The sequence below is a fragment of the Nothoprocta perdicaria genome, unplaced genomic scaffold (genome assembly GCF_003342845.1).
Source record: "Nothoprocta perdicaria isolate Ctin4 unplaced genomic scaffold, notPer1 scaffold_167, whole genome shotgun sequence".
Taxonomy (NCBI): Eukaryota; Metazoa; Chordata; class Aves; order Tinamiformes; family Tinamidae; genus Nothoprocta; species Nothoprocta perdicaria.
In genome coordinates, this window is record NW_020454838.1 from 1447324 (window position 1) to 1519412 (window position 72089).

At 38.1% G+C, this 72089-nt stretch overlaps 3 protein-coding genes across 3 annotated transcripts in view; 2 read left to right on the plus strand and 1 right to left on the minus strand.

The window, feature by feature from the left end:
* Window positions 1-18224: 18224 nt before the first annotated feature.
* Window positions 18225-25894, plus strand: LOC112944385 (sulfotransferase 6B1-like). The gene is made up of 6 exons (XM_026035809.1): window positions 18225-18369; window positions 19186-19370; window positions 20942-21068; window positions 24050-24144; window positions 24774-24960; window positions 25769-25894. Exons 1-6 carry the CDS (start codon window positions 18225-18227, stop codon window positions 25885-25887), a joined length of 858 nt encoding a protein of 285 aa, XP_025891594.1. The 3' UTR covers window positions 25888-25894.
* A 9672-nt stretch (window positions 25895-35566) lies between these two features.
* On the minus strand, window positions 35567-46260 carry CMAS (cytidine monophosphate N-acetylneuraminic acid synthetase). The gene is made up of 8 exons (XM_026035807.1): window positions 46070-46260; window positions 44571-44713; window positions 44179-44334; window positions 41585-41718; window positions 40290-40384; window positions 39539-39710; window positions 37611-37761; window positions 35567-36890 (listed from the first exon to the last, which is right to left on the minus strand). Exons 1-8 carry the CDS (start codon window positions 46258-46260, stop codon window positions 36616-36618), a joined length of 1317 nt encoding a protein of 438 aa, XP_025891592.1. The 3' UTR covers window positions 35567-36615.
* A 13556-nt stretch (window positions 46261-59816) lies between these two features.
* Window positions 59817-72089, plus strand: part of ABCC9 (ATP binding cassette subfamily C member 9) — a 65034-nt gene continuing 52761 nt past the window's right edge. The window contains exons 1-6 of the mRNA XM_026035778.1: window positions 59817-59858; window positions 66140-66305; window positions 67128-67269; window positions 67608-67729; window positions 68702-68868; window positions 69526-69768. Of these exons, the coding sequence (XP_025891563.1) occupies window positions 66161-66305; window positions 67128-67269; window positions 67608-67729; window positions 68702-68868; window positions 69526-69768 (819 nt within the window). The 5' untranslated portion in view covers window positions 59817-59858; window positions 66140-66160. The remainder of the gene's footprint in view (window positions 59859-66139; window positions 66306-67127; window positions 67270-67607; window positions 67730-68701; window positions 68869-69525; window positions 69769-72089) is intronic.

Below are 72089 nucleotides of genomic sequence, written 5' to 3' on the forward strand. Positions count from 1 at the left end.
TCTACTTAGTTCCCAGTGAAGTGGTATCTCCCACGTGTCCTGATACTGTATTTTTGCTAGTTCTGCAATGATATAAGAAATGGTGTTCTGTTATTACAGAAGGCAGCTACTGTTATTACTTCTTATTCAGCAGATACATATACAAATATACAAAATATATTGTCATGTGGTGAGTTAGTGACTATATTGTATAGCATTAACTTCTCCTTGTAATAAGAAATATCCCCTACCTTACTAATGCTGGCACGTAATAACACATTTACCAGATGTAGTGGAGTGTGAAAGAGTCTGCTGAGGGAATGACAAAGCATATCTTAAATACTACTGCTAATAATAAATATAAATCATTTTTGATATAGATAATAAATCCTTTAGGAAGGTCATGTCAAAGAGGGGGATGGAATTCAGATTTTCTGGAACCTAGTCCAGATAATTTGCCCATACTCTTCACTTACAGTGCTTCCTTCTTATTTATTTCTTACAAGCTTATTAAGCTTGTTTTTGTTCTTTAAAACACACACTGACAGAAGATTATTTCATATTGTCATTTCAAGAAAAAAGCCCAAGGTTTATGCCCATAAATGAATCTAATCCAGAACTGGTCTTTACTCTTCAGATTTAATGCAGGATTTGCCCTTAACCTAGTTCATTTTTCAGTCTTGGGGAGAAATATGTTTCTTTACAGAATCTGTAGTAATTAACATACAGTCAGTGTTCCAAAGTGCTTCAGAAGGCAGTGACATGCTGATGTCATGTTGTGTCAAGAGACATCAAGTCAGTTCCTGAGGAAACATTTTTTTTTCTAGTTCTTACATAAATTTTTATACTTTATGCTTTTTTATCCTATATCTCCTCTAATTTCTTTTGGAAAAACTGCTAATATCAAGATTTCTACAAGACTCTCCATCTTCTCAAGGAATACTTGATGGGATATAAATACTGTCTGCGTTTGGTTTTACTTACAGTAAGTGATGCTGTCAGGGTTTCAGACCCTTGATCTCTGTGAGTTAGTTGTATTCCTCTATAGGATCTTTCGCTCTCTATCCTAAAGATGATGACTCTCATTTTGTGAAAGGCTTGCTGCTTACTTTCCTGGGATCATTCTTAATCTTTCTAGCTCCCTTTGGGACACTATCTAACTTCTGAAGGAATACAGTTTTATTTAAGAAAGGTGTATGCCACTGATTTCCATTCTTCTGTTATGGTAGGTGGTGGTTAAGGCCAGGTTTCTGTAGCTCTTGTATCCTGGATGCAAGAGGTGGCTGGACAAAACGATCCAAGTTATGAATTATCTTGATAAAAGATGGGGTACAAGACAGATGTGAGGAATATCTTCTATGGACCTGGAGAAATGAAAGAATAAAATAAAATTCCTGACAGAATTCCTGGCAAATCAGTAATTTTCAATTGCAAAAGATCTATTTGCAAAAAGCTAATTAAAAATTTCAAAGCACATTCATGTAAGAAATCTCTTGAACAGTGAAGTTATATTGCTCTAGCTTTGGAACAGATATAATATAACATGACTTATGCAACCAATCACAACCCTGCAATGCACCTGGGATGCCTCTTTTTAAGAAGGTCTTAAGAAGTCAAAATTTGTTTTCACAAATACAGAATTACAAAATATGAAATTAAATATGCAGTTGTTTTATTAAAAGAAGAGCACAAATAATTGACAAGATTTTTTGTTTGCTACTCTTCGCTATATTTCCATATGTTGCAAAGTCTGAAACAGTTTAGGAACTGAAAACAGAGGTCCTCTTAGAAAACATTATGCTTTAAGCATAAGACTGTTTCTTTTCATGCATGGTAAAAAATCATGTCGTTAGCTAATTATTCCCACAGAGGAGCAAGGAAAAAATCCTCATGGATTTTACACAAGTCAAGGAGAAGACAAAGGAAACAATTCTTGAACTAAGAGATTATTTTATTATAATGTGGAAGAGTGTTGTACTGTCATTTGCAGAGAATTAATTTTCATCAAAAGCAAATAAATACTGTAACACTGCCAGGGCATTACATAATGAATTTAATTGTCTTTGTCCTTATCAATGCCATCTCTTCACTTAGCAGTCATCAAGTTAAAACAAACATGCAACCTAGCAACAGAACTACTGAAGTCAGATTTCTTATGGATTTGTGCCCAATCCAATTCAGTCCAGCCCAATCTATGTCCAGTTCTTCCACTGTCACCACCATTTCAGCCAATCCTTCCTGTTTCCTCTGAGCTCTCTTCAGATTTCTACAATAGAGCATAGTTAAAACTTGTTCTTAATCTACAATATTTTTTCCTCCCTAGCATGCGGGAGGAACTCCCCAACTCAAAAGTATTATTCAACAATAATTGAAAACAATTACAGAAAAAAATCAGAATCTGTTTTACCTGTTTTGACAACTTTGCAGAAAGGTGATATTAATTTTTTCAAATAAATTATCAAACACAATCAGGTGTGTGTGATCTGTTTGTGCAGTGTGTCTGTCAAACTGGCCAGTTTAAAAACAAACCAAAAAAAAAAAAAAAAAAAAAAAAAAAAAAGAGGAAAAATATCCCCATTCACATCTGTTTTGCAAAGAGAGGTAAGGTCATGGTCACTTCCCTGACTGCCTGTGGTCACCCAATGAGTCAACAGCCAAATTCAGGAGCCCTGGGCATTAACTCAAAACATGTTATCTGCTGCAGGAAATGTGTTATGTTTCCCTTTGGGATGACACAGCAGAGAAGTTGAATGAATTGGTTAAATGCCCAGCGGATGTCCTGCTAAAACTCTAAGTGTATCCAAGCAGCATTTCTTTCTTTGCAGGAAACAAATATGAAACAGAAGTCTTTCCAGCTGCTCTGCCATGCGCTGGATGCTTCACAGTTCAGGCTAGAAGCCTCGCTGTTAATGTGTAAATTTGCTGTGTGGGTGGCTGGGGAATATTTGTAGGGGAAAAAAAATGTATCTCAGAAAAACAATAAGCTTTGGTGTTGGTAGTAGCCATGGCAAGATACTGTTCAAGAAAGTCAAAGTTTCTGCCAGTGGGCACAAGTCGGAGAAAATGTTTTTTTCACTTGTGCCTGATCTCATTAGCTGAGATCTTGCTTCTAGATAGAGCTATTTCTCAGAGACAGATAGCTTAAGAAATGATTCTATTGTACAGATTCTAGAGAAATCTTGGTACATTTGTGCCTCTGGACCTACGATGCAATAATTAAGTGGGCCTGATCCTCATTCATCTTTCCTCTTTCAACTGGTGCCAAATAGTGGCATTAGTGCAGTGCAAGTTAGTCCTGAAGGAAACTTGGCAGAAGCATGGAGCTGCAAGCAGGCGCTTGCTTAGATATAATACAAGGCAACAGCTCTGTCCTCCTCCATGCAAATATGTCCTGAGCTTCAGAGGATGTCAGTGACCATGAGATTGCTTACTTATTGTGCTGCACAGTAAGCCCTGTGTATGGCCAGTCTTCTCCTGGTCTCTGTGCTGAACAAGTAGATAAAACTTTCTGCCAACCTGTATGTCATAGGGAAAGCTGTGCTGGGAATTAAATGCAATGTGAGATATGTAAGGAGCAGGTAGCGCCCAGCTGGCCGAGCAGACATCGAGCTGGCACATCTCCTGATGCAAGATTTATCCTGTCTTCAGAGGGAGAAGGTTGGCTTGCCAAGATAAAGATGAACTTGCCCAATGTAAAGATGAATGCAAGGTGGAGGGAGGCCATCACTCTGTGATCAAAGCTGTGGGGAGTTATGAGTGCTCTCTTTAGGTCAGAAAGGAATTATCTGCAGTGACACCATAGAGGGATGGATTTTATAAGGATAAATTTAAAGCCAATGACATAAAATCTGAGGCAGCCTGTAGCTTGCTTCAGTTTGCCAAAAGCCATTTCCCACTTTCAAATAGCAGATGGAGCTGAAATCACGATATATTATCATTACTGCTCAGATACATGGATTAAAGAAATGGTAACTGCAGCAGAATTTCAAATCCTTCTCCAAAACAGGCAGAGGATATTATTTTATAGAGCTGTAATTTGCTTCCCCTCCTTCAATTTGCTTTGAAAACTTTGTAACACTGTCTCAAATTAAAACATTGAGTTTCTGTTTTTCTTTGGGAAGAATGTAATTCTTCCCAAAATTCCTATGAGAATCCCAAAGGAAAAATGACTTGGTGAGGCTTTGCATCATTTTGTAGTAACTGGGACTTGTATGATTATATTGGCACAAAGGTAGAAGAAACATGACCCATCAAGAGCATACTGACTTTTGAATAACTTCTCCCCACTTTCTTTTTTTTTCCTTTTAGCATGGATTTTCCATCTTTCTACCTACTAAATCCCTCTGTTTCACTCTCAATGCCATGAATCCTTGGCCACTCCTAGTGGCCCTTTACAGCTCTGAGGCCGCTGGCTTCACCCTGAACCTGCACTCCTAAAGCCTGTCTTATCATTGTGTGAGAGTTCACTATATGTTTGTCCTTCTTCCTGGGTCATGGGTTGGTCATTCCACACTGCAGCAGTGACTTGGAAGAATTTGCATAGTGCTTTGCTAAGTGCCATTGATTAATAGCTATTAGCTAAGGCAGTATCACTGTTGTATTATCAAAATTGTTTTACAGTGCTATGTAATGTACAACTACTTCTCTGAAATGGTTGAGAAAATTAGAAGGCTCTTCCCTGCTTCTTGCTCAGGATGTAATTTTCTGTACTTCACCCTCTTCATATGATCACTGGTTTTGCAAGTGGGATATTTGTTCTTTAAGACAAAAACATCGTTAATGCTCTGTAGTATAAGCTATGTGTTTGTTTCTGCACAAAGTCAAGTGAAAAACGAGTTGAAGTTGTAGCTGTAAGGTGTGGGCCTGCTGCCTAGGTTTCCTCTTAAGGGAACAATATTTCTTTATTACATTTAGTTCACTTTATAATCAGTCTGAATATGCAAATATATTTTTCTTTTCTGAATCATGATCAATAATATATGTACATGATCAATAATATATATATCATTAAAATATTATCTCCATTGGGTGTTCTCATAGAAAAATATTACTGGAGGGACATCTTCCCTCCTTTCAAAGGATGCATAAAAATTATAAACTGAGATTAGCGTTTTGATAAATATTAAGATATAATATCTTTTCACTTGGCCATAAACTTTTGCTTTCTTCTGACAAACACTGATGCTCACCTCAACGCCTGAGAAACAGAGCCCGAGGACTGTGATCCCCAAACTGATGGTTGTCCTAGGAGGGTGGTTTGAGAATGCAAGGATTGATCCTGTTTTCTTTCCTTCTTTCCTTCTTCTTTTCTTCTTTTCTTCTTTTCTTCTTTTCTTCTTTTCTTCTTTTCTTCTTTTCTTCTTTTCTTCTTTTTTCTTTTTTTTTTTTAATAGAGAAAAAATGCCAATGTACTTTAATTGGAGTGAAGCAACAAAACATTGGCGTTACAGATAAACTGTACGTCTTTTCCTTTCCTTCTTCAGTATAATACCACCACCCCCGTCAAACATGGAATGCTACATAATGTGCAGCTGCCTGAAGCAGCAGTACAAATAGTCATTTGGGCTACTGCAGAGCTAATTCCTCCCTGCTGTAATTCCTTTGCTTGCAGTGGCTTACCTCCCAGCAGTGATTTGGCATGAATAATAACACATGTGACATTTTTTTGTGTCCACAAAGTGCTCCATCCGCTTAGAGAGATGATGTTTCAATTAGAAATTTCTCGCAGGTCAACCAAACAGGAGTACATGCAAACAAACAGAGTAAATTACCCACGTTGTTAGACCCCGCTGCTGGAGCTCCCAGCGGGGACTTTGCTGCACACATTTCAGCAGCAGTCACAGGAATCACATGTCTGTCTTCCCTTGTATCACTGCCGTTGTACTCCCCAATGGCTAGAGCTGAGCAAATGTCTGATTTTTTTTTTTATTTTCAGGGCGTTTTGCAAGTCCTGTGAGCCTGCTGCCTACCACAGGCGGTCCTCCCGCCTGCCCCTGTCTGCTCTGATTTTTCCGTGCACATCTCCTGAACTCTCTGCTGGTTCATGTCATTAATATATCACAGCTGCACTTAGCAGCTCCAGTTGCATTTGGAGTCCCATGGCGTTACCTGCTGCACATGTTATAACCATAGTGATTTCAGAAAGATACCATGTGTGGGGGCAAAATGCTTACATGAGTGGCAGAGATTGATGCTAAATCCAGATTTATTGCACATCAATGTGATCTATCTATTAAATTAGGCTGGTTCTGCTTCAGGTTATCCTCTTTCCCCATTATTATATAGTACTTCTATAAATTATATAATATTTCTTTTTTACATCTGTTTACAGAAATAGAAATGTTCTCATTGTAGCCACCCTCTACCAGGAATGCTTTTCTGTGTTGTTCTTTTAGTTTCTTTTTTGCTTTATATCCTATATCCTTCCCTAGTACCTCCATCACTGTCGGGATGCTTTCTTCTGTTTTGGTTAGACCAAAAGAGAGGCAGAGTCAGCAGAAGGAGAAATGTGCAAGCATTTAATGATTTAATGTGCTGCAATAAGCTGCTGGCTGCAGTGTGCAAGAAGGGTCACTCAGTAAGGTGACTTCTATGGGTTTCTTAACAGGCTCAGTCTCCAGCTCACCTTCTGCAATGACTACCAGAGAAAAAAAACCCTCTCTTGATTTCCTGCAGGTTTTTGCAGAGATTGATTAGATAACGGCAAAAATACTAATTTCTCTAATTTCTCACAGAGCTTACAAAGCACTTTGGATACCATTTGTGCCACATCTTGTGAGCACATACCTGTCACAGCTGGGGATATTGTTAAGTAAAGTGATCACACAAAACTGCTGGAGATGTCAATGGAGCTGGCTAAATAAATAAGGCTTCTTTTCTTTTCTTTTTTTTTTTTTTTGATAGAAAACACCATTTCATCAGACCTAAATAGTCCACAGAAGTATGTACTTTTCAATATAAATGTGCTCAGAAGGTAACAGCATATCCAATTTAATATATAATGTAAATGCCTGGACTGGGAGTAGCAGACTGTGTTGCACACAGTTAAGGAAGAGAGTCCACGTTTCTCAGTGTGTGAGTGAATATGATGCCTGTTCCAACTGCTGGCAAGAAAACGACTGGAGTCTGCATTCTTTTACCAGACAGAAACATATGAGAGTCACTTTTTGTTGAAAGGATGATGAAAGGATACCAGTGTAAGAATTTAAAAAATCTTTTCAATAAATACATATATGTTTTTATTGCAGTCCTAATTACTACCCCGATCTTGGTTGCTGGAAATTTGGGAGATTTCTATCAGAAATAATACTCCCCCCCACCACACAATGATGCTTGGTAGTGCACACCATGTGATTGATCCTTCATCACTCTCACCTATTTCAAAGGGAATTCTGCAAGACTGGGGATTGCCAAATGTCATGTGTAACAAAGATACTCCAGGTTGCTACAGAGGCTTATCTCAGGAGATCTGTGTGCTTCTGATGGTTGTGGAGAGGATATATACTACACTGTGGGAAGAGAACTTAGTCCATTTGGTCTAGGCATGAAAAGGACTGCCTGAGACAGCCTATTAAATGGGATCGCCCTTAAATAAATAGATGGATAAATAAATAAATACAACAGATTTATATTCAGGTCGGGCAAAAAGACCTTGCTTTGGAAATCTGCCCGAAACAGTCAATCAATAGGTGTTTCAAATAGATTTTACTATATATGAGAGCAGTGAGAAAACAAGCAATGCCCCATCTCCAAATAAATGGACAAATTCCAGCAAAATAACTTCTAATAGCAAGGATTTTTGAGTCTGATCACACTGCAATGTCTTCATTCTGTTGCCCCAGGAGAAATAACTTAGGTATTTGTATTTACTTTCCAAGATTTAATTGTTTTTCTTTTCTTTTCTTTTCTTTTCTTTTCTTTTCTTTTCTTTTCTTTTCTTTTCTTTTCTTTTCTTTTCTTTTCTTTTCTTTTCTTTTCTTTTCNCTTTTCTTTTCTTTTCTTTTCTTTTCTTTTCTTTTCTTTTCTTTTCTTTTCTTTTCTTTTCTTTTCTTTTCTTTTCTTTTCTTTTCTTTTCTTTTTCAAATTTAATATTTACCAAAATGTGAAATATTTTCCCTTCAGCTCTCTGTAGATGCTGCCTGGGCCAATTATGCTAAGCTTACACTGATGTGTGATGTTTCACTTGTAAGGCAACTAATCTAAGCCTGCCAGGCTCTGCATCTAGAAGCATTTATAGCTGTCAAATCTAATGAAAGTCAAGTGATTGATCTTCTAGGTAGCAGCTGCAGCATCCTCCAGAAACTAATTTAATATGAGACCTGTGGCAAATCCATAGAAATAGTGTTGCTTAGATGCTCATTTTACTTCCCATTTTTTCTTCAGTTTGTTTAAATATAATGGGGCAAGGGAGGATAATAAGGCTGCAGAAGCAGGCGTGAGAGGAGCATTTGTCCCAGCAGGTGTAATAGTGTTCAGAATGAGAATCTGATCCATTTGGAGGATTTTGTGGTCCCCCTGCCCACATTGCAAACCTTTTCCTGGTAATATTTTTGGCTGTTTGTCTAGTGCTTTACAGATGCTACAAATGATTGTGTTGTTAGTAGACTGTGGATTGCCCCTAAAGCCATCACAAGTGCAAATATCTTGTCATTTGTCTTGCCAGGTAGTTGCTCTCAGTTTCACTTTATCAGTATATCCAGCATTGGCAAATCATCCATCAGACTACAGCCTATGACTTGACTCCTGACTTGTCTACTGGACGGGCCAGCATACTCTAAATAAATACTCAACTCAGCATGCAGATTTCAGGTAGTGGATTGAATACAGATCCCCAACATGCCTTGTTCCCTCCAAGCATGAAATCCTTATGCCGAGGACCATGTATATCACAGTGACATGGCGAGAAGACAGCTGAAAGGTTAACTTTAAGTGGTTTAGATTCATCATCCTCTTAAAATCTGCTTCTCCATTAATGGATTTTAGAGTAAAACTAGTGAGACAAAAATAGAGTCTTTTAAATTAGAGGTTCTTTTGATATAATCCTGTTTTTTTATTTTTTTTTTTTTAGGAAGCAAAGTCTTTAGTTATTGTTTCTTATTCTCCTGGATTTTGATAATACTCCTCAAATCTCCCCATTTTCATTGCCCACAGCATACTTGATGGTGTCTGGAGAAGCTCACAGTATGTGGAAAATCAACCAAGATTCTGAGGAACGCCTTCACCTGCTCTTCATCTGCTTATACATAAATAAACTAGGGGCTAGAGGATCCTGAAGACCTCTCAGACCTCCATAAAACATATAATTTTGTTATTTGTTCATGCATCTTGCATCTCTTCTTACATCCCTTATTTGGGGTCTTATATCTTTCAGTGAGCTAGAGCAGAAGAGAGAGGTAGAGTCAGCAGGAGGAGAAATGTAGGAGAAATTAAGGGCCTGAATTAATGTATTGCAGTAAGTTTCTAGCTGTGATGTCCCTATACAGTAGCCAGAAGAGTCACTCATCAAGGATTGACTTATTCCTGCTTTTGCATATGTGAATATCTGATGATTTTGACCAAGGTGATATCTGAAAGGATGTTCAGAACCAGATCTGAATAAATAATAGTCTTAATTTTGTCCTTCTCAAGTAATGATACAATATGTGCATAATTCACATTTGCATCCCACACAGTTATTACATCTTATTTTTCAGTAAGGCTAGAGTGTGGAAATAAATCACTATTTGCATGCTAATAACTCCTTCAAATCTCAGGAAGGTGTTTCATTTGCTCAGTTTAAGAAGATAATAGGGTATTTTGCTATCATTCTATGAATTTTAGACTGAAGACATTCAGTATTTACATTATAATATAAAATCTTTGCATTGCATCAATTTATATTTTTATACCAGAAGGATTATCTATCAGACTGATTCCTATTTGTTGTTGCTCAGTAGAAATGTATCTTAGTGGTAGAAAGTGGATTAAGTGAATAAATACCATAAAACTACTTTTGTGGTCATTTAAAAATTAATTAAAATCAATCAAAGATGTTACCTACCCATCTGAAAAACATTAATGGCACACTGGCCAACAAAAAAAAAAAAAACAACTATAGACTTAGGTCACAAAAATTAATAAGCTATTAACTATGTTATACTGTGTTAAAGTTCAGGATATTGGCTGGCTGCATTGTTTTGCTACCACCCACTTTTACATTTCACCAAAGGAGCAGCAGAAGTAAACACAAAATAGTCTGAAGATTTTAATATATCTTCATAAATGAGAATAATCTAGTCACTGCTTATTCTAGCATCTGGCAACAAGAGCAGACTTCTCATGCTAGAATTTTTCACTTTCAGCAAGACAAATCATTTTATAAACCTAGGGAAAAGGAGTGGACCTAATAAATTTGAAAAATGTTTTCTAAATCATAAATATACATTTGAAAATCTATCTGATCTTAAGATTAAAAGAAAATCCAGATTATATTTACATATGTCTTTTTTCACATTCTAAAGCCAGGTTGGACTTCTGCACAGAGATTTAAAGAAGCTATACACTCAACTATTTTATTTTATACTCAGCAATCAAGAATGGTTGCAAAGTGATCTTCCTTTAGCTGGTAACATTTTTTATTTTTATATCTTTCATATTTTTACTGCTTCCTCTAAACATTTTTTTTTTCAGGTCAACCAAACCTAATAATAAAAAAATCTAGATTCTTACGTCCATGCAGACTGTTTTCACTGAACTCAGATATTTCTCTTTTTTTTTGGATAAGAAATACAGCACTGGGCCCAGAATTACATTCATGCAAGAAATGAAGGAATGTTTTTTAAATAAATATATGGCTTTGTACCAGAAAGATCCCTAAATCCTGGATATGTTTCAAACTTTTGGATAAATTTGAGTCTGGATTTTGATATTTGTATTTGCTATCTCCGATTCATTTTATAGCATCATTTTAGGAATTTAGCTGCAATTGATCATGCCAAAATAAAGTGCATCCCCTTTTTCTTTCATTAACTTTTCTCTTTTATCACTCAGCCAGCTAATTTTTCTTCCTTTTGTGCAATGACAACAGAATGGTACAAGAAATAATGAGCTGAAAAGGCAAGAAATTGTGGGCAATTTTGTGAAAAGCAGCTGTAATTCTAGCTCTGTAAAGCTGGTGCTAATTCACTCAATTTTGCATTTAACCTGTCGATCTTCAGAAACATTTGCTTCTCTTTAGAGGAAAATAAAATACCTCATGAAGCTGATATTCCCAGTATGAGAGAATTCTGAAAAAAAAGTTTGTCAATTGAAGTTCACTTGAAGAAATTATGCTTTCAGTCAATTAATAAAGAGTGTGTTGATGTGAATGGAAAGTACTGAAGTTGGGTAAACAGTGGTGTAAGGTGAAACCTAGTGAGTTGTTATAATAAAATAAAAAAAAAAGATTAATACATTTAGATTACACTTTATTCACAGAAGTGACTCTGAAAATGGAGATGCAGCTAATGGGAAATACTGAGTCTACAGACTTGGGTTATATTTAAGATGTCTAAGCATGGCTCCACAAATGTTAATATTGTTGTGGATGCTGGCTCAGCAGTCTTTAAAGACTGCACAAATGAAGCTTGTGTTTGAATAGTGACCTTAATATTTGATTATAAAATACAGACTGATAGAGCAGTTTAGGTTAGGAGAAAACTGAGGCAAGCATCCATCTCAACCCTTGTTCACAGTAAGAATAACTGCAAAGATGGGTCATTTTGCTCAAGACTTCTTCCATTCAAGTTCTGAGTAACTTCAAAGACGTATGTTTCCCAGCTTCTATGGAGAGCCTGTTCAACCTCCCCTCTAGTGAAAAAGTCTTCCTAGTATCTGATTGGGATCTCCCTTGTTGCAGCCTGTGATCATTGCTGCATGTCCTTCTGCTACGCTGAAAAGATTTTGACTTCATCTTCTTTAGTACCCGCTAGGTAGTTACAGTAAGAGTTCCTCTTCACTTTTTTCTCTCCATGCTAACAAATCCAACTTCCTCTGTCTCTTCTTGTATATCATGCCAGCCCCCAACAAACTCAGTAACCCTCTGCCACACTGCCTCCAGTTGACCAATCTCTTCAAAAGTGGACTCCATATGTAGCCTCACAAGTCCTGAAGAGAGGGGAGTAGTCTCTTTCCTTGGCCTGATAGCTACACTCTGATTTGTGCATCCCAGTGTATCATTCCTGGTCAAAACAATCTGCTGTTTACTCATACTCATCACTGAGTAAGATCTATATCCAGGTTTATCTTCAGCATAACACTGGAAAGCATCTCATCTGTGCATATTTTGCAGAGACCTATGGTCACTGCACCAGCTTTAGCAATCAGCTGGATGCAAAACAGCTCTCTTTCCAAGCAATGTGTCTTCTGCAAAGTGGCCATACTGGCTTGAGTTCAATACCTCTGAGGGCTGACTTGGATTATTTTGATGGCAGCAGATTGGCCCATATCTGCCAAGGATGGGCTGTGCATAGGCCTCCGACACACATACTGAAAGGCACACTACTGAAAGCCTCAGGGTGTTCATAGTATTAGCTCAGTGGGGTCCTGATCACACCTAGGCTATCTGTGCGCTGCAGTGATTCATCTTGAAACCTCAGAGCTCTGCTGCCTGCGTCAGCTAACTTTCCCCTCCTGTGTCCTTGCTTTGTGGGAGTGTCGTGTTGTAATGGAAATCAAGACCAGGCATTTGAACCCATTTGTTCTTTCACCTTGTCTTGAGTAGAACTAATGGCTCTTTTCAACTTGCTCTTAGAGTGACATTGCTGATGAAAAATTTAGGTAAACTGAAGTTTCCTCAAGCTTTTATAACACAGAACTTTCCACACAAAAAATTAGACTGATTCTTGCCCATTTGCATTTGGATTTTTTTTTCATTAGGGTTCCCCTCAATGTCCAATTATTGCTATGGCACAGAGGTAACAGTGAGCATGAATATGTACTGAGAAAGAAATGACTACTCTGTTATTCTGAACACTTCAAACAAGGCTAAATGTAAGTTATGCTTCAGTGCAATAGGCTGCTGAGATCTGTCCAGATGCAATTGGATGAAGCTGTATGATCTATTAGACATGTCATTATCCTATAAGTCTAAATTTGTACCTTCAAATATCCAAAACAAAATCATATTTCACATGATGGAATTAAAAAGTTATGGGTTCTGCTCACTGTCAGGAAACAATTTGGGCAGCTGTAAGACTTGCTTCTCTTCTCAAATCTTCCTTTACTCTACAAAAAGTCTTTTTTCCCTGCTCTCTATATTACAACTGAAAACACCATGTGTCAGAAAATGACTGATTCATTCCTCCTTTGTTCTAAACCTCCTTCTAGGAGGCAGCTGGGTAATATAGTGCAGTACAAATTCTTTACCAAAAGAGATAAGTAGAAAATCTTTGCTGCATGAAAAGTCTATGTTCAATTAATTTGTAAAATATAAGAGCATAGACTAAAAACTCTAAAGAACAGAATAATCTAAAAGAATATTGCAGAGTATTAGAAAACCTACTGCAGGACATGAAAGAAGAAAAGTCATACTAAATACATATTTCATTTCTATAATCTGGATCTGCCCTCCTTCTTGCTTTCTGATCCTGTTCCAAGTGACAGAAAAATATCACAAGAAGGAGCCAAGTAATTTTTGCTTGCATTTTGCAGTTATTTTGGTTTGCCTCAAAGTGGTTAGTAGCTCTGCTGATTATCAGGTCAAAGCTCAGTTCCTGGGAGCTGGGCACATGAGAGAAGTATGGATCCACCATGGAGTGACACAGCAGTTTCTGTTATTTAATCCTGCTCCAGTGAAAAGAACATTATGTATGGCAAGAAAGATAAGTGCCAGATAAAGACCAGTAGCAACCCAGCCTCCAAGGTTGCCTGTGGGCCACCTCAGCTGCACAGGAACTTGCCCTCCTGTGGTTATTTTTTTTTTCCTCCCACACAATGAAAGGTAAGATCTTGCTTTGTGCTGCTCTTTATCTGTCTTTCCCCCATATTTTTCTTTTGCACATGTTGGCCCAGGAAAATCATTCCCCAGTACTGCAAAGCAGGAGCTGGCACAGGAAGGGCCATCTCTGCCCAAGTCATTTGCCTCTTTGGGGCTATTACCATGACTTGGATCAGTTGTGGATCTGGCACAAAAAAAGTTTCAGGCAATGTTTGTTGTGAAAGAGATGAAAAGAGGGTAACTTCACAATCTGACATGCCATAAAATCAGTGACTAGGCATAGACCATTGACCTTTACAGGAGTGCCTAAAGGTGGGTGTAGCCAATGCCAGTAGTAACAACTGGTAAATCAGACGCTGTCAATCAGAGCTGTTGAATCAGAGCTCAAGATTAGTGCTGGGCTATGGCACAAATGAGGCAGCCCTCCCTGCCTAGACCTCCAGGTCTAGCTGCTGCTACTGTTGGAAATGGGAAACAATGCAGTGTCCCCATCCATGACACTGTTCTGGCTAAGGCACGACACCTGGCAGCTGGGACTGGCTCAGAAGACACACAGATGGGCACTACCAGTGGCTCAGCTGAGGCCTGATGCATTGAGGACAGCCCTTTGTCGACTTTATAGCCAAGTGCTTCTGGTGACACCAAAGTGTCCTAATTTGCTGATCAATTTGGGGGATTTAGGATCTTATAGCTGTTTCTACTAATTTTTCACTGATGGCAAACTTAAAAGAGACACTTACGCTGAAGTGTTAAAATAAGCAGGTGTCAAAATCACTGCAGTTCTGCTGCATATAAAAGCCAAGGCTGCAAGGAATGGTCCCCACAGGAGAGGTGGTGGGGCTCAGATCCTTGTGGAGGTGTGGAGTTGTGACCAGGATGGCACAGCATGGCCCTAGTAGGGGATATCCTGGCTTTAATTCTGCTTTGGAGATGAGCCTAGCAGCAGCTTTGCTCCGTCTTCTGCCCTGTGATGTCCCTAGAAGATTTCACTCTGCCATTACCTCTTGTGAAGCTGTATGCACATTTCACGCGGGTGCACAGGGGGATCATCTGTAGTGACATAACTTTTCCTAATATCAGGTGACTGGTGCATCTGCTAGAGAGTTAGGCAACAAAACCAACCGAGTGATGGTATCAATTTTACCTCTCTGTTCATTAGCTAAATGTGACAAGATTAAAATGTCATACTGCCTTAGGGCATTTTTGAAAAATGACAAAAACTTTGTTTGACAGTGCCAGTTAAAAGCATTCAGTAACCCATGGGTGTACATTGAAATTCTCTCATGTAACCAATACATGTTATTTCATCTGCATATTTTGCAAAATTTTACTCCTCCTTTTTGTACTGGCTGTTTGAGATGGGTATGGATCGGATGAGTATTGTGATTGGATTCAACTGAGACATTGGGTTCAATGGTGCTGTGTTTAACCATACCGAAAAGAGAATGGTGATCTTGAAGTGATCAAGAAGTGGCAGGGTAGAGAGAGGTTAAGAACAAATTTGGGGAGTCTTTTAAGGGAGGTCGCTCACTGGACTGGAGAAGGTAAGGAGGTCTAACACAGAGGCAAAAGGAGCTGGACTCATGGGAGTCAGGAGTCTGCTGTCCAGCCACCAAAATTCATGTTCCATCAACACTGAGAGCAGGGCCAGAGAACAGGCCAAAGACAAGCTGCAGCTGTGAGAGATCTGTGTAACAGATGTGTATAACATGTATGGAATTTCTCCAGCTTTACCTCTCCTTTCATGTGTTCACCTGGTTCAACATGTTTCAGTTGGCTTCTACACCTGGAAATGCTGAAGCCAGTGTTTCAATATAGACCAAGACGGATACTAAAGTTATCTGGAGAATTTGATTCTGTAAACACATACTCTTTTTGTACTCCCTTTGTACCTAAAAAAAAAATGTAAATTTGAATCTAGTCCTGTAAGGTGCTGATTATCCTCTTCCTTTTTAGGTCAGTTCAAGACATTGTACCTTTCCAGTGTAGGTCCTGTATTCCAAATATAGGAAGCATTTAAGAAGGGAGATCTATTTCAGTGTAATTATCCTGAATTTCCAGACTGACTGATAGGCATGCTGACAACAGAAGTGAGAATAAAAATTAATTGAGATGAATAAGAGAACTAGAATTTTCCTGGCTACTGTATTGCTTTTGTTATACACCTTGGCCATTTCAATTGTGTCTGATTAATTAGGCTCCAACTGATTAGATTAGGCCAATGTGCTGACTCAAAATGCAATAGAAATATATGATGTAATGAAAGGGAAACAGCAGGGCAAATATACAACTTATTTTATGCATTAACTTTTTTTTTTTTTTTTTTYTTTTGCTAGGTCAAGGTTATGCAACTTTATTAACCTATACTAAATGCGTATGGCAGGAATGATGGCTACAAAATAAACCTTACAAATCTTTATATTAAGACTAATGCACAAGCTCAAAACAAAACAGAAACAGGAGTCATTATGCTACCAAACATAATTTATACATCTTAAAAAAAAAAAAAAAAAAAAAAAAGCCATACATCTAAAATATACAACGCAACACAATCTGCTGATTGAGGATAATTTTTTAAGGATTTGGACCCTAAGCTCTGAAGGAATGGCTTAGGTCTTCAGAGCTGGAAGCAAGAGAAAAATGTTAACTCCTTATCACTGAGAGACTCCAAATTCTTTCTGAATGTCAGCATCCCATCAGTCCCACAGGGTCGACTTTTCTGAATACTGAATTAGAAGGAAGCAAGCATGGGGGCAAGTAACTGTCCTAATTCCTTGTCAGTAAACTGGCTTGGTATCAGGAGTTTGTTGGAAGAACTTCTCCAATCATTAACTTCTTATCATGGGCCATGAGAGGTACATTTGGCAGCCAGCTCCCATGACCAAACCTGAGTTATTTAGATATTCATTATTTAAGATACAATAGGAACTGAAACATTACTAAACTTGGGAAATTCCTTATCTACTGCCTTGTTTTAGAACAAGGTTTGCAAACAAGTCCTAAAGTTGAACTGAATATACAGTGGCTCAGCTGAATAGATTCTTTGGGTTTTTCAGTAGGAATAGTGAAGCCTCTGGATGGTTGAGGAAAAGAATGTAAACATGAGTAAAGCTCAGTTTGCAAATAATTTTCTTATCTCAAGAAATCTCAGGACTTTTTTTTTTAGACTTAAGGAATACAATCCCAATTTCAGAGGAAAAACAAAGTCTGCAAGTCTAGGAATCAACCCAGCTTGAAAAATTAAAATAAATAAATAAGAAAAAAATAGTTGGAACTGTTGAAAATTGAGAACATTAAGCATTCCAAAATGTTTTATTTCAGAGCTGAGCTATTAATTTGAATGTTAACAGCACATTTTTTTCAGGACATTTTGTGCAAAAGTGGACCTTTTATTTTGAAAAATGACGAATGGTGACTTCCACAGATTCAAAAATACCAAAACTTTTCAGGTAAGTGGCAGTTGCCTGACACTTTTGCTTTCTGTTCTATTTTCTTTTTTTTTATTTTTAATATTTCCTGTGGAAAGCTTCCAAAATCCTCAAGCACTTCTACCCATGAAATATTCTGGTTTGAAGCGAATTTGAGCTACCTATCTAAAATTTCCAATTTTTATTGCCCATACTCCTCTTATGGAGACATATGACAGCTTACAAACTGATTGTGCTGCTGTCCCTCTGTTTCCAAGATGCTTCATGCTGAAATTCTAGCATGTTCAAAAATGTAGTCCATTGACATCACAGTTTTGAAGCACTCTGAATCACTTTGCACTTTTGAAAATTCAGTCCACTATATGTTTGGTAAAGCAACCCCCTATATATTTCATTCACACATTTACAGGGAGACACTGTTTTTGTAATTTTTTGAAAGTATTTCTGGACTTAGCCTGGTTTTTGTTTGGAAGCAGCAACTGCTTGCAGTAAAAGATAACTTATATAGTACTCATATTAATAATTGTTTATGGGAATATTTAACTGTTGTTTTCTGCAATTAAACTACTCAGAGTAGTTTAATCTCATTTCCTTATCTGGAAATGAAAAATGGCATGTATTTTTCATGACGGTGCATTTCAGTTATTTATTAAGGTACCTCTAATATTTCAGTTTTCTTTAACAACTAACTAGAAAAATCAATATGTGATAGGATTCCACAGTGCGTAGCGAAGTATATAAGCATGCAGTTTGTATTGCCCAGTCTCTCTGTCACTTCAAACTGTCTGCCTTAGAGGTGACTCCTAAATCCACTTGTCATTTCACTATTATCTGATCTGCAGGAATCCGAGACTTAAGCAAACATGTCTAGCCCCGGTAAGGCAGAACTCATTCATGTGTTTAAGGGAATTCCCTTTACTACCAGGTCATCTCCAGAACTTTTAAAATCCTTGGATAATTTTGATGCTAGAGAAGATGATGTCCTTCTGGTTTCCTACCCAAAATCTGGTAAGTTCTGCTGCTAGATACATGTCAATTGCAATAAATCTTGATTGCTTGTTTAGTGTTCTCCTCTTAAACAAGTTAATGGAAAATGTCTATGTGCAGGAGAGAGATTTGTCCTCATTTGATTATGGGGATGCATTATTCAAGCACTGAAATACAGAAAAGCAAGTCATCTATCTAAATTCTGATTTTGTAATTTAAAATAATCATGGATGTTTTCATATTGGAAATCAAATAGATAGCTCTTTCTTAATAAGAAAAATCTGTACTTGAAGGATTTGCCTGAGGACTTTCTGTGGTTAATTATGAGCAACTCAGAGCTGTATTAAGTTGTTTGCATGGCTCATGCCTGGAGATGTGTTCATTTCTCCTTCCCCATTCCTGCTTCTCACTTACACAAGACATAAACCAAGCTGAGTTAGTTACCTTCCAAAATCTATAGGCTAGTTATTCTAAAATAAATGATACTAATAATGTAACTCTCCTCTCCCTGCTGAGATGCAGTTTTTCCAAAGAGAAAATTTTAGAAAAATAACTTGCTTTGGTATTAATAATACTGAAGCCTTCACACAGAATTATGTTATACTTCAGCTACAGACCTATTTTTTCATTATTTACACAATCAAAGTTAATGAGTTTATTCAATTATATAAAGTTTCTTGAGTCTAGAGGCTCAGAACTATCACTTACAAACAAGTAAACTGTTTCCAAATGCAATCTGCAGGAGTCATATATTTTTTTAACTAACAAATCTTCCTTTTTTTCTTTTTCTTTCCTTTTTTTTTTTAATTTGTTTTTTCCTTCAAAATATTTTTGAAGGCACTCATTGGCTTGCAGGAGTTATAACAAAACTTTACAACAGTCAAGTTACACTAACATCTCCCATTGAATTTGGAGACATTTCCAAACTGGAGGAACTGGATAAGCTTTCGTCTAAGAGAATCATCCCAACACACTTAGACTACAACATGTTACCCCCAAACTTTAAGAAGAAAAAATGCAAGGTAAGATATATTATACAACTATTAGACATATATTGTATTGTGTTGGTCCCTAACCACTTTTTTTTTTGTCTTTGGACCAAATTCATTATTTGGTTTTGGAGAAAATTTGGCTTTTAAAAATTCTGTCATAAATCTACTTATTCTGTCATAAATTTACCTAAGCAAGTTTTTATAGATGTAACTGCAATAATATTGATGGTAGGACAGAAGAATATTAATATTTCAGGGTCTAAAATAAGATAGTAAACCTGATTCATGCAAGCTGTTCAAAACTACCTGAAATACTCTCTGACAGAACTCAGGGTCTAGAATTTCATCAGTTACCAATCAGTACCTTGAGCTAAAAACACATGCAGGTTTTATGGATCCAATAGCATAGATTTACCACTTGCAAGCACGTTTTGCTCTGTCTTTTGCAGATACACAGCAATTGAAAACAGCTGCAGCAGAGGTTCAAAGAGGTTCAAAGAGTCTCAGCAGAGACTTGGTGAGGGTTTGTTCCTGCCCCACAAAATAAAATGGCAATATCTTTTAATCAGAAATATATCATTAAAGGTGCAGTGAGATGGGTGTCTCATCACCCCGCGTCCTACTACAGGGAGCACCTGCTTAGAAAATTAATCACTGTTTCATATAAAGCAGGTAATCAGTCTTAAGAAGCAGGGCAATGTTTTTTTTCACAGCCCTAGATCGTTACTGACCATTCTGTAAGGAATCACTTGGTTCTACAGATATTATATACATAGAATATTCTGTACTGACAAGAGAATTGGCTTGAAATGATTCTCCTCATGATTAATCCAGCCACTTTTATCTCCCTACTGATCGTTCTTTGATCATGTATGTTTGATGAGGTCTACAGTTAGCAACCTGAAATCCATGTACTGACTGAAATGCAGATCATTCAGCTTTTGATTTCTAACTGTATTTATTCACTTGTCATATTTTTCTGCTATATTTCTTTAACACATTACTGTATCTTTATTTCACTGCTCTGTAAGTCATGGGAGTGTGCTTCTAATCACAAAACTGATGGGTTTTACCTTCAAGTGAGTGAAGGGGATTCAAATCACAGTTTTTGATTCTTCCTATATTAATGTGGGAGAGCTTTAAAAGGATCATCTCTACATCTCAGATTTTAGAAACTAAAAATCAAGAACTTTGAAATTTCAGGATTGCTCAGATTCAGACTACTGTGTCACAGCTAGTTTAAATGGAATGGCAAAATTTAGATTTTGCAGCCATCATGTAAACATCAATTAGTAAATGGTTTATCTTTCAGGTATATGAGATATTTAATGTGCTCTTGAGCTAAAATTCAAACAGTCTATTACAGAACCACTAATTAGTTAATTGATTAGCCATGTGTAGGAAACATTTGTCCATACATGGCTGTATAGTAATCACTGCTGACTTCTGCCTGAAAAGGGACAAATACATTTCTGCCTTATCGACATTGTCACTGATAAAAGAATGCTGGAGAAAAGATTTTCAGCACTGTAATGTCACATTTATTCACACATATAGAATAAGAGTATTATCCTAAATAGTCATATCAACTTCACCTACAGATGATCTACATCAGCAGAAACCCAAAAGATACTGCAGTTTCCATGTATCATTACTACAGAGATAACCCAAACCTTCCCACTGTAGATACCTGGACTGCTTTCTTTGACTTGTTCTTAAGAGGAGACGGTAAGAATAAATGTTATCCTTTCTTCTTGTAGTCTATGGTAATAATAAATATTATGTTTTCCGTCTGTAGTCTATATTAGCTTGTCATTCACATAAAGAGTTGAGAAATATTAATGAAAAGTGATAACTCCATATTGAGCTCCTTATGTGCCATTGGATTATTTTCAGGCTAAATTCTAATGTCAAATTAAAAAGGAACAAATAATATGATACTATTTTTCACCCTCCAAGGAGACATGTTGACAAATATCTGCATTATTATTACTGATCTTTGCTGGTTGCTGTTCATTGACACATCTGTTTAAAAAATTGCACTCACAACCAAGTTGCTGATTTTGCTCCTTCCCTCAAAACCAAACACACTGAAAACCCCACAGTCTGTTGATTCTAATGTAGATTTGCCAGTATTAAAACATTTTCAGTCATGTCTTGTGAGCTCTAGTAGTGGAATGCTTTACACAAATAATTTAAGTTCAGTCTTCGGTGGAGGAAATACATGCATACAACTCCTACCAAGCAGACATAAGAGCAGCCAGAACTTCTGCAGCTAGAGCATCCCTCCTCCTGGCAGGCAGATCAACAAGACTGAAGGTAGATCCTTCAGTTGAACATGCCCAGAGAGCTCTCCATGGCTTACTGTCCCATCAATGTGTGGATACTACATGGCATGTGAGGCCCTATAGAGGTGGCCTCCAAGCTGAACTAAAAGCTATGCTTAGGGGCTTGCTCTCTCAAATTCTTTATCTGATGGTGATGATGGCCTTGGGTAGCCTTTCAAAAGGAGTCTAGACACTCTCATAAAGTACCTTTGCATACTGGCTACCTAAGGTGTTGTTTTAGTAGCAGAGTCCAAAGACTAAGGACAAGAGTGAGATTTTTATTAGTGGCAGTGTTGGCGTGGAAGCTGATGACAGGAGCATGTTCCAGGTGTGCACTCCCACATTTAAGTGTTTTATTACACCTTTGAGGACATGTGCTCATGATATACAACCACAGGGATGATAACAGCAACAATGATAGATGAGATAGAAAACATTTGAAAGAAAAGTGCTGTTGCAGTCACCGTGGGCTTACATCAAAGATCAAGAAGAAAATTTTTGTTTTCTATTGACTTCTGCAAGCTTTGGTTCAGACACTGTGTTCCTAGTCCAGAGTACCTCTTAGACATATGCTACTTGTGGGAGATCTAGACCTCTTTAGTAGCAGTAAAAGCACCTCTGATTTGTCTGTCTAGTAATCTGCTATTTTCTGTGTGTATAGGCATTAAAGACAACACTGTTTTTGCATCAGAAATTTGTGTAAGAGGCAATCTGTTGAGAGACTCTGTAATTGCTGCTCTTAACAGAAACACATGAAAGTCCTGCTGTTTCATTCAGCTTCCCTCATGTCCTTTCATAGTTAATTGGAGCTTAGAACAAGGTCAAGGGCATGGAGGTAATGGTGACGCTGTCACTAGAATCTCCTGGAAGGTACTCTGTACTCCTGAAGGCAAAAGGATCACAGGCTCTTGATTAATATAAGCAAGATCATTCACCCTGATAGTGAGAACCCATGCAGTAAGAACTCAAGTGCCTGGGGGCAAAACAGAGACAGTGGTGACCTAATCTGAGAACCTACTGGACTGAAAAGACATGGCTGCCATTTTTTGCTCTATTTGGCTTTTTTTTTTTTAATGGACAGATTTGCATTTTTTGGGTATTTACTTTCTGATACTTGGAAGCCTAAAAGGCTTCTCTCTGTGTTAGAAATATATATATATATATATATATATATATAAAGTAAGAACTCCAAACCTATATGCAAATATGTAGATCTTCCTTTCTTAGGCCCATGATCTGAGCTGAGGAGAAGCAGGAGCAGCCACTGGCTGCTTCACCCATATGGCTGACCAGGAGAGCAGGATTTAACTGCACGTTTGTCTTGCGTTTAGATGTGCTTTATGTGCAGGAAGAGTCTCTCTTGGACAGAGAATTCAGACAATTAATTATAGCTCAAGGTTAGCAACCAGAATAATGCCCATTGCAATGTTGTGCTTTTCTAGTAACAACACAAAAAGCAAGGTCACAGTTCTGGCTTTGATTGCTCCTTCTGTGCCTTTTCTCTTTGCTCTAGTAGAGGATTTTAACTGAGCTTTAAATCAGGAGGGTCTAAGTTACAAATACTTCACATTTTTCAAATAAAGAGTGAAGACAGTTGGATATGCTCAGTACTGAGGGTTTTGCTTTTTTTTTCAAACAGAACGACCCACAAAAAGCACAATATCAGCTCTAGAAAATGCTGATGTTTAATGTTTCAAAAAAGTTCTTTGTTTTCATCATCTGGTTTCTGATCCATCCTAGTTACTCCCACTTTATGTAGTCAGTCTTGCTATCCAACTACAAGACTTCTTTCTTTCTTTTTTCCTTTTTTTTTTTTTTTTTTAAATCTGTTGTTTTTTAACTCCCATAGTCCTCCCATAGTTCAGCATAAGGTACCACGGATCAACTACAAAAGCAAAGGATCTATATTGTTGCCAAATTATGTATTTGGATGATAGCATCTTGTCCACATAATCTGACCTTTAAAAATACTGCAGTATTCTCTGTTGGGAAAAAAAAATGAAAAGAAGCAACAATACAGTGCACCAACACACCTTCAAAAATATTTTTTTATTTCCTAGTGCAGTAATTAATTTTCTATTGTGACATATAGGCATTTGCTAAGATTCTCAGAACTTATTATATCATTATACTCAGATACCAACCTTCCAGTACATTTGGAGCCTGTGTTCAAATACAAAATCATATTTCAGAATAATATCCACATCTCTGATATGAAAACAAATTCTTAAAAGAAGGATAATCTTTATGGATTGCAAGTTCGAGTCACTTCTTAGCAGAGAGAATTGAATCAGTTTTAGAGGAGTACACCAAGAAAGTCTGTGAGAGTTATAGTTACTTATGAATAAAGTTTACATGAAGACCTTTATATATATTTTTCAGTTGTCTGTGGATCCTGGTTTGATCATTTCCTAAGCTGGGAAGAGCATAAAAATGAAACTAACATCCTTTTTTTGTTCTATGAAGACATGAAGAAGGTAAATATGCTCTTTGTTTTTTATTTTAAAAAAATACTTATAAGTCATAATAATTAAAATTTCAAAGAGCTAATTATAATGAAAAAGGACAAAGACAAATGTGGATGCATGTCTATGGATGCATTTTATATTTGCATAGAACTTTCTGTGTGAAATAATTCTATGTGCACATGCTCAAGAGAACATGTGCTCCCAAAAAAAAAAAGAAATCAGAATCCTGGGTGGGTTGGAGAACCATAGTTTTGGCAAAAGGAAGTTACTATGTGGAAATTACTTTAAAAATAAAACTCACACATTGAACAAACTTCAGTTTCTAGAAAATGTTTTTTGAGTAAATGATTTTTGAGTAAATATTTTCCAATGTTTCATTTGATATAATTTTGTTAATATTTGTCAAAAATTTCCTCTATGAGGAATACAAACTAATCTGTTTCAAATCCCAAGTCAGCTGGGAGCCTATTTAGATGTAAGTCCCACTTCCAGGGGAACAAATCAATTAGACTTTTACTTTTGCTTCAAAGCAAATAAATGTGTGAGATAAACTTGATAAGTAATAAAATGAAAATTCTTTCCATATCAACTATAATTCTTCTCAGTGCAGTAAAAGCTTTTTTCTTCTTGTACCTCAGGATCTCCCTAAGATTGTAAAGGACATTACTGTATTCCTGAATATAAACATCAGTGATCATGAAATCCAAGATATTTGCAAGAAGTCATCATTTTCAGAGATGAAAACAAACACAGAAAAAGAAAATAGTGATCCCAATCATACTGTTTGTGCACTTACATCCAACAGGAAGCTAATTTTCCGAAAAGGTAAGTGGGCTTAGCACCACAGAAAAATTGCAATCTATCTCGAGCATTGGGCTGAAGTCCTTTCCTGATTGCAATGAGGTTTTGGATCAGCCCCAGAAAGTGATGACAAGATTCTTCAGATGAAGTCATCTTGAAAATCACTTTCTTCCTAAGTTCTCGGGTTGCAAGTTTAGGTTTGCAGCACAGAAATAGAAAGGAGTCACAAGAGTTTGATATTGCTCTATATGAGCTTTTGTGCTGAAAGAAGAGATTCACAGGGCATTACTCTTTATTTTCCTTTTTCTTTTTTTATTCTGAAGTTTATCACTTCAGCATTTTAAAAGCAACACCAGGTTCCCTCCTACACCTGCGAAGGTTGCTTAGTTTACTGGAATGGAAAAGTGCTAGACACTAGGCACTAATAACACCTTCTGTTATTAGTGTTTACCTCTGTATAACCTGCTATCTATTGAAACATTCCTCAAAGAAGAATATGCTGGCAACAAAAAAGAGAGAAAGAATGAATTAGTCACTCCAGTGATGGCGTAATAACAGGCATCTTTAAGACCTTGACCAAACTCAAGGCACAGTCTGCATAGTCTTCATGAGTGATGATCCAGCTCCTTCAATCAGGGTCCCACCACACCTATGAAAACACTATGTTAGGTCATGATTATCACTTAACAAAGAGATGGTGGCTAATAAAATAATTGTGATTTGGGTCAACTGTAGCATGAGCAAAAATGGATTACCACTAAAAAGCACAGTTATAATCATTTTTTTTTTTACACAAGATCTCACTGTTCTTTTTCTGTTCCTGCTTTCCTAGGTACAGTTGGTGACTGGAAGAACCATTTCACTCCAAAGCAAAACTTGAGATTTGAGGAAATATTTAATGAGAAAATGAAACTGAGCAATATGGCAAAAGATCTCATCTACGAATTCTGACTTCATATGAAGAACTACATCCAGTTATCAACGGAGACAGATCTGGTGGGAGATTTTGGATGGGGACTAGTAGACTGTAAAAGGAAAAAAAATGCTTTGGAAACTGATGCCTCAAAATTGGAAGCAGCACTGAGTGACTCTATCTGTTTATCTATTTTTTTATACATGAATTTACCTCAAATTATCAACCAACCTTTCACACAGTCAAAGAATAAAAGTGTGAAGAAGAGAAATCGTAAACTGGAGATCTGAGGGCAGGAACATTCTGACACAATCCCAGAAATGAACTCAGTTATCAGAGAACAGATATACATGGAGTCAGACTCATTTTCTGTAGCTAAATTTCCATTTTCTCCCCCCACTTTTTTTTTTCTCTATATCATATGGCAACAAACAATGAAATTGAGAGTTTTTAAGGAGCCTAAAACGACATCATAACAAAGTGACCAAAGATTAGACCCCTAGACTCAGTGCCTTCCCGATCTGCTGTGATTTGGAAAGTGTCTATCTTATCAGATATTGTTATTGAGACTGAAATTGAAAACTGCAGCTCCTCATTTGAAGATCTGCAGTAAATTTTGTTTATAAAATGGCTTTTTTAACTTTATTTTGCAAAAAGTAGCTCTTTATTATAACTTATTTCTGAGTTAAGTACTGTATAATGCTTATGTCTTAAAGCAATTGATATAAATCCATGCATATTTCTGAACTGCAAGTTGGGAACTTAGAAATAAATATATTTTTTTCTGGTGAAATTCTTCCTGTTTTCAACTTCAACAAATTCAACAGTTTTACTGCAGTAGACAAGTCAGAGCTCAGAGATAGCTTAATCTGAATGTGACATATTTACCATGGCCTGATAAGACAGGTTTTTCAAAAACCAGCAGCCAGTGCTCACATCCTACAGACTCCAGGAACTCTGTGAAGACTTTTCTTATGATTTCTTCTATCTTTGGTTTCAATTTGCCCTGTAGGCTGGCCTTATAGACTCTTATCTCCAAAAACTCTTATCTCCAGCATCAATAAGCAGGAAAAAAAGACAGCAAAAGCTGACTGAAAGGAAACTCATGCAGACAAACTTTGCTCTGGCTTTGTGTGCCCAGAAAAAAGCAAGGTAAGCACATCCTCTACATGAGCTCTCCGAAAGGCCTTAGTTATAGCAAACATAGATGTCCTACTCTCTCATTTCACATCCTGCTTGTGCAAGCAGGTATCAATACCTACAGATTTGGCATCTGCACAAGTGATACAGAAGAGCTCAGTGAGAGAAAGGCCTGTTCAGCAGCAGCCCCTTGCCAGCTGGACACATTTCAAAGGAGATGCTGCCCTGAGCAAATATCTCATTGGGAATGTGATCCTTGGCTCTTCTGGCACCAAAATCTCTCCTTCTCTCTAAAATGCTGTGAAACATTCTTGCCTTAGACACATCTTTAAGAGATATTCTTCTCCTGCTACTAAGAGGTAGCAAGAGATCAGCTAATGAAAATATTTGAGCATCTTATTGCACTAATTTTTGCAGCCCTTTGTGGATAGAAGAAAGCAAAGTGTCCTTGTGCAGATGAGCAGTTGCAAAGGTTTCCTTTAACCTAAGTTAGACAGTGATATTTAAAGGTCAAATGAAAGGCCCAACAAGAAGCCTTTTAAGAAAACAGGAATAATGATGTCAGGAGGACTTTTGAGTCACAGTCAAAGGCATAAAGAATAAGGTTTTTATTCTCCCACTACTGAATTAAAGATATGCTTGAAAGAGAGAAGCAAACAAACCCAAACACAACCTCAAATAATGGAAGGGAAAACAATAGAACAGAAAAGCAAGAATATCAGAACAAAGCAGCAGAGGAAACTGGATTTGTACTGCTTTAGAAAACCTTTATAAATATACTAATGCTAGAACTTGGTGTATAAAGGTCTAGGGACATGCCATTTTGAACATTGAAATTCCTTTCAGTAACAGTTGTGTTTATAAGGCATATTACATATCCAAGTGCTCTATGTATAGCTTTACCTGGGTGAGAAAATACAACCAACCTTGGAGTGCAGTAGCTGGTTGACAGTGAGTAATAGCTTGAGAAAGAAACTAACTGGTTGCTTAACACAGCTGCAGCCAGCATAGCAAAACTTGGCTATTTCAGGGGAAAAGAGTGATGCGATGGTAGCCACTGGCATCCAGGATCTCCCAGTGACTATCATTCCCTTCATTTGGTTTCCTCTTCCTCTTACTAGGCATTCCCCAGAGCCAATTCTGCAATTTTGAATTTTGCAAAGAATCAGTAATCTCACTCTGCAGGTCATTTTGGTAGGCCTTAGAGATGTTTGGAAGTTTTCAAAATTTCCATAGCAATATACTGGGGAAAAACAAAAAACAAAAACTTCCCTGGTCTTTCATGTCTTTTCTAAAGCAGATAAAATTTTTGAAGGGAGAAAAAAATTCAGCCCTGCAAAATATAAAAATATTTGTCCAACATGTCCTTAACCCAGTGCAGGCTTTATTACACACAAATGGTTGCAATATTGCTTTCCTGTTGCAGTTTGACGTGCCACCTTCCTGAATAAAGGCTCTTCTCAAGATCTTTTGAGTTAGGGAGAACAGCATTAGACATTTATGTCACGGGTCCTGGGATGAGAGGACTCTAGCAACTCTTGTTGACAGTTTTCTGGTTTATGCTGATCTGGTCTTTGTGTCAAATGAAACACTTGGAAGAGGAACATGCAAATTCTATGCTTTGCTTCAAGGATTTTTTTCCTGACGATGTGACACAATTATTTGCTAAAGTAACTCTCAGACATCAAGGGTGCTCAGGTAAGCATCCTAACCACCTGACTTCAGTCACATTAGTTCTGATGGAAGAAGTTTGATGCCTGAAGCAGTTTCTTGGAGGAAAGCAGTGGCTGGTAGAAAAATCTCTAGAAAGACAAGTTCAGGAACTGTCTGTAAAAGAAGCAAGTTGGGCTGGAGATGAGGGTGGACAGGGAAGTGGAAGGAATCTGAGCCAGTTCTGGTAAACTTTGAGACCAGAAGGCACAGGGAACTACAGAGAACTCAGGGCAGGAGATCAACATGTGGGTGTGTGCATGGGATTGATGTAGCACAGAGATGCCCAGGGGACTGAGACAGGGCTATACTTGTGATCGTCTGTCACCTGGTAAATGTGCATGAACACAGCACTTGCTTAAAGAACAGCCAACGATAGAAATGACAGTGATTCATGTTTTGGTCCAGGAAGATCTGAGCCAGGAAGATTCTTTGTTATACACAGAGTGAGATTAAGATACAAATGAGGTCAAATGCTACTGATCAAGTAAACTTATTGAGCATGTGAACAAAACATTGTAAAAAAGTGAGTGAAATGCAACACTCTCACTACAGGGATGATGACTACATCAATTTACATTTTGCCTATTGACAGGGAGTGGTGAAAAGAACTAGATGCCAAGGGAAAGAATGGTTGTGTTTACTATTACTATCAAATAACACAGAAATGAAATGATACATCTAACAAAAAAATAAGCTTGCTGTGCGCTGGGTTTTAACAACAGACCAAATAAGCAACGTAATGCACTTAACCATTTCTATACAAGAAAGAGAATAGTGGTTAAGATACATCACCAATTCCCTAAATAAGTTACCATCATCCAGATCCACAGTTGCTGGGGAGTCCCTCTTGCAGTGAGGATTTGGAGAACCATCCTGGCAACTGGGAGGTCTTACGTGGTACATCCACCCTTAAGTGAGGTCTCCAAAGTAGCTGCAAGAGCGTCCAGCTTTTATAGAACCAAATCTGAAAAACTTCCATTTTCTTTGTGAGTAGTAGTATCTGGTATGTCCTATTTTTCCTGTCACCTCAGACTGGGACTTGGCCAGAGCCCTGGCTTTGGATGGGAAAGTTCCCTTCAAGGTCGAAAACACTTGCATGAGAGCCTCCAAATTTACAATTTTATGAGCCTATATGCAGGTTAGCATAAGCAGTTCTACTGAACTGCTAATTCTTCTGAATTGTGTACAAAGGCAGAGTCATATTCAGCTGTAAGTCAAACCTAACTCAGGCCTAACTCAGGCCCTAGCACTTCAATACACCACAGACTGAGAGCCAAGGGTGTTCCTATCTGGAGACTCCATGGAGATGGAAAGGGCAACAGTAGGAACCCAGCCTGCCAGGAAGGGCTGGGTCTGTGGGTGAACATGACTACTGAAAGCATATATTTACAAAAGGTTGGTAGGTGCCCAATTGCTCTCTCACCAGTTCTGACCTCCTAGGAGGCCACAATCTACTTTGAAGGAAACAGCAGCCTTATGAGGAGTCTGCTGTAACCCTTTTATTAATTTCAAAATAATAAAGTCCTCTATTTTTCCTGGGTCTGCTTACACTCACTTGCCTATCATGGTGGAGAGCCTATACTACCGGCAAGTGGTGGACAGACAGGGACACAAGGAGGCTCTGGGCAATCTGCCGTGGCCCTTGCTGGCCTCTCCGGGCGGACACTTCCCGCAGGCCAAGCATGGAGGAGCGGCGGCACCTCGCGGCCCAGAGAGAGAGAGCAAGAGCATCGGAAAGCTGCTGGAGTGACAAGCGTGGTAGAAGGAGAATACAGAATCACAAATTACATCTCCATGTTTCCTTCTGGCCTCCGTGAAACTGGTGCCCCAGGCTGATGTTAACCTGAGATAGCAGCCTTGGGAAGTGACTTCAGGTCCTGTGCACAAGGAATGTTTATGCTTCGGCATGGGTTCAGGAGGTATCAAGCAAACTCCGTATCAATACATGGGCACGAAGCACCACTTCTCAAAGGAATGTAAGTGTTCCTCCTTCATCAGCATTTATCGACTTCAGTGTTTTAAGCGCAAAGCTCCATACGCATTTCCACACATGCTTTCACAGGAGCTCGTGGTGGTCGAAAGCAAAAACTGGCTCTAAAAAGAACAGACCCTCATCTGAGGGGAATGGGTCCCTCTCTCTACTAGCCATCCTGATGCAAAGCTTATTTAAGAAATTCCCTTCATTTCATGCCAAAATCCACAAGGAGTATCTGGGTAGGCATTAACCTTCACCACAGAGAGTCTGCAAGACTGTAATAGCATGTGTGAGAATATACTAGCCCATTTTAGTGCTTTGGAGTAATAAAGGTAGATTTTCCTTTCCTGGCTGCAAGGCCCTTCACTAAAACAAAGGATAACTGGGGCCTGCTGTTTTCTCCGTCACTTGTGACCTTGGTAGCCTAAGGGATTTTATACCTCAAAGGCCCTAATTCTCAAAGGGACTTCCTCCAGACAGCCAGGTAGGAATCACTGTGCTGCAGTTAGCTGTCTAGCTGCTTCAAAGGGATGAAGAATTAGCCCATCTACAGCATTGCCTGCCAGCTAAGTTAAGGATTTACCTACATTAAGATCAAAATACAGGCACAGCAGGCCTTCACTGACAGGTGAATGAGGCATATTATAAAACTAGCTCACATATCTATGTGCTATCCAATCATCTCAGATGCCAGTGACAGCAGTTCTACTGCAGCTCAGACCGAGCTCCCCTGCCTCTTGGTCAGGGCATGAACAAGCTGCACCATAGACACAATTAGGCACGGATCCAGGTAGCTTGTTCTCTACATTGCCATGCATTGCCAGCATTTTTACCTCGAACATCCCTGAAATCCTTTGGTTTTCATTATAAATCATGCATGCTTTCGATAAACAAACAAAAAAGAAAGCTGGGAAGCCTTGCTTTTATTAACCGCAGGGTGCTCAGTGACAAGGTGATAAAAAGCTGGCAGTGTATCATGTACATGTGAGCAAGGAGTTAAAAGCTGTGGGCTTGCAGAAAACCCACAGCTTTATTTTATAGCGAGAGTACATAAAGCCACAAATCTGTTGCGATGCTGACCTGGCACATCAGGACTAGAGCTTGTTTGTGAGGCATTAGATCCACTACTAAAAAAAGTCCTATCATAACCCAGTTTGGTAAAATGGAAGCTGTAGCTCCCTTAACAAACAGGAATATGCATGGAATTGAATTAAAAAGCAGACCATGACACTTGATTGTGGATGTATCCACTTACATCAGATTACTCCATCCCATCCCCAAGCTTTCTAGCCTAGACTTCACCCAGTCAACCGGGACTCTTAGCTGGGAATCCCTGATCAGAAGGGTCAACCGACTGGCAACTCATCCTTCCAAGTTGAGGCTGGGTGTGGACAAGATATAACCATGAGAGAAAGGCAGAATAATGAAAGTAGCTAAATTCCTAAATAGGCATTTCAGCCACCTAAGAGTTACTGTACACATACAGCTTTCATCTCTCTAGGGATGTAACTTGTGACTAATTCCACACCTAACTTTAACCTAGGAATGACCTATAGCCATCCTTCTTCCAAAGGAAAGGTTTCTTACCTACTTAGCAATTCCTCATACAGAAATAGATTCCTTCCTTTGATCTGCTTTATCCTTCCGAGAACCTCCTGAGTCCTATTTTAACTTTTTTTTTTTTATATGTAATGACAAAAAACACACAGTATTCAAGATATGGGCAAGCCATTTATTTGTAATGACTGTTTTCCTGTTTAGTCTATATTCTTTTCCTAGCAATTTCTAAAACTCATTCTGCTTTTCACTGCTACTACATACTACTGATAGATATCTTTATAGATTATATCTGTCAGTAAAATATAAATCCATCAGTAAAAATAATAGCTTTTATATGTGACACTATCACAGATTTTCTATTACATATCTCTCAACATTGCTAGTGGAAGTGGTCTTGATGCTACAGATGTGGGTAGGAAAGCTGTCAGCTGTAAAACCAAATAATATACTTCTCTGTCCTTCAAAATTTCTAGCAATGGAAAGCTCTGTTAAACCAGAACCATACCCTTAAATATATCTAGAATCAGAAATAAGGAAAAAGGAACTAGTGCAAGGAAGGTAAGAGAAACAACTCGCAAAGAATCATTCAAACAAATTAGTCAGTGGTAATTATTTTCTAGCTAATTTATGCAACAGGTTTACCCATAATAAATAGAGTGGTTTTGCTCCACTTGACATACCTCATTATTGCTCTTATAACACTATCCTTCAGGATAATTAGTCGTACTGGCTGTACTGCATCGTAACTAGATTCACTTGAAACAGAAAAGGATGTCTTAGAAAAGTATTGATTGAAAATGTAATTAAAAATCCCCTTTTTCCACAGAGGCTCTGGAAGGGTTATTTAACTAACATGTACTCAAGGTGTGAAAGTAGTAAGAACTTGAAATCACCAAGAAATTAGAAAATCTCTCTGAATTCAAAAGGCCTTGGAGTCAAAGATGATTCATATCTATTTGAATGAACTAAGGTCAGAATGTATTTGATCATCCTACAGGAAACAGCACAGAACTTGAGGGAAACATGTAGTGAACAAGACAAAGATCAGACCAAAATAAATAAATTGGGCCACCAGTAGGGCTCCTTTTGGACAGGTTGGCAAATGTAAAAGTAACGTATCACCATCCATCTCTTTTCCCACTCCTTAACTCTTCTGATAAACAGCCATGCAATAGCTAAAGCTAGTAGTTATTGAGGTATATCCAAAAATAATAAGAAAAAAAAATCAGAATTTTGTCAAAGAATGTCCAGACAAATAATCCTCAGCCGGTCCGGCTCAATTTACAAGATTATTCTGCCACAGAAATACTGGCCTGGCCTTGACAGCTCAGAAAACTAAAAGGATGACAAATCTTATCCTTCACAAGCACAGACATAAATCATACAGCCCTGTGGAGTGCCTATTTGAAAACATGAAGGACGTGCAAGTGCAGGAGAAGGTCCTTAACAGAGTATAACCACACACAAACATGCAGAGCTGTCCCCCCAGGAGGAAATCAAGACAAAGATCTCAGTAAATGATCAGTCATACGTCTACGTGATAAATCTGGGCATTAGGTTTCCCTGCCTTCATTGTGTATATTCTATTCATGTGGCACATAACCTTGGAAGTTTGGCGTGTATGCTTGGTATAATTCATACTACATAAATTGATTATAATTTACCCCATATAGATTTTATGCTAAAAGGACTACAGAAACCTATTTATTTCAAATTGCAGTTACTTTATCAGGTATATTTATACACACACACCTTAATATAAATTGCATAGTTCTTAGCTTTCCCTATTTCACTAAATTGTGAGTTAGTTCATGGCATTTTTTTCTGAAATGTTTTCATATTAAGAAGGCTACTAAAGTATTTTAAATACATTTTAAATATTTAAAGATATTTAAACATATCTTTAGATATCTAGATAATTAAGCTAAAAGTGTGCTCACATTTTCATCATTTTAATTTTGATAACAAGGATTATACTAAAAATCAGTCCATTAACGAAAATGATGCTTGAAGTACAAGTCTGAGTGCATCACACACTCTTAAGGAAAGATAAGCATGGTGCAGGATATGTACTGGAACTGTCATTAGCAAAAAGTATCATATATGTCAGGGCAGCGCAAGTCTCGAAATCTTCCCATTATGGAGATTATTATAGTCATACTCATTGTCTCTGCCCCTTCATGACACCTAATTCCTCCACAGGATGGATTATCTTCTGGAAAGTCAGAAGAAGGGCTTGAGACATGTCCCATTCCACTCTGATCTGGTTAGGCTGTCCCTTGCAATGTGGGCAATGCAAACCTGAATCCTTCAGGCAATGGACCCTGCGCTTCCCATATCCCATGTGGATATTGGGAATATGAGCTTGTTAAGTATTTGCCAGATCAGAACCTAAATTAGAGCAGTCAAACAGGGTTTGTTCTGTAAGTTATCTCTAGTTGTCTTTCATTCTTCATTTCATGTTTCCACATCTTGTACATCCAGTCTAAGATCTTTATACGGAATTTTTCTAAACAAGAATTGGTCATCATGAAAATACTTATGGACCAACTACCATTTTTTTCTGCCTAACACAAACACTCATTGAAAAGTGTTTCTACATTTACTTTTTGAGACAAATAGATATTTTGGGCAGGGACATACTGTATGCACAGTGTGTACTGAAAAGTTACCAAAACATTAAAAGAATTCACAGTTCAGAGAGAACTCTCCAAATAAACAGTACTGCCAACTCACATTTCTCCTATAATACTGGTACTTATATCTTTTCCTTCTCATAGTAGAGAAGGAATGGGTATCAAGTTCAGCACAGTGGCCTTGTTTAAGGTTATCTATTCAAAAGAAATTGCTTTTCAAAATCAACTCAAAAATGTAATTGGCCATGATGAAATAAAATAAAAACGTGGCCCATTTTAAATGACGTATTAACAGTGATTTGTTGATGCAATATGAACTCTAGCACAGGTAGATAAATCATATTCTCGTACAGACTTATGTGATAAAGATGCTTAAGTTCACGGTGTTGTTCAAAATCTTTCTCCCATTAACAAAGTCCACAGTCTTATCCAATGCAGAACCCTAAAACCTCATGAAAAGGAAATATTTAAAGAAAACCTGCAGTCAATTACTGCAGCAAACTCCTTACCTGTTAAGGGAAGCTGATAGGCAATAAAAGAATTTCACTTATAAACTTTGCATAGCAATGGAAAGTAAACATAAAGTTAATTAATAGAGAGCAGTATATCAGAAGATACGGTACTGGGAGTGTATGTTTAACAGAGAAATATAAAATAAAATGATAAACCATTATTACTCATCTGAGTAGCAACTGTGTGCAACTTATTTATTTTTCATCATAACCCAAGGCCCAGATTGATAAACACTAGGATTGAAATCAGATCCTTGGTTTTAGTATTGATTATACAAATATTTATAGATCATTGAGTTAATTACACCAAAACAAGATAAAAAAAAAAGACATAAATACACATACATACACACCAGTTTTAAATTAACATGCTAAAAATAGTCTGAATGTATGCTTTATATAGCCCCACAAATCTCACCTATGATTTTGGTTTTAACACCAATTACTTTTTCACACAATAAAGATCTTTTCTGTTGCTAATTATCATAATGAAGGCTTCATAGAAAGAAACAGTTTCTGCAATAGGTAGATCTCAAAGTTAATGGGAGATTTAGTTTCAAATTCAGCAAAGCATTTGGATATGTTAATTTACACTGAGTTTCATTCAAGTGCTTAAAGATATTCAAAATTAAGAGGCAAAATTCCAAGCATCATTTAATTATTTAGGAGCTTAAAACTGAGCATATGCTTAAATGTTTTTTTTAGCTAATATTAACTGGCTTTATAGTATTTGAATTCTCTTCTCAAAATATAGGAAAAGATTTGATTGGTATTTCATACCTGACTTTTCTAGCATATCTTAAGACTCATGCTTATTAGAGATGCATCACATAAAAAGCAAGCCATGGTTGCAATGTCATGTTGACATTTGATAGAGGAAATATATGTAAAGGGATCACACCTGACAGAACAAAACTGTCAAAAATCTGCAACATAAATCCTCAAATCATAAAAAGCAATCATTTCTGAAAATATTTGATATGAAATAATTCCTGCAGAACAGCTGTAATAATTATGGACGCTACCTTTTGTAGCACTCCTTCCACTGCACTTACATGGCTCTTAAAATGATCAGGAATATAAATGCTCTCAGCATTTAATCAAAGTGAAACCTTAAACTGGAGGGAAATAGTCAACTTTCAACTCTACTTGCTAAATTTGAAAGGAAATCTTTCCTTTGGCATACAGACATATTCAGAGGGGAAGGAGAAAAGCAAGAGAATGACTGTGTTATCTCTTTTTCATTTGCTCCTTATTTGCTATCCTGCTGTTATCACTTTCCCCAGTTCCTTCTCCTACTGCAGTGACTTCTTCCATCTGCTTTCTCGCAGAGTTCACTTTCTCCAGCAACAGGAATATGTGCTCTGCAAACTCGCGGATGGCTCCACAGCCACCGTTGCTTTTGCAAATGTAACCCGCAGCCTTCTGAGCAACAGTGCAGGCATTAGCAGGGACGCCGCTCAAGCCCGCACTTTTTAGGCACTCGACATCAGACTCTTCATTACCTGTTGAGAAAGATGATACACATATAAATATCATATAGAGGATAAACTTTGCAAAATCCGCTTTTTCTTACACGCATTAATCTAGTTTTAAAAATTGCATTTGCAGCAACTTTCCTCTGAGAAGCTCAACAGCACTTTGTAAGTGTGAGTCAGTTCTCAGGAAAGCCTCTATGTTACATGGCAATACTAATCACACGTTGCACAAACAATAAGCAAAAGAATAGCACTTAGAATACTGGTAAAACTGTTTAAGCAACTGAGTAAGCATTTGCAAAACTACCTACTCAAGCTGCCATGGAAGTGTAGTTTTGTATGGGGCTACATAGCTTTAATTCTGTCCTTTAGTTTCCATTTCATAACATCATTTATGTAATATTCACTTGGAACGAATTGAAATAATTTCAAACTTGTAAACTTCAGCTTGTATGTGTGTGCAACAATATCAAAGGCTTATTATGACTTTCTAAATCTTGTTGTAAAAACAGCTAAGACTTAACTTATTAAATTAGGCCTTCGTTCATTAATGTATTTAATATTTAGCTTGCATCTCAACAGAACTTAAAATGTGTATTTACTTTTGGTGATCTTATGCTACAATATGCACTTAAATTCCATTAGGTCTAGTTTTTTAACACAGGGCAAAGTACTTTGAAGATGAACAATGTCAGGAGGTTCACTATTTCTGCATGAAATTTTAGTACAAAAAGAAAAGAAACTGACCTAAGTAAGCCACTTCTTTCCAGCTCAAAGCAATATCTTTTCGCCAGTCCTCTAGGACTTGTAATTTATTTGTTGCATTAACTTTTGCTACACATCCCAGCTGCATGGCAGACAGTGTTTTGGAACAGTCTCTTTCAGAGATAAGTCGAACCTATTAAATTAAGACAAGTTAAAGTAAATTCTACACACAAAGAAACATGACATAAATTGATTTATGAAGGAAAAGGAGAAATTTTGCTCATAGAAGCTCTGCTTGATATGTGAAATGTTGCATGACTGGTTTCTTCTTTCAAAACTCATAGCAAAAGTGATTCTATGACTCAAAAAAAAAAGCTAAAAAAAGCACATCACAGTCTTTAATTACAACTTGTTAAGACAGTGCATTACCAATCTGTAGGTTTCCTTGAAGTTTACAAAAAAGGAAATTCTATTTTCTTTTTTACTGAAACCCACCAAATTAAATATTGGATATCACTATCATTTTTTTACAATAGGACTTCTAAGCCTCAACAGAACATGAAGCAAACTGATGTGGCACATTCACCTCAGGAATTTCATTCTGATTTTGAAATTTAAGAACACCACACTAGATAGGAAATAAAGGTGACTGCAGCAGGATCATTAATCTCAGATCCATCCTCCTCCTCTCTCAGGTTTTATACCCAGTTTACAGACAAATTTATCTTCCCTAACTGCTACTAAGTGATAATTAATATTTGACGTATCTGATTTTAAATAACGGGACATGTGCACAAAGCACGGGCATGTCAGCCACATGTGCTAGAAATACAGCAAGTGCAGCCCAAAGCCCATGGAGTTTCTAATGAGAGACTGCAAGACAAAGTAGGAATGAAAATGGGTGCTCACAAGCAACAAAATGATTGCAAGGTTCCTCTCCTTTGCCTCGTAGAAAACAGAGCTGGAGGTTTTGAAAACCCATCTACTCCTTTCCATTGCCTCAAGGCAGCATCAGCTCCTCCTCTATTTCAAGAATGTCTTGCCTAACCTGTTTTAAGAACTCCTACTACTGAGACTGCAAAATGTCTCTAAACAGTCTCCTTGGGGCTTGGCTTAGTTTACCTTGTCCATACCTATCTCCACCTGCAGTATGATTTAAATAAAGCTTGCTGAAGACACCCTGGACCTCTATTAGTCAGTTCTTATTCTTAAAAAAATTCTTATGGCTATGTCAAAGGCAGCAGCACATATAGAAAACAGCAGGGTGGCTAATTTAACCTAAAAGTTACTAGATCCTCAGTTTAGCAGAATTCAGTACCAATAATTCAGAAAAGCAGTCATATTATAATCTGTGTTATTAAAAAATATTAAAAATCTGTGTTATTCCAGTTTGCCTTGAATTCTTGATGTTTCAGTGAGTATAAATTGTAGTTAATGCAATTACATGGACAAAAGCAATTGGTGTTTGATTTTCCCACTTTGCCATCATCATGGCAAAGTAACCTCAGATTAACTAATGAATTTCCCTGTGTACCCCTTCCTCTTCCCTAACTAAGACATAACGAAGTATCCCTCCTTCGCAGAGCTACTGCAAAAACATGTTAATAGTTTGTGTAGCATGCAGATGTCACAATAAACAATGTTATAATTAACATGTATCTAAAACACCACTCAATAGGATTAAGGCTAGCAAAACACTATACAAATTTCTTCTCTCAATTTTTCCAAGAGAGAAAGAGAAAAAAAGAAATGCCATGACTATACTGATTGAGAGCAAGAACTTTATCAAAAAGTGTAGTTTTCCTTGAAAGAATCTGAGAACACTTGTCCCAACCCTGTGCCAACATATCATACACCTTGCTCTAAAGCATTCTGAAGGAACTTCTGTAGGAACTGCTGTAGATTTTAGAAACTTTTAATGTTCAGTTTACATCAGAAATAAAGCTCGAACATTTCAGAACAATGCTTACCTGTATTCCTCTTTTTTTTAAGAGCTCAATCCCAACAATATCTCTGTAATCATAAGAGACCATTTCCTTCTGATCTTCTGTCACATAAATACGACCGTTTGTCAGGCATCCATCAATGCTGCAAACCAGGAGCTTCACCTCTTTTAATGGCTCTTTACCAAAATATCCAAATCTAGACAAAGAAGTTATCTTTTCATGACGGAAGCTTTTGCATAGTCAAAAAAATAAACAAATTCTTTTGTGTGAAGATCACAGTTGTAACACCTTTGAAATTGTTTTAAGAAAAATCTTTTTTAGAAAAGTCTCTTCTTATCTTCACTCATGAAGTATATTCTCCTCCATCAAAGAAAAAAAAAATCCAAGATAACTTGGTTAGGCTTTCTCTTTAAAAAACAGGAAAACGTATTTCCTTGGCATAAAATGTTAGGTTCTACATCACCAGTCACATGTATCAGTAAGCATGGTGCTGGCCATGGAAGCCCAAGACAGGACAGAAGAAAAAGGCTAGAGGTGATACTAACATATCTCTGGGGTATAGTGGGATTTACAATCTCCCTTTGCCCTAGGCTGAAACTTTAAAAATGAAACTGCAAAGGTAATTCATCTGATTTCCGCAGACAAAGGAAAAAACGATGCATCTTGTACTTTAAGTTATAAGCTCAAAACTAAACAAACATTATGAAGTCATAGGATGATAACTTGAAACAAGGAGCGACACAAAAAGCCATAAGGGATGAGGAAGTGTTTTTACCTCAGCACTCTTTGCTCTGCAATCGGCCAGTCGATGTCTATATCAATATCGACGCTGTGCTCTGCACGCATTTCATAGTAGGCCATTTTACCACCCTAAATGGAAAATAACATATTAACGTTTTCTATTTGGGTTAATAGAACCATAAAACTGTACCAAGGAGCAAGCAATAAAACCTAGATGTCCATTTATGCAGCAGTCATAGTGGCTTAAATACAACTGAACCACCCAAAATGACATTTTGCTAATTACACAGAATCCAGCATTTTAAGTAAATCTACATTCTCAGTTTACAACTACAGAAAGTGTGCCAGAAGGATGTCATGCCCTCTAGTCAATAGATCATAGTGATTTACTAGGTTTTTAATCTAATAATATAGTAAAATAGTAACATTTGTCACCGATGCAGTACAAGCATGCTTTTTTCTTTTTTGCTTTGTTACCTACACAAAGACTTCATCTCAACTGGAAAAATATCTACCAAATGGTAATTTAATTCAAAAGCAAGAGAGCAAAACAGAATCAATAAAATAAGAGAGAGAAAAGCAAAAGACATTGATCATCCAAAATTTAGCACCTCAACCTTCATAAAATATACAAAGCAATGAAGCTCAATGCTTTAAGTCCACACAGCACCTGCAGGCACTACATGGATCTACTTGAACTACAGAGACCTAAGTTAGCAACTAGTGAGTTATTTGCAAAAGACAGAAACAAGAGCCTTACATTCCTGCCATACCTCATAAAGTACTTCCAGCAGAAATATGGAAATACCTGTGTTAGACTTTTGTGTAGTTCTGGTGACAAATACTGGAAATAATCTGTAAGATGGAAAACCTGTCTTACATGAGAAGAATTAGGGGGCTATGTGAGCAGACAAATGAAAGCTGAAGTAAATTCACTTGTTCTGTACTACCTCACCGGGAATGCACTACATCAAGAAGGGGGAAAGGGCCCTTTCAAAATTACAATACAGAACTGATACAAGACCAAAGGTTTAAGACCATGAATAAGCCAACTGATGCAAATCTCAATACAGTATTCTTTTTGGCTTATATCCAGATATACAAATATTATTTGCATGAATACATTTGCTGTGGAGGAAGCTGTTACCAGAACTGTCCTACTTACAGTGGCACTGTAGGTATCACACCTAAGTTAACCACCCTGAGGTCAAGGTGCTGTTACTGGCACTGACTGTCAGAAGAAGAGAGATGTTACTGAATTCAGATCCCTCTGTGTCAGAAGTAGAAGAAGCATTATTCTAGTAAGCCATGAAGGACAGAAACACTAACCTGCAAGTAACCTTTCTCAATCAAATGCCTCTTAGCAAAGTAAAATGAGCCATTTTCATACAGCTCTCCAGGCCAATCTTGTCTCCGGTACCGTTTTGCTGGGTTCAGGTTTTGAGGCTCTGTCATTTTGTTTTCTGTGAGCAAAGAGAAACGACAAACTAAGTTTTCCAGAAATCCTTGTTCGGAGACTCTTCCTAACTTTTTATTTTCAATTGAAAGCTATTTAAAGAATTAAGGGAATAAATTCAGATGTTCACTTCTTTCATTGCTGTTTCTCATAGCTTAGCTTTATAAATAATCACTGAACTCTGTGTTCTTTGTTGCAACTGATAATAACAAACGGGAAGACTGCCCTACGTTTCTAGCAGAAACAATGTTTGAAAAGAAAAATTATTGAGAGGTCCTCAGTTCCATAGTTGGTTAATAAACTTTCTTCTAGAGTGTTCTTGCCTGTGTGAAGAAGGAAATATCAGACTTTCCATGTTCTGTCTATCTTCTAGTACGCTACAGGAAGGGTTAAAGTGAGAGTAACCACACACAAAATCAGCTACCTACACCTAAAAACAAAGATGCCCTAAATCAAATCTGAAATCTGAGGGAATCAGCCAAAAATCTAGTAGGTATAAAGACATTATGAGAAGAAGTTTTGCCTATGGAAACATGTTGTCACTTTCTACCTAAAGGGAGCCATATTAGCCATTCTCAACTGGCTTAATCAGTGTCCACAAAAAAGAAAACAAAGTCTTTGAAAAAGTAATAGCAGTAGTGAATACAGTAGAAACTGAGCCAGGGACCAGAGACACCTATGCTTAGGTCTCTCAAAATGCACCACATCTCATGATACAATGAGAATTTGAGTATTTGAATTCTCAAATACTCCAATTATCCAGAGGTTTTCTAATATACACATTTTAAATTTAGTAACTACATTACAGCTTTGTGTTCCAGGAAGTAAACAGCCTATTGCAAAGAGACACAGTTCTCTTTTAGCGTGCAATATATTAATCTGTTAAGGGCAAGGATCAATAAAAATACACATAAAAGGATAAAAAACACTTGTAAGGTATTCAGTATTTTAAAGTCGCCTGAAAAGAGTCTGACACTCCACTCTTGTCATTGCTGTTAACTGAAACACCACATTCCTGAATGACAATTTTCTTTTCCTCTTAAGCTGTGAGTGTTGGTATGACTTTTTTTTCCCTCCCCCAACTCTTCTCATATATACTCCTGGTAAAAGAATGATTCTTCCTCTTCCACCACATTAAAAGACCTCAGATGTCACATGCTACTAAAGAATGATTTTCTGTTTCAGGTAGGCCTTGAAGCTTTCTTTCTTTCTAATACTTTGAGCGTACAAGGAATTCACAGAAGCCAATACAGGATGTCAAATACCTATGGAGACTTGATGCCACCCAACTTCTTCATGAAGCCACATGGTACCTCCAAATGAGATTTATTCTTTCACAGATGTCCATTCTAGCATCTCAAGATGTTAAGTGAACTTAGTCCTGGATGCCTAAAACGCAATCCACAGAATCCTAACTTTCAGCCATGATTTTGATGTTCCTCTTACAGGTTACATACAAATTGCATCACATTATTTCTCCCCTTTTCAGAAACAATGAGGATGTTCAAATTGTCTATTCATTCTAATCAAAAACCTTTTATTCCATCTCTAGTACCATGCTTCAGTTATACTGCACATGCTCTTCTATAACACAGTTCAAAATAAACAGGTAAAAAAGAGGCAATTGAAGCATTTTATATTTTAAAAACTACAGAATAATTCTTAATACCCAAGTACTACCAAAGAATGAGGTGGAAGTTACTGAAAGATAGAAGCAAACATTTCTTTTTTAGACACAGAAATAAAAACAACATAGTGTGGGGAGGAGATCTTTGTACAAGTATGAAAGGTAGTTCTGCAACTACAATTAGGCACAATCTTAATTTACTTGTAAAGAGTTCAGTTTTTTTTCATCTTGGGAAACGTAGCTGGGAAGCAAGCAACTTTCTCAATGAGAAATAGTCACATTTCTTCATATGAGCCAATTAACATGAGCTCAGAATTCATGACTCAAAGGCAGTTTGCAAGCTGACATAAGCCCACAGACTAATTAACAGCTGCAATAAACCCTAAGCCTTCAGGCTATGAGGTTGCCCTCCCACCTTCACTTAGACTTGACATCAGCCTTTCACTAGCCAGAGCAAAGTAAGAACAAAATATTTTCCTAATTAAGACAAGACCTCAGGGTCATGTCAGTATACACCTGCATACCTGCCAAGCAGGAATTAACACATACAGGTTAGGAAATTTTTGTTATGAGCCTAGACATGTTAATAACACTTGCACTTTCAGCAGCTCATCACTTCTACAAAACAATGAGCAATGACCATACATAAACTTGATATATAAACAATGATCATATAAAACCAGCACTACTTAAAGATATTTCCAAGTGATCTCATTACTAGGACTTAGGCCTGTGCCTCTGATACCACCTCCTACTGTACCACACCATGGATGTGAACATAAAGCCTTTGAATAGAATTGTTATTGAGTATAATTGTAAGGAGAAAAAAACAAATATTACCTCCTTTTTTCACCTCGCTCCATCTAAATTGATGCCTTCTTACAACAGAAAAGACGGAATCAAAGCCCTCTTTCTGGATCAGATCTGCCACTTTTATAAGATCACTGGGGTGTAAACAGGGAGATGTTGCTTGAATATTTCCTACAATATCAATCTCTAAAGAAAAACAAACATTTATGAAACAGTGATTTTTTTTAATAAGCAGTTTCAAAGTGTGGCATAAGCAAATGCCATGTAAAAAAGAGAACATTACTAGCTTCTATTTAATATAGGCTTTACTTTCCCTTTTTTCCAAATAAAATAAAATAAATACATCATCCTTCTAGGTCTTTAATAAAATATAAAAACTCAGCACATTTCCCTCTGAAACCCAACGAATAATGCTCATGTACCATGATGATGATTAAGAAACTCTCTGATAGTCTCTAGAGAAGTAGAAGAGTCTTGAGACACTTCAGGACTTCGGCGATGAACTTGAGCACCAAACTGCTTTGCAACCTTCTCAATTTCATCGTGGTCTGTAGAGACCCATACACTGTTGGCAGAAAGGGACAGAGATGAATAAGCATATAAAGAACAACAATTTAGTTTGCCTTGAATCCTATTAAAATAAGACATCATGGTTAGAGAAGCAGGAGGTTGCTAATCCAACATTACTAATTTGCTTGTCATAGTCTGCTGAACGGAACAATGCTCTGTTTTATCCATGGATTAAATCTGGGAACTAGTTATTAAAATGTTCCTGTTGATACAAGGATAAACCACTTTTAGAAATGAAGAACATATTGGCTAGATCATCAAATATCAAGCTTGAGCTGCACTTCAATTTAATCTGATCTACCCATGGCACTTGATCTACCATGCATATAAGTAGCTTGAGTAACACCAGAGTCAGAAATGCTACTGTAAATACTCAACCCCAGCATGCTACAATCTGCAAGGCACAATGGGTGAAAGGATGCATTCAAAAAGGAGGCACTTGAAGAGTTCAGAAACAACCCTGACAACAGACAAAACTGCTATTCAGTTACAGAACTAGACAGAACTAGCTTTTTCTTTGAGGATAATGAAACCTTGTTAGGATAAGGAAATCCAAAGCCTGAGGAAGAGCCTGTTAAGAGATAACCACAGATGCTCTGATGGGAAGAAATAAAAAAAAAAAAAAGAAGAAGAAAAGGCAAAAACACAGTTCTCACAATAGCAAAGCAAGATCATTTTTATTTTGGTACAATAAACATTCACAAAGGCAATGGCCAAACCCGGCTCTCGGGTAAAGATGAACACTCGCGTTCCTGCTGCCGCGGGTCTCGGAGGCAGGACAGCCACGTCACGTCACCCGCACGCGAACGGGCGCCAGGGCCCGGGGCATTTCCTCGTGCTTCGGCGTCAAACATACCCACCCGTTTGACCAACAAGAGTCTGGCCGGGCAATGTGCACCCTGACGGGCGGGTTTGGACTCCGAGGCGGGCACCACTCCCTCTATAAAAACAGAGGGCGCCTCCCGAGTGGTTTTACATGCACACAGGCACACAAGTACACGTGTGTATATATATATATATATATATAAAATATATATGTGTGCATATATACACACACATATATGTACATATACATACATATAAGTGTATATATACATATATACACACATATGTACATACATATATATGTGCATATATATGTATATACATATATTTGCGCATATATATATATGTATATACATATATATACACACACACACAAATATACCCCCCCCCAAGCCTCAGCCGCCTCCCCGGCCTCCAGGCCACCCCTGCCCCCCGTGGGGGCGCCCCCACCCCCGTCCCGCCGTAATGCCCATGCGCACACGGGCGGGCGGAGGGGGGGGGAGCAGGGGGCTCTGCGCATGCGCACCTGTGGAAGACGCCGGCGTCGATGGCGGCGCGCAGCACCCAGCCGAGGAGCGGCACCCCGGCCAGCAGCTTGATGTTCTTCAGTGGGATCCCCTTGCTGCCGCCTCGCGCCAGCACCAGGGCGGCCAGGTGGCCCCCGGACCGCGAGTCGGCCGCCGGCAGCGCGCGGGAGCCGCCGACCTCGGCCTCCATGTTGCCACCACCGGCTCCTCGCCGCTACCCACGCCCTGGGGAGCGGCGCTGCCGGCCGCCCTGCGCGCCGGGCATGCTGGGAAGTGTAGTCCGCTGTGGGTGGGTGTGGGGGGGGAGGGTGTCACTGCGCATGCGCAGAGGGGGGCGGTGGAGTCGTCGGGAATGGCCGTTGGGAGAGGGCGCGGCCGTTGGGCGAGGCTGGCGGTGTTGGCTCTTCTGGGCATCTCGGTGCGGTTGTGGTGGGGGAAGTGGGCAGGACACATAGGGCTACCGCACGTTGGCCCTAACGTTTTTCAAGGTGCTGCTGCTTGTGCATGTGCCTTCACACAGGTGTAGCGGCATCTCCTACCTTAACATCTACTTCAACATCTCCAAGGTGGCTTTTGGTGCTGCTCAGCAGCACACAGCCCTTTTGGGGCAGGTTGCTGGGCATGCACTTTGGCGCCATGTCTGGAAAACTGCATAAACCACATGCTGTTTTCCTTTAGCTCCTTCAGGATAAATCCTCAGTGTTGGTGGGTCTGGCTTGTGTCATTTTTTTTGTGCAGTGAGTCCCGGCAGAGGGCAGAGTAATCACACGTGAGAGGGAATTTTCCTGCAGTCATAATGTCCATTTTCCATTTGCTGAAGGCATGTGAAAACATAAAAACATCCTACCTTAAGTTCTATGAGCAAAGTCATGGAAGGTGGAATGGCTACAATAAAGTATTACACTACCAATATATACCAATACAAGGCTGTACAGGAGTGTGGTTTTTAATACTCCTCAGAAAATGGAAAATAGGGGCTGGTGGAACATGTAAGCTCAGTCCTGAACATTGACATGCTTACTCCATGATAGGAATGTTTCACACCCAGTTCAGTGCAGTTTTCAGGGTGTATTTAGGTGTGTGGCAGGCTTCAAGGAGGACCTCCAGGAGGGCTGAAAGACAAGTGACTTCTTTACCTGACACGAGCGATTTTACTAGACGCTACCTGTCAGAGCTTTTAGGACTGTGTATAAGAGAAAGGAATGTGTCAAATTCTAGCCTAACTTTTTAGCAAAGGCAGCATTTACAAGGCACAACACCTATTTTGCAAACAAAAAAAAACCCCCAAATCTTATCTTTTGCTTTTTTTCCTTTTTTTTTTTCAAAGAAAGATACAAGTACATATGGGATCAGTTTTATGGACTAACTTTTAAATTGCATGATTTTATGTAGATCTTTGAGAAATTTCTTTAAAGAAGCCATAAACAGGAATTACATAGTGTCTGGTGTATGTACTGTCATATAATATGTATGCATTAATTCCTAAATCATATTTTATTACTGCATTGTCTTTTCCATACATTTTGAAGCATGAATGTTCATTTTGGAAGGTATTGTGATAAAATTATTAATGTTGCAAAGAGAATGTACAAAGCTTTATCAAGTGAAGAATTAGAAAAATATATACTCGAGTAAATCTCTTTCTAAATTACTTAGATAATTGTTACACTGTTCAATATACCTGCCTGCTAAGTGGGAATGTATTAAAAACATTGAGCTGTGTTTTGGTTTATCACATTATGGAAACAGGAAGGTTTATCAGTAGTAATAAGAAATATTTTTTAAAAAAGAGATCATCTACAAAATGAACTTCAGTGTCTCAAAGTCCAGGGGTACCCTAAATGAAGAGCTGAGTCTGGTTTCCACTTTCATCTACTGATAAGAGAAACTGCATTAGAAGATGTGGAAAACATCGTCGATTTTTCTAGATGAGGTTCCTCTAGTAAGATTTTATTTACAAGCATGTACTTAATGGAAAACTTTTTGCATTCACTTTTTCCTTCACACCAGTAGGAAATGTACCTCATTTAGGTACCTTCTGGCTTGTTTCCTCCATATGATATTGGCCTCTTGCTCCTGAAGGAACTATTGGTGCCTTTTCTTGATGAGATAGGAACATTTGCTGTTCTTAGTAACAGAACAAAGTAAGGGTTTTATTTTGTTATCAACATAAAGCTTCCCATTTCTTTGGAAAGTTCAAACAATCATGAGGTGACTTCCAGGCACACATTTCCCCATGCAGAGGAAAGAGTTTCATCTCTCTCTGTCATCACTAATTAGTGGCCTGCACATTCCCACATCAAACACCCTGGTCACCTTGTGACTGTACAGCCTGCCTGTCCCATGTCCTGTCATGTCCAACCATCTATGAACAAATAGGGCCAAATGTGCTCATTTCAAGGAAATACTGATATATTAGCAAAATTAGTGGGAATAGATCTCTATTAAAAACATGTTCCATGCCGTATGATTCCATTGGGGATAATAAAACTTGTGAATTTCCTTTCTGGCCACAGTTCAGTTGCTGTAAAGTATCACGTAGTTTCTCTCAAGAAAGTCGGTTCATTCACGTTTGTATGTAAGAGTGGGGAGATGAACAAACTCTGAGATATTAGACAGGTTGATGTTGAGGTATTACTGTAATTACCATTAAAAAAAAAAACAGTAATCATGTGCTAACAAGGACCATGCTTTGGAATTAACACATATCAATCCACTGCATGTGTAGGGCAGTATTTTGGTATGCAGTATGTTATTAGTAACAGTTATTGATGCATATCAGCTGTGGCTGAGATGAAACCTAACTCCTAATGACAGCTGGGGTCTGATTTCAAACTGATGCCCTCTGAACTGCCAGCCAGGAGATCTACTCTGCTTTTTCTACCATTCACACTAATTGGAACATCATTCTCAAAGATAGGCAAAATATACGATAGTCATTCCCTGAAGCTCTCACAGGGCCTGCAAGAGAAGAACCTTCTGATGTATTGAGGGAAGCCTAACTCCTTGGAAAATAGTGATAAAACCATCATTGACCTAACAGGACAGGACAGGATTTTGGGTATCTGAAGCGAGTTCTGTTTATGGGAGACAAAAAACTGCGATCATTGCAGGCAGATTGAAATACAAGGGGGGCAACGTACATAACCAAAAATACTATGGATACACATAAGACACTGTCCATGGAAGCATGTGGAAATCTGTGATAATGTAATACTGAAATAGGTAAACTGGAAGTTACCGTTTCTGGACGCCTCTACAGCAATAGAAACATTTGTATATCCAGTTCTTACCTTTCTCTACTATAAACCATGAAAGCTCCAGTGAAATTGTTAGAGTTGCACTTGAATCCAACCACTATAAATGAAAAGAAAAATGGGCCTCAGGATGAGCAGCAAATCACCTGTTCTTCTTACTCAAAGCTTTATGCAAGTCCTGTGTCTGTCCATGAGAATTAGATAAATAAGAGTTAACATTCATTTTTTAAAAAGGTCAAGGAAGTGCCCGTGGGTCTGAGACTGCTGTAAGTCACTTCTGAAAAGCGGAGGGAAAGAAGCATGATTACTTAGAGCGTGCAGTTGGCTTGGCGTATTGCTCAGCCATTCTGCAGAAATGATGTGAAACAAACTACTTTGCTGAAATGCACTGAAATACACGGTTGTTTAATTCAGTGTCTGGGGGATGGATTGTCTTCCCTTTGGCTATCTGTTGAATACAGAAGAAATCAGAACTGAAATGTGTATATTTAAAAGTAATTTCAGATAGCTGAACTGAAATTATTATTATTATTAACACTATTGCATTTTTTGACAAATGGTGTTGACTTTACATATTTGGTTATAAAGTAATTATTAATTCTTGTAACAACACTAATTTCACCTTTATTTAAACTCACTGTAAGATAAACTAAATCACTCTGTGAATCAAATCCTTGATGCTGCAAATATATATGCAATAATTATTTGTATACTTTATTTTCCATATCACATCTACATCCTAAGTCATTTAAATGAGGCAATAAAACAGGAAGCCTGAATACCTCCATTTTTTGTATAGCCAAAAGGAAGGATACTTTTAAATAAGCTTCTGATGATTCCTCTGGAAGATGTCTGAAGGGAAAAACTTTGAATTATTCTCTAGATAGGTGATATTCAGCTTAGGCATAGCAAAAAAGAAAATCAGTCACAACTCTTCAATGACAAGAAACAAATGCATGTACATGTAAAATGGAGAATCTAGAGAAGGGGTGAGTCTGTCATATCAGCAGCTTGATCCTGGGGAAAAAAATGGATTTTAGTAGTGCTGGTGATCCCAAAACCTTCAGCCTTCAACCCCATCATTCCCAGATGCCGAGTTAGTGTGTCCTGTTGACACAGGCAAGGCTGAGCCGGGGCCACATTTGCAGTCAATAGGAATTTTCTGCCAGTTCACACTGACAAAGACATTTGGAACCTTTCTTGGTAGGTTTTAGTTTTTATTTTGTAATATCAATTAGCTATGATCCTCCCTAAAATCTTCTGATCTTAAGTTCCCTACTACTAAAAGGGCTTCGTATGCATATGGTATCTTTTTCCCATGGTTAGTGACTTTCAATCTTTTGACTTAAAAACCTTAGGTCTTCGTACAGAATGTCAGGAGATGTCATGGTTTGGCATTTTGGCATTTTTTGAACTAACGCTTTTTCACACTTCTGTCTAGGTGTTTTTTTTCCTAGCCTCTTGTATCTCCCTTCTACCAAGCAGACTATGGGGGGCCACCTGAGACCCAAAAACAAAAGGAAGTTGTTGTTGACTACTAAAGTGAAAGAATTATATTCCTTCATGGTTTTCCTTATTAAAATGAAACTGTGAAGAAAGCCTGAGGAAAAGGAGTTCTTCAATTACAAGAAGAAACTGAGAGGAGACATAATAATAATCTTCAAATAAATATGTGCAAGAAAAGAGAAAATAAAGTATCATGTCAGTGTGGAAAACAGCTATAAGCTTGAGTTATATTACAAAATGCTCAGGCTATCTATTAGAATTTTAATCCAAAAAATAATTGCACTCTGTAATAAATTGCCTGTGGGGATGTGACATCTTGCTCATTGACAGATGACACTGTTACAGAGTCAGTGTCAGAGTCTTAGCAGAGTGCAGTGGTCCTGGGCTTGGCACAAACATCCCATTTTAGCCAGCAATGCATTCTTCCAGCTGAAGCATAGGAATACCTACATGCATAGACACATTCATACAGGAATGTGTCTATAGGGCCTCCTTTTTGTCCAGCACAGAGCATCCCTGGCTGCAGGTCACCTTCCCAGCTGCAGAGAAATCCATGATGTGCAATTGTGGCCTAATCATAACACAGCTCATTTTATCCATACTTAGTCTAAAGTGATTTATATCTTGCAGCAGTAGATTTAAGTGTAGATTCATGTAGCTCATACATCTCTATCTTTTTCTGAAACTACTCCCATGTTATAACGTGGTATAACCCAGCATAAACCCAAATTAACAACCCGGGTAGTATTCACAGACACATATTTTTGCAGCTGGTGGGAACAGTGCCATCTACTGACACTATTTTAACAGCAGTGGCACCCTCCTCTATGGAAGCAAGTAACATCAGCTGAAGAGATCATTGTCAGAGAAGGAATAAAGAGTAGGAAAATTATAATTTAAATTGCCTTTTTAACCTTGACAGCAATGTAAAAATTTTGTCCGTGGAGAACTAAATAATATCACCAGCTATTTTTTACTACACATACATTGCCAGACATTTATCTAGGATTGTCACCCATGAAATAGCTGCCGCAGATGCCATCTGACTATTACTGTTTTAAATTTCTACTGACTGTACTTTTTGATTTCTCTTATGGTTATGTTGAATTGGATTTCCTATGCATTAGAGAACAGAATGTATGTGTAGAGGCCTTATGGTAGCCTCCCTTTTAGTGAAATGAATCACTTGTGCACGCTTGTTGCTCTTTCTTCTTTCAGTGTAAACACCCTGTCTGTGTCTAGGCCTCAAGCTGGATGAGAAACAAGTATAGTAAAGTGTTGTTGTTTGGACTGGTTCCTATTTCCAAGCTCATCCCTGGCTGATGACCCACAGAACAAGCCGTAGATAGGAAGCACACGCACCGCCTGAACATAGTTTTTCAGGGTCAGATAAATAGTCTTCCTAATAATTTTTATATGATCATGTGAACCGATGAGTACTGTACAAAAGATCAGACAAAGATCAGATTTTCCTGATGCTACCTTTGTAACTCATGCTCTTAAGAAATCTTCTTCCCACTGGCCATTGCTTAAGCAATGGCCAGCAGCGTCATAAAGTTCTTCTTTCTCTCATGCCCCTGTGTTTAGCTAAGTGTCTTCTCAGACTCAAAGATATTTTCTGTCATGTTTCTGTAGGGTCACTTGCCTCAGAACAGCTGCTGAGAGGATTACAGAGCTCAGGTCTGCACGTACAATCTTCCTGTTTCATGGCAGACAGTTCTCACACTCTAACTAATAAATTTAGCCACTTAGGACTATGCACAGCAGGGTGTGAGCCACTTTTTAGCTGGAAATACTGCTGTAAAGGCAATGTCATTGAGTTTATGTTATAAAAACTAATATACAGCTGTGAAACATTTGATCTAGGTTTTAATTTTTTGGTAGAAACACCCCCAAAACTAGAACTACACTGGTTTTGGATTATGAATTAAATTATTATGGATTAAAGGATTTTTTTTAAGAAGGATATAGAACATTCAAAACATCTGGGATATAAACTTATTTTGTAGGTTACTCTCAAACAGCTTCAACCACATACTTTCATTTGATTCAGTGATGAGTGCAGTAACTTGGAGTACCTGACTGAAGGAAAACAGATAGCTAAATTGATCAGTAGAGCTAAAATGACTCAAGTGACTGAACTACCTCAGGTCTACCTTAGTACCTTCAAGTACCCTTGTTGCTGAAGGGGGTCAGCAAGCCTCATTCGCTAGCTGGACTGACCTGGGGTTGTCCTCACYSCAGGGCCCTGGAGCACAGTTATCACTATGGGGGATGCGGCAAAATGGCGATTATTGCGCAGTTCAGTCTGCCTATATACTCCAGCTGAATGCGGAAACTCACCTACTGCCCAATCGGGAGACTAATTTCTACTTTTCGCCTTGTATGGCATGGGGTTATCAGTAAACTGCATAAATTAATTATGCTCCTAACTCCCGTGACATCGCGAGATMTTCYGAGYRCCATGCCCTAAGCTCTATGCCCTATACTATACTATATCATCTACTTTCGCTAAGCTCTCTAACATATTAAGCCCTAAAAACACAAAAACGCCTACATACCCTGAACTGTGTCTTGGAACAGGCTTAGATCTGTGTACCCAACCTCGAGAAACTTCTGCTTTTTAGAGACTGATGTTGTCTATCAGTAGGCCTCATAAGCAGACCATTAATTTCCGGATGGGCCAATAAGATCCCCCAGTATAATTTCAGTGATTTTTTGAGAAGATGCTGGAACATTTGGAACCACAGAACTGCTTTTTGTGCTAAAGCTCAAAGGGACATATTTTTAATTCTAGCTTCAAACTCACAAGAATAGGAGGGCTCAACCCAATTCCAGAATGACTTCCATGTTATGACATAGCTTTCTTATCCTTTGAAATATCTCCTTATCCTTGCAAATAGTTTTTGCAAGATTTTTGTCATTTCTAATAAAACTTGTACCTGTATATCTTCATCATGATCTTCTTCTTTTCCAAAAGTGACCAAATTCCTTTCTCTCTTCTTTATTTCTTTTTGGTGGGGGGATCCTTCCTTTTGAGTTACTTCAGCCAAATATTCAGTCCAAATGAAGCCACCCGGTCTTACAAAAGTGTCTGCTTAATGTAGGTAAGAAGGGGATGTGCAGATGTGTTTTTCCTCAAAGACATAGGTGTTCCCAGAATCATCCTCTAATGTCACTCTCTTTCACCTCACTTTTTCTAACAGTTTATTTCCCCATTCTGTGTGGCCACACTAATCAAAATGTCATTAGCTACTGGATTCCAAAAACCAAATATTGCCATGGGGACTTTTTTTTTTTTAATGTAAGTAAAAGAGTGCATATACACATCAGCTACTCACAATACAGCCTATGCAACAAATATTGACCATTGCCCTGTGCCACATGCTCTAGGTGACCCTGCGTGAGCAGGGGGGTTGGACTCGCTGACCTCTGAGGTCCCTTCCAACCTTAAACATTCTATGATTCTATGATTCTATCTTGTTTCACAAACTCTTTTTTTTTCATCTAGAATTTTCTGTAATGGTAAATAGGAGATCTATCTCCTGAAGATGCCATTTGATCCGTTCATATAATATGCCATACATATATACACATTCTTAGTACAAATGACTGTTACCTTGTGTTTCAAAGCCCTAATCAATTATATTCTGCTGCTCTTAAGCATCACACAGCCACAGCTAGTGGTCAGATGCTACAAGCTAACATACAGAATCTGTCTTATTGTAGAAAAAAATGTGCCCTTTAGTTTGAAACATCTGCTGGATGATGACTCATTTACAGACCAGATCTGGATCTGAGCTGTACAGATGGGGGTCATTCTTAATTGCAACTGCAATTAAGCAATATGTACATAAGCAATATGTAACTGAGCATGTAAGACACACACAAGTCCATACACTAGTTTACTCTTCATTTCCTTCAGATAACTGAGAGAAGACATAAATTAATTCATCAGAATACTTGCAGCATCGTGTGTCATCAACTTAAAAAAAAACAATTCACAAACAGAAAATTTGGCCAGAATCATTTTGGTCATATTTGTTCGATGATCTCCAGATTGCTTCGGCATTTCACATGTAAAGTTCTAAAATAATCCGCTGGTCCACTTGAAATGAGATAGTGCCCCCAGCCAACTCTGTGACCATTGCAGGAACAAGATGTAAAACAGACAGTGGTTGCTGACAAAAGTCTACTTAATTCCTTTTTACATTGCTCAGATAATTTGCTTTATTGCAATAAATATGAGATAAATCTGTCTTAAGTCATGTTAATAAATCATACATGTCTGCCAAGAGTCTGCCTTGAAGCATTATGCATTTCATACTGCTGTTTTTCCATCACTCTCCTCTACGAGCTATCATTTTCATCCCAAAAACTTTTATTTTCCACCCTATTTTCCACCCTACAGTATCATATTATTGAAGTCTTGTATTTGGACCAAATGGTGTTTTAAAAATTTACTCCAGTCTTTCTGTGCTGAGCTGAGAGGAAGGCTAGTGCTGATTGCTGCCTAAGTGAGGATGTTTTAATTTGTTGTTGTTAATGGTCTTCTGTGTCTTCTGATAAGCCCTTGCCTTCCCCTGGTTGGCCATTGCCATATACTGCTCTAAGGCAAAAGAGTTATTTTAAGGTAACCTCAGTCCTTTGGCCTAAATGCTGCTGGAGCTTTTAATCCATGTAACTATGGGAATTTAGTAGAATTTTATGTTTTGTAAGATAAACTTTGGGGTTTTTTTTTCCTGTTTTCAGCAAGGGTCACAGCTGACACTAGCAAAGACAGAATAAGAAAAGGTCAGAGATGAGGACATTAGCATTTACCTCCTCCTTTCAGTATTAGTTAATGCAAAGAACAAAGCGGGTTTTTTTTCTTAATGAAAATGAGTTTTATTTGAAGTTCTTTTTTTATTCCCTGGGAACCTTAGCATGGGCTTTGCTAAAAGGTTATTTTTTTTTGAGATACAGAACTTCAGAGAATGGAGTATGATGATGTAGAGAGAAATAAGGAAATTACCCTATGTATCTTGCCTGGTAAAAAAAAAAAAAGGAAGAGATACGAATCCTCTTAAGTATTGGTCCTTAGTTTAGTCCTGCTATATATTTATATATATTTGTAGACAGGATGAAATCAAGCTAGTAGATTTTCTTGTTTAAAAATAAGATAAAATTTTAGGGGGTAACACACAACAGTAAAAGAAATCCCTGTTGAAGTTTTCTAGCTTTAGATACCCCTTCATGCTGGCGAGTTCTGACTTCGGGGATTTCCTTGTAGTTCTCCTTATAGAGTTCATCTCTGCGTGGACTGCTCTGTTAAACTTTTGCTGTATATATTTTTCCACAACATTTTTTTTCCCCATAGAAACAAGGAATAATAACTTTAAAAAAAGCCATGGAAAATATTTCAAATAACACTGAGTGTCTTGCAGCTTCCCCCCTCCAAGCTTAATCACAATGAATATTTAACAGGGAGAAAGAAGTTATTCGAAGTCCAGGCTGCATTTTCCATTACATAAAAACAAAAACAAAAACACAACTGTAGAAAATTGCTTCTTTGCTGCTTCATTAACATTTACAAATTCAGAAGATCCATTTCTGAGATAAAGCAAGGTATAACTAAAACCAGCACAGCAAGAATTTTATTTTCTTGTTTTTTTTGAGTAGAGCTGTATGCATAGACAAAATGAAGACTGAAGTTATGTCAAGCTGATCTTTCTATATGATGTCAAGAGCTGTGACATCGTTTTACTAGGATTCCATCACCACGACAAGTCTAGAAAAAAAGACTGAATGGAGCGTAGCTTATAGAATTTACTCATACGTTTGTTTATACAGTCATAAAAGCCTAAATCAAAGGGCATAAAGCCTCAGTATAAGCGATCTACAGAGGTTTAAAAAATATGAGATAATTTTCCACTGCTTGTTCAGCTCTGTATGCACAGGGGGATTTCTCCAAGACATCTACTTCAGTGTGGCCAGCTCTAACAAAATGACCTGTGCACAAAGGTGCAAAGTGGGGATTTCAGCTCTCTGCCTAGCATGTGGAGAGCCCAAGATACCCTCGTTCAGCTAGTATTGAATGAGGGCTCGTTTGGGCCCAGTGACTTCTTTGCTTGAGGCTGGTGTGCCCATGGGTTGCTCTTGGTGGGAACTCCGCAGCCCAGGCTGCAGTGTGGGAGCTGTCAGAGTTACAGGCTCCTGAGAGCACAGCTACTGCAGGAGTGCCGGCTGTGTGGACACTGTCCAGACTACAAATGGCCTTTCCTGCTCAGTGACTTAAAAAAACCAAGAAAATGGAAGTGGAAAGTGCTCAACTGCAAGCTACAGCAAACTGATATGCTGCCGCAACAGTCACCTGCAGCAATTTCCTCACATAGGAGAGTGCTAATTTATTACAGCCTTTTTCTGCTCCTGACTCTCCTTCTCCAATTAGGTTCCTTTGGGTTCACTCAGACAAGCCCCATACAAGCCCACACAAGAGAGCAGGTCTTGCTGACATTTTAATACATTTTGCCTCTTGACAGCTGCCTGCTGGGGAGCAAAGAACCCAAACACAGCACTCTATAAGATTTTTTTCTTTTTGCACAGATTTCCCCCCCGCCAAAATCTTGCTGTGTTTCTGCCCAGGGATGCTGCAAGGGGCTGCTATAGCCGTGTTGCATAAGGCGAGCCGCAGCGCGCCGGCTGCCGAGCCCCGCAGCGCGTGGAGCTGCCTCCCGCGCACCGCGCTCGCCTCCGCATCGCGCTGCTGCCGCTGCGGCCCGGACCGCGTAGGTACTCGCCGCTCCTCGCGCCCACGGCACCGGGAGCAGCACCCAGGCTTTGGGAGCCGCAGCTGCTGTCCCCTAGGAGCAAACGTGGGAGATTTGGGGTGGAATTTCAATTGACACTACCTGCAAGCTGGCCTGTACTTCTTTTTTTTTCATTTAATTACAGCTCCAAACACATCCTGAAATATAAATTGAATCCTGAAGCGTATAATCCTGAGCTGTGTCCCTTCCCCCCTTTTTTTTTTTGGCAAAATGAAAAGCCTAAGTGAATACCAAAAAAAAAAAAAAAAAAAAAAAAAAAAAAAGTCAGATCAAAATAGAATGTGTTCTGTCATCTTGGAGCTTTCTGTTTTTCTTAATCCTTTCAAAAAATACATTTCAAAGCATCCTAGCTTTGCAGGTAGAGGAATGAAAGCGTTTCTGTTAGAAAGTAGCAAGATGAAATGAATTGAAAACAGCAAGACGAGATGAAATGAAGTCGGTTGCTTCCACATGTCTTTTAGCTTTTTATTTTTATTTTTATTTCTATATATTTTCTTCAATAGAAACAATGGAAATGATTGATAATGAGTAAAATGTTCATGTTCTGGTAAAGGAAATTCTGACCACAAACTTCACTCAACACTCTAATTTTGCCCATCCTCACATATGTCAGGCTATGGTGCTCTTTTTAAATGGGTTAAATGGGTTTTATTTTTTGTCTTCTTAAACAAAACATATTTAGGAGAACTCAGGAGCTTTCATTCCACATTTTTTTAGAAGTCATGGAACTTTAAAAGAAAATCAGAAAGGAAAGGAAAGGAAAGAAAGCAGAAAAATCTAATATGCAATGAAGATTTCTGAGGTGCCTTGTAGGTCTATCTCAGTTACTCGGTGTAATGAGGTGCTGGTAGTCACAGGTCAATGGGACATAACAAAAGGTAGTAATATTCTGAAGAGCTGAGGTTGCTGCTTCCTTGTCCTTACAGTCACAAGGTAAAAGGTTACAGGAGAAAGATAAGGAGAGTCTTCCAAGCTTTTATTGCATCCTGCAAGTATCTGGCCCCAGCTGTCCAGGTGCATTCTCAGCTCACATTTCCTTCGCTCCCTTTCACAAGATCAGAATGAGCTTGACATTTGTGCTCTAGCAGCCTAGGTATAACCACCAGATTCTGCTAGGTCTAAGAAGTGAAACCTGTCCCCAGGGATCTCCAGCTGCAATAAGGACTGGCTGTGCTCAAACACGTCTTGAGCTGTGGTGCATGCTATGGTGCACCACAGAGTCCTGCATCTAGCAGTATGATCTTTGCCATTGTGGCCTCAGGTTTTGTGGCTGATGTGGAAGTATTGTGGTGGAAAAGTCTGGTATATCTTGGTTCAGTAGCACCGCAAGAAAATAAATATACAAACCAACCAAGAGCATGCAGGCTCTCTAGGGACCTCCTTCTCTTTAAATAGGGAAACATATTCAAAGTTGCAAGTGCTAATGTTGCAGAAATATGAATCCCTTGTAAATAAGGGCATTGAAAATGTTTTCCTGATAATTATTTTTATTTAAGATTAAAAAAACCTCATCTATTTAAAGAAAAAAGACACCCACTCTCTCAAGGTCTTCTTTTTCTGTAGGACAAAAAAAAAAAAAAAAAGAAAAAGAAAAAAGAAAAAAAGGAATTTGCTCTGTATTTTAAGCAGCAGAATCTGCAGGAGTTGAAGGTAAAATATCCAAGTAGACTTTTTTTGCCTTTGGCTCAGGATGATGGAAGATTTGCAAAATTCTATTGTCAAATTCAAACAAGCAGAGATTAAATTGCAAGAATTCACAAGCTGACGCTCTCATGGCTGCCAAAAAAGTTAGGCTACCTTGTGTCATGCTCAGTTATTTCTGAAGAGCCGTCAGACGCCGGTGCCTGAGCTGGAGTGCAGCCGAGCTGGGCTCTGGCTACATCTGTGAGCCAACGTGAAAATAAAAGCAAGCAGGGGAAATCTCGGGGGACTGTCGCTTCAAGAAGGCGAAAAATTGGTGCTTTTTGCTTGCCTATCTCATTCCAGCTTCCTGCCCCCTTTAGCGTGTGAGAAAGGCAAGAAGAGCTCGTGCACTTTGGAAACTCGATAGGAGGCAGCAGCTGATCTTCCCATCACCAGCCTAAAAATAATCCACTCCAGGGCTTGGAGCTGCTTCACCGAGTGGAGGAAAACCCTGCCATCGGGATGATATTGATCACATAGCAGAGCCGAGGGGAAAATTGGGGTTGGTATTTTGTTTTTTGGTGTGTGCCAAGGTAAGCGAGAGAGTTTGATCTAACGCTGAGCAGCCAGACGGGGGACCCTCCCCTCTCATTCCCCACTAACCACCTCCTCCTCCACCTCCTCCTTCCCGATGCCTGTGGGACAGCACTGCTCCTTTGCTCCTTGCCGGGCTTCCAGCTTGGATCTCTTCCCCTTTTCCTTTCTGCATTCGCAGGCGTCCTCGGGCTTTCCAGCCCCTCGGCTCCTGTTGATGTTTTCCCTTGCTGCTGCTCGCAGGGATGTGTTGCTTTTTTTAAACTGTCCTGGCTCGCCGTGGGAAGTGGCGGGCTGCGCAGCACGCCGGGCGGCATGCTGGTGCTCACCGCATCGAGAAGCTCAACCAAAAGGGAAAGGCAACGTGCCGGGGGTGTGAGAGCATGGCAGATGTTTTGGGGAAATGCTTTCCAGGGCCAGTGTCAGGCTCCGCCGCACGCTGCTGGGGTTTTCCCTGTGTTTGATCCAAAATCTGCTGAAATAACTCAGCTTCTCTGCATTGAATTCAGGAGGTTTTCAACCCGCTGCTATATGCCAGTCTGCAATGCGAATGATGGTGAGGATCTAAAATAATCGATCACCTGCTGGCCCAGGACGGACAGTGCTCACCAATGCAGCGGGGTATCTCTAGGATAGGTGGCCACTGCTGAGACAGTAATAATATGGAAAATGATGTTTTTTCAGGGTATCATTTTTGCTAAAATACGTTTTATATGGTTAGCACCTCCACAGAGCTCTTTGTAAATAATCTGCAAACTAAAGAATACTTAGCTTCCTTTAGACCATGTGATTTTAAGGAGATAAAAAGAACAAAATAAAAGGTTTATACATGGAAAGGAAAAGGATTCAGAATATTAGCCTAAAATCTGTGGCAGAAGTCATGGTTAGGCCTTCTGTTGTGCTTATCCAAATCTACACATTCAGAATCTGGCCTTTGCTAATTTTTGGTTTTGTTGTGAAATTACACAAGGAAAGAAAATTTCTTGCCTTTATAATGTCTCAGTAATTCAGTAGATAAACACTAACTACTTTTGTAAAACTCTTGAGGATTTTCTTCAACCTGCATTTGTGTGAGTATACATGCCCGTATATAGAGATCTATATGTATATATGTGTATCTGTGTAGGTGGTCATATTGTGCACATTATATGTGTAAGACAAAGAGGAAAATAAAATCTGAACAGAGACCCAAATATATGTCCTGTAAGCTAATACATTTTAATTGGGAAGTGCAGACGTGCAGTAGCTATTGAATTTTTTTTTTTAAATATAGTCAAGAGAACTCCTGAAATAAAAAATTTGCAAAAGATTCTGATATCCCCCAGATAAGCTCCACCTGAGGACTGTACTTATATTCTTTTCTTTAGAGTCACAAGTATCTTGTAGAGCATGCACGCAATCCATGTAAGACGAAACTCTTGAACGTGAAGATTTTTAAGCCCAATTTACAAGACCTGAAGGGAATTAACATGTGCTTAAGCAGAATTCTTACAGCCTTTGCAGTTAGCAAGGATATTCTCTCTTGGAAATTAAAATTATCTGTCATTTTCCTATTATCTTCTTAATAATTGTTTATGGAAAATATCTCAGCAATTGTCCTGGTGCCTTGAGAATCCCCACTTATCTTTCTGAAAATGAGTTCCTTGGATTTTTTTTTAAGTGTTTAAGTTAAATGCTACACCATATTCTTGCTAACAAGAATACTCTTCTTTTCTTTCTTCATAAAACACTTTCTCATACAGTGCACGCATTTATTCCTGAATTTCTTTTGTACTGACTTTTGTTTGATGTGTTATGAATATGTCTGTATATTTTAACCCCAAAATAGAAATCCTTACCTTGTCAGTGATGGGGATCTTCAGATGAAATTTTAAATGCTTAAAGGCCATGACTTTATTTAGCTATTTCATTCCAGGGTTAACTGCCATTCAGATAGTTACATCCTCATTAAATAAATTAAAAGGGAAATTGATATAAGGAGATGATGTAAACGATGGAGAGATGAAATGTGCCTTCATGGCACCACCACGGGCCCATGGTATCTCTCGGTATCTCTTTCTATCCTATCCTCTCCTTTGAAGCTGTACTCATTTCTGTAGTTTGTGGCTGGCTGCTCAATAAAGGCCATTTTCAAAGGGAGGAACTGAAAATACCTGCAAAATTTTTGACCAGTTCTAATGTTTGTAGAGACTGAAATTAAAGGGAGCAATTTACCATTAAATAACAATGAATGCTCAGTCATTATTTGAATTAATAACACCTGTGTTGGGGGTGGTGAATGTAGCTGATGTCCTTAGACAGCAGCAAATACTTATTAGAAGATTAGAAGATGTGAAGCCAATATATTACAATGTACTCACTTTGGTGCAATCAAATTTTCATGGCCTCCTCCAGTCAACAGAAAGGGAAATAATTTCCATGGGAACACATCTGCCTCTAGGAGATGTTCAGATTGCATGTCCTGAGCATTCAATAGCAGTTATTCTTCTAGCAGCTTGTGTAACCATGTCTTTATGTAGGTCTTTGGAGATTTCGCCCGTGTATTAAAGATTCGCAGAGTCTTGCAGTAAAAAATGTCTATTGAGAAGCTGGAGCAATCAAGCACATACATGTGCCTTGCGTGGCAGGCCTTTACAAAGAGTCCAGGAAAAGCTGGAGCCCCAGTGTGTTTTAGCAGAGCTGTTTGTCTGTCAGTAGTGGCTTAAGAAACTTTAAAGCTAGGTGAGATTTTTTTCACTTTTTCTTGTAACAAATTGTTAGAATATGTTCTGTACATTCCAAACACCAGGAAAACCTCAGTACTTTTGCAGTGACTATGGGTAAGGTTGTTTTCTGAAATGAATATAAGACCATGTCAACAGTTATTCTGAAAGGTTGCTTCTTCTGGATGGGAAAGAGTGGTCAATAACTTTAGACGAGCAACAAATTTCAAAAGAGCTTGTTACTGTTCCATCAGTTCCCTCACTTGAAAATCAGTGGAGCGGAGGCCTTTTAAAACCTTAAAATGTTTAGAATTATGGGATGGGATCTTAGCGTGGGCACACTAATTGTTAGCATTATATTATCCAGTTTCTGAAGAAGCCTTGAGGTGACACTGCGTGCTTGGAGAAACTTGCATCTGGAAATTTGTTGTCCAACTCCCATTGGCTTTGGTTGAGATGTACAATCATTGCTGGAAAATTCCTGACACTATCTAGAGAAATATCAAGGACTTGTTTTTCTGTCTTAGGGTCTTTTTTGCTGTTGTTCTGTTAATCCATGTAAATGAGCACAGCATATAAATATGGAGGCAGTTCGAAATGAGCATCTGGAGACATGCCCTGAAGTAGCAGAAAGTAATAGCTAACTTTAGCCTTGAACCAAATGGGAGTGTCACACACAGAGAGCCTACCCTTGCATTTCAGTAGAATTTAATCCAGCTCATTGGCCCTATCTGTGAAATTTGATCAAAGAAAGACATGGAAACTACACAAGAGCATTTATACTTCATGCCATGAGCATGTGCATCTTTGCATCTCCAGATCCTCCCACATGAGATTTCCAGAAAGAGAACTGGAGTCAGTGGTTTTGGGCTGTGTGTGCAAACTTGTTCAAATCATAAGCTGCATTGGATCAACAGTGCACTGTGACACTGGTCTGAACGCCCAAATAAATGTTAAATATGTGGAACTTTAGTGAAGATGATCACCAGATATGCTGATCAGTGATGAAGTATTTAATGGTTTTAAAGCTTGGGAATTGTCAGGTAGCATATCTCACTTCACTGACAATACAATACTTACAATACTTTTGACCTTTTTTTCTTTTTTTCTTTCAGCATATAGTAACCAGCCTGTTGCCTTTGATTTTCTCTCTTGTTTTCAGATAAAACAGTTAAATTCTGTCTTCATTCTGAAATGAGCCTGTAACACAATACTGTATTGGAACAGACTGCTTGCGTGTACTATTGAGAACTGATGTTCTGATGTGTACCATCTCTATATGTCAGTACTGAAAATAGGGCTAGATCTCTTTTTTACCACTACCAGTATGAAAAAGACAATTAATTTAAGGGATGTGTTACTGGAAATACAATGACAACATCACAATATTAGGCCCAGCACAGCAGTTACGCATCATCTTGGAGAGATCCTAGGGACAAGGGTTTGAGGTGCAATATAAAATCTCTATAAACTGTTGGTGGGTCCTAGGTAGGAAAAGTTGAGTTAATAGTTCATTATTCTGTGGGAATATCTGCTGCCTACATTTCATTTCCCTTCCAGAAAAAGTGAAAAAAAAAAAAAAAGAAAAAGATTCCTCATATTTTGCTCTCTTGGACACAGTTTTAGTACTTTCTCCTGGTTTTGTTGTTGAATAGAAGCCAAAAGCTACTCTGGGAGTCAATGATTCAGTGCTCATTTGAATGCAGAATACTCCTACCTTTTAGTACCAATCCAACCACTAGACCGCAATAGCATCCTACACTGTGTCATAAAAGAGTCATATTTGTGGGAAAGGGAGGAAAATTCCCAGCAGGACTTCCTTGGACTCCTGACCTTCAATAAAGATGAGGAAAGAACACTTTTGATTTTCAAGATTATTTTGCTGTTATGTTTCTCTTAAAGGAGACATGTCAAGTTTTTAGAAAGAAAGAAAACACCAAACAATCTCTTAGCATTTTTTTGAAAAAGAAATTTTCCATATTCATACTGAAGACTGAATTGTTTTTCTTGTCAGCATGTAAATTTTAATGCTGAAAATATGCACTTAATTTTTTGAATGTAATTCATCAGCTTCATTTATTTCTTGTAATATCACATTTGTATACCAAATATTTTTGCAAAATGTGGTCCACCATATGACCCTGAAGTATGCCTAACTTCTGACTAATGTCAGACCTTGACTTGCTGGTGTATTTGGAAAAGACCTACATTGGACACATTCTTTTCATTGGAACTCCAACTCCCTTACTTTCACTGAAATATTTCAATTTGGATTATGCTTTGCAGACCAAACAAGAAGCAAACATAGAACAAAAGGGGATTTAGCAGAGTTTCAAGGTTTGTCTTTGAACTCTGTAATCTTTTAAAAATCTCTATGTTTATATTCACTCCAAGGATACACTTGAGCAGCTTATGCATTCTTTTGTGTTTTCTTTGTTTAAATAAGAATAAGAATCATAGAACTTATCTGAGCCTTTTGAGAAAAGAAAAACATTATCTTCCTACTCAACTAACCTATCTCTTCATTACATTCTTGTGTTTTTGTATATCTATATTGTTCTGATTCCACAAAGCTTATTTATGTCAAAATTGGTGCGAAAAGATACATTCACCAAAGCATGCATATGCTTTACTCAATTTACATGAATTAAAGACAAGCTTTGTATTTTGAAAAAAAAGATCAAATAAATTTAAATAATTTATTCTACAGAAATATATTACTGCGTATAACTTGCAAGGAAAGAAACCTGAATGGAAGTGTTTGCTTTCCATCTTGTTTGATCTTCTTATAAAGAAAAATGAGTAAATAAGTAACACATAGGCTGACAAAAAACAGAAGCTGGCTATAATTCTGGGTCATACTATGGCCCTCACTGTGCAGACATGGATACCTAAGCTTATCTTGGTGCATAAATGTAATCTCATAAGAAATCATGGAAACATTGAACTACTCAGATGAAGTCAAGCATCTGCATAAGGATTTATAGGTTCAAACATAAATACTGATTTACCACCCATGCAATCTTCAACACGACCTATTTTGGTTAAGAATTTGGCATGTGGCATCTGTACTGGCAATTATATGTAACAATTGTTGTTCTCTGGGGTGATGAGGAAATGCAAAATATCAATGAAAGCAAAGCTGCTAAGGCACAGATATCAAAAGTTCAGAGCTTGCAGTGAAAATCAACTACAACAGAGGATATGAACAGAGACGTTGCATAGATATGCAGAGAATGTGGCCTCATCAAACAGTAATATACAGGCTTTAGTTTATGTGCCTTTGAATTTTCTTACAAGAAACAGAAATAAAAACTTTCAAAACATTTTCTCAATATACTCTTTTGAATATAGAGCTCTTCAACACAGTATTTATACATTTAATCAATTCTAAAATACATTGCACAGGATAATCAATGAATAGGTACTTAATGCATTTATTATAAACATAGCTTTAGTTCTGTTGCATTTGGATGGGCACATAATCATTTTTAGAGTTTTTGTTTAGCTAAAGGAAATGTTATTAGTCCTGCTAGCCACTCTCTTGCTTCAACAGATCTCTGGTATCTTTTTTGTAGTGGACAGACCTTCTGGAAGCAATGAGGCTCGCATTCTGTGGTAATGACAATGCTTCAGCCTATAACATCACTGCTGGTGTCCTGAGAAATGTCTGCTTTGTGGATGCCCTCAACTTGGTTCCCCATGTCTTTTTACTGTTTATCACCTTTCCAATTTTGTTCATCGGTGAGTTATTCAATAGAATTGTGCAATCCTGCAAACACTTGACTGTGTATTTAAATTCAACTGTGTTTATATGTACTTGGAGGATGTGGTCTTTTAATGATACAAAGGTGCTGTTGCCTTAGATCTTCTGTATTTAATACTTTTCCGAAAGAAGAGATAAAACAGCCTGACCAAGAAGCCTTGAAGCCAGTGCATTTGAAAAGGGTGGGGATTTAGGGTACAAATCTGAACTAAGCAGCATGAAAAGATGAATCAGAACCATAGAAATGTTTGAAACTTCTGTCTGGAGAAGTTGTATTCAGATTCAAACTTGGCAGCTTGCAATCTTCTCTATTATTAGATATTATAAGACTAAGGATAGTGAAACTGAATTCCCTTGATGTTAAATGAATTTTGTAGAATACTCAAATACTCATGCACAACTTGGATTTATGGCTAGGGTAAGTGTAGGAAACTTTTAAAACAGAATAATTCATTTTTTGTCAACATTGGTAAACAAAAGGAGAGCAAAGCAGATAATACTTTTCCATGGAAATGAAAATAAATTACAAATCTATCTCTAGGGGAATTTAGGACAGTGGAATGACTGTTTTTCCCATTGTCTTTAGGGTCAGGCCTAAATTGGGGGTGCTACATGGCAACTCAGAGACTCCTGTGTCATGCAATTTGTAGCTACTGCCCCTATAGCTTCCCTGTTCTTTTGCATTCATTATATACTGTTGAGCAAGATATATGGATTAGAGATATATGGATAAGAGATTGATAACCTGATCATTACTGGCTGTGTGACAGCCTTTCTTTTTCACTAATATTATTTTCCAGGCTGGGGAAGCCAAAGCTCCAAAGTCCAGATCCATCACAACACATGGCTGCACTTCCCTGGACACAATCTGCGGTGGATTTTGACATTCACCCTCCTCTTCGTACACGTGTGTGAAATAGCAGAGGGCATAGTTTCAGATACGTAAGTGGCTGTTCGGGAAGTAGTCTAGCTAACTGCATTTGTTAATGGGTAGTGTTAACACATGGCAAAACTGGTGTACGGAGTTTTTCCTAGAAGGATGGGGCTTTCCAGGTTTTAACAGGATGAAGACAAACCAGCTGTTGTTAGCACATTGCTATTCTCCTCTGAAACTACAACAGCCAGTAAATATTGACTGCAGTTAAAGCATTCACATGGACAAAATTCTTTCTCTCTCCAAGGAAGTCGTATTCTTCAAGTAGGCTATCAGAACACCTAAGGATGCAACAAGGGTCGATAAACCCACCAAACTCACTGGTTTATTCTTTTCTTATTTTCAGACAAATGAAATCTCGCCATCTGCATCTCTTTCTACCAGCTATAATAGGATTTGTGGCTGCCACAGTATCCATAGTCTATTATCATAATATTGAAACATCTAACTTTCCAAAGTTACTGTTGGGTAAGTCTAAGTCTGGCCTTTTTTTAAGTCTGACTCTTTTTTTTTTTTTTTTTTTAAGTTAGCTTGCTTAGATTAAAGAGGATGGAAAAAATGCACGAGTATATGCAGAGAGTTTGTCTTCATTCACAAGGACTATTTCCAAAGGCCACTTTTCATTGTAATCAGATCAGGAACCGTCCTGTGTAGGTGGCGTTATTTCCCTTTACAGTTGAATTTGACATTACCCAACCTAGTGATGAATACCATCTCCCAAGCTTTCCAAAGGGACAAAAGACAGATTTCCCAATGAAAATACAGCTGAGTGATATTTTCTATAACTAGCTTAGTTATAGAGCTAGTCCAGGGATGGTGCAGCAACAGAAGAATTTGACTAGACTTTGCTAGATAATATTTTGGAGATGCATACTGCCTAAATTACCTGTAGCTCAAAAACTTGTCTACCCTTGGCTGATACAAACCAGGTGGCAGGATAAAATTTAAATTTTAAATTACTCATTTTCAAAATGACTGCATTTCCAAATATGCAGTAGGGATGCACCCTGCTAAGTTTTCCCAGAGGCTATGTCATATTTATCAAGTTAAAGGATTTTTCTTTCATTCCAATAAGAAAGATCTCCATCAGTTTCAATAAGAAAGTTCCCCATCAGATTAGATTAGATGAACTTTTGTAATTTTGTGAAGACCCACCATTGTGGAACTCATTGAAAGGTGGTGACCCGGGAAAGAGAACAATAATTTGGGGAAAGAAAGTACAAAGCAGATGTCTCAAGCCTGAGTCCTTAACCATGCCCAATGTCACATGGTGCTCCTGCCAGCCTGCAGAGGCAAATGAAATATAGAATCATTATGCTTGTATTGAATTAAGCCATGGAGTATTTCTGCTTGAGAGTGCTAATACCTCTGTAGCACTGATGTAGCTAAAACCTACTGCTTTGGTTTTTAAAAGATGGTGGGTGTGTGTCTGTTTTACAGCTCTCTTTCTTTACTGGATAATGGCCTTTGTCACTAAAACAATCAAGCTTGTGAGATACTGCCAGGATGGTGTGCCTTTTTCTCAGCTGCGTTTCTGCATCACTGGAATTATGGTCATCCTTTATGGGCTGCTCATGGCCGTGGAGATCAATGTCATTCGAGTTAGGGTATGTGGTTTCTTTATCGGGATCTGATAAGTCATCAGTGTTATCTCTCAGGAAGGAAGGTGGGTCTTCAGTGCAAATAGTGTTTACATGTGTCAGCTTTAGGCCCAGGTTCAGCTTAACTGTGAATTCTAATTTTACAGAAATCAGTGGGACATCTCTTTAAAATGTATCCTTGATTTATACTCTGTATTTGGTAGGTATGCGTGTGTATTTGTATGCATACCCACGCACACATACACATATGCAGATGTAGGTATACATGCATATTTCTGCATGCACGTGTGTGTACATGTAATCTTTACCTTATATACCATGCGAATTTAGATAAACTATATATGCAGTAAGTAAACATATGTTTTTACCAGTTGTAATTTAAATTGTTGTTATATCCCAGGAATTCCTTTTTTATGAGACAGATAGATGGGACTGATAAGCTATAAAGCTGCATCCACATTCCAGCTTGCTCAATTTGTTGCCAGTTATGCTGTCAAAAGGGAAATATTCCTGCTTAAATGCATATTTATATTTAAATTCAACTTGCATTTACTTTCAAATACAAATTTGACAGTGTAGCTATATTACATGTCTTTTTTACTAAGAATTGCCATTAATACAGATAATTCCTGAGAATTCCTGCTCTCTATTTTCCCTCCTCAGAAATATGTGTTTTTCATGAATCCTCAGAAGGTAAAGCCACCAGAGGATCTACAGGATCTGGGGGTGAGGTTTCTGCAGCCATTTGTCAATTTGCTCTCAAAAGCAACTTACTGGTGGATGAATACACTCATTATATCTGCTCACAAGAAACCTGTAGACTTGAAGGCAATCGGAAAACTTCCAATTGCAATGAGAGCACTAACAAACTACGTTTGTCTCAAAGAAGCATATGAGGAACAAAAGGTAACCTAAGATGTCCATATCACTGTTGGGCTTAAAAATGACATTGTCACATTGAACATTTTCTGCTGCTCTGAAATCCTAGTTTTAGGAATTTTTAACTGTTCCAGGGTGAAAGTTGGTTTAGGAAGTTCTAATCCAATAGTTAATATTTTCATTTTAGAAGTGAAAGCTCACTTTAAATACTCATGAGGACATCTTAAATCAGACACCATTCTGTCCATAGTTTCAGTTGGAAACATTCATCTTCTCGTATTCATAAATCCTCTTACGAAAATACTATACATTTAAGTAATTGCTCTTTGTATGTATAGTGGGAGGGTACAGCCTAATGAATGTTTAGCCTATGCTAGTTAGACATTTTGGGTAAAGGCTCTGTTGTGATCTTTTATACCAGATGTGCACTGGAAGCACAGTAGGGAAAGATATATAAACAGAGGGGGATGTTTGAACACAAAAATCTTTTTGCACATTCTAGCCTTCTTCCTTATAATTGTACCTGTATTTCAAAAACATGCATCAAGGAAAGCAGATTTGGATAAACTCACTAGGATAGGGGGAGGAGTTTTTGAAGAAACTTCTGAATGCATTGAAAGCTGGTGATTCTGTTAGAAAAGAAATAATTTGTCTTGCTGAAAGGAGGGTGGGTGAGAAAGACGGTTACCCTGATCAATTCTCAAGTATAAACAGAGAGAATACAAAAGGCTACTTCGGAAAAAGTAGCAAATTGAACAAAGGCATATAAACCCTTTTCTTTTACACACCAGATAAACTTATTTCCAGGAAGTGTAGCAATTTAGAACAGCAATGCAAGGAAAAGCTGGGAATAGCTCTGTTCTCACAGTAGCTAATGGAGAGATGGCCTCTTTTCTGAGCAATCTGAAATAAAGTCATAATTAACATAATTGTTTCTATTTTAATAGATTTAAATTGCATCTCTCTCATTTTGCTTTTTGTAATGGATTTACAAAATCCTCTCTCCATTACAAAATGGAGAGACCAGAGCCCTTCTGCCTTAAATAGAAAACTACCAAGTCACTGGAATTGTGCTTTTCACATCCAAGTGCATCTCTTAGGCCAGCTCCTTAATGAAGTATGTGGTGCCTCAGTCTTAAAGAAACCAATGGGATTTAGGTGCCTACCCGACCCTGTGTATCTGGGCCTTTGCGCCAGACTTTTAATGACCATCACACACCCCTGAGCACAAACTGTTGCCTTTAGCTCATTTATATCTGCAGATACTGTATGTGCCTGCACAAATATGCTATTCCAATGCCAAAAAGCCAATTAATGGTTTTGCTCTTGTGCATGCATTCAGGGTGCAGCTCTACTGGTGTGCATTATGCACATATAAAGATTTGCAAATATGCACGGATCCAGTTATTTGCACGTAAATTTATAAAGGTGGTTTCTGTCACACTTTTTCTTCATATTGGTTTCCTTAATTGTTTAAAATCTCCAAACTAGCTTAGCTTCCAGCACATTTGTATTAGTATTCTGAAACAGGCTGTAACCTTAAAATAAACTGATGCTTCATAGATAACGTTAAAGTAAACCAAAGGGTTAGAACCACTCCAAAAAACGTGGTGGCAGAGCTCACAGCCATTCACTCCCCCAGAGAAACATGTTGGTTTTGTGTATGCTTGGGTTAGAAAAGAGCTGCAGAACTAGGAAAAAGTCTTGAGTTTGAAACCTTGTCTGCATTCTGGGAGCAATGTTATATCACAGTCTCTGTTGCCAGTGTGTATTTCATGTTTATTTTCTGTAGCTGGTAAGGGGAGCCCACCAGAATCCTCTGGATTAAGTTGGGTTATCCTTGCTTCTGCCTGGAGATAACTGGTCTTGCCTGCACTTCTGGCCACGTGGAAAGAAGGCTTCTGTTGCTCCCCAGATGTCTTCTATCACACTTTGATGAAAGACATTGAACATAAGCATGAATGTTCAGCATCATAGAATGCATTTGAAATAATTCATATGAAGTCTTTTTGCTATGCTCTGTCTGAAATGAAAATGAAAAACAGCCGAATCTCTCTACAAAATATAGAACACAAAAAATGAAACAGGTTAAACTTTAATGACTGTTTCCTCAAACCGCTCCTTCCCAAACCTGTGCCCCAAACATATAGCAGATTAAGTCTGTGAGTTCTAAGTTAACATTTTATGGTTGCTATATTTTGTAAGATATATTATGTCACTTCAATAGTCATGAAGTCTGTGAAAACTGGGTGCAACCTTTTTTTGTTTCCTTTAATGGCAGTGGGATATCTTCTGAAGTCCTTATTCGGCTATTTAGATAGAATTCCTCTGATTCCTACAACAGGAAA

Bases quoted from the DNA above. Each gene is read 5' to 3' on its own strand.
- LOC112944385 (XM_026035809.1), top strand. From the start codon at position 18,225: ATGTCTAGCCCCGGTAAGGCAGAACTCATTCATGTGTTTAAGGGAATT. The intron at 18,370-19,185 runs GTAAGTTCTGCT...ATATTTTTGAAG, and splicing joins GGTTTCCTACCCAAAATCTG to GCACTCATTGGCTTGCAGGA. The intron at 24,961-25,768 runs GTAAGTGGGCTT...CTGCTTTCCTAG, and splicing joins GAAGCTAATTTTCCGAAAAG to GTACAGTTGGTGACTGGAAG.
- CMAS (XM_026035807.1), bottom strand. From the start codon at position 46,260: ATGGAGGCCGAGGTCGGCGGCTCCCGCGCGCTGCCGGCGGCCGACTCG. The intron at 44,714-46,069 runs GTGCGCATGCGC...TTCTGCCAACAG, and splicing joins GACGCCGGCGTCTTCCACAG to TGTATGGGTCTCTACAGACC. The intron at 36,891-37,610 runs GTCAGTTTCTTT...CTTTCTCAACAG, and splicing joins GAAAGAAGTGGCTTACTTAG to GTAATGAAGAGTCTGATGTC.